This window comes from Mesoplodon mirus (assembly GCF_964341445.2).
Source record: "Mesoplodon mirus genome assembly, chromosome: X".
In the NCBI taxonomy this organism is placed as follows: Eukaryota; Metazoa; Chordata; class Mammalia; order Artiodactyla; family Ziphiidae; genus Mesoplodon; species Mesoplodon mirus.
Window position 1 is genome coordinate 8,404,944 of NC_138981.1, and position 60,948 is coordinate 8,465,891.

Genomic DNA, 60,948 nt, shown 5'->3' on the forward strand with positions numbered 1-60,948 from the left:
GGGTTCTTCTGCAACATAGTATAGTCACCCCCCCCACCTGCACCACAATCACCACTGGCACCCTTATCACTATATCATGACAGTTACCATCACCATCACTGCCACCATCATACACTAGTGACGGTACAGAAAACGGTAGAAGCCTTGTTGAAAATAATTTTGGCAGTAACTATTAAATCTTCAAAATTCATATCCCACTTGCACCCTATAAAAATACACGTGCAAAAAAAGCATAGAAAAACTTATAAAAATGTCAGTTCTCCCCAATAAAATTCCAAAGTCCCAACAGGATTAGTTTTAGGCAAATTGACAAATGGACTCTAAAACTTACATAGAAACATTGCTTGAAACAAGGAAAAGTTACAAATGCCCTAAGTAATTACAAAGACAAATTTATTTACCAAATGTTTATCAAGTGGTTATTACGTGCCAGGTACTGTTTTACCCAAAGGGATGACTAAATAAAATCTTGGTATGTTCCTATTACAGAACACTGGGTTCATGTTAATAAGAATAAAAGACACCTAATCAACTAATGTGGAAAAATCTACAAGACATATTGTGAAGTTAAAAAAAATCATGGCACAATTTATGCAGTATAAGGCTGTTCCCTAAAAATCATCTTGATCTGGGCACGTAAAAATATAACTGCATAGAAAATAATCTAGGAAGATATCTACTAATAGGGCATGGATGATTACTTCTGGAGAGGAAAGTGGGATTGAGTCATGGACAAATTTGGCTTTGTGTAATATTTGAATTCTTAAAAGAAGAATGTGTTTATTACATGCATACCTAAAATCTACCAGGCTACCTGCAAAATACTGATGAAGTATTACTTGTCACAATCTAGTCTAGAATAAACTATACGTAATAGAATGTTTTCAAATACCCTTGCTGTTGGTCACTTTTCTAGGAATTCAACTTCCGTAGGCTAATAACAGCAGACAAAGTTTATTTTTGTTTAAAGAAAAGGCAGGAAGGCAGATGGTAAGAGAGAGAACATACCAGGATGGTCTAACCATCAGTTAAACGTACATTCTAATCCCTATTCTAGTACCTGACAAACACGTATGTTGTCAGAATGTATGCTTTCGATAACAAGTAACATGATATCTAACAAAAAGTGGCTTAAACAATAGGGATTTCTTCACTCACACAACCAGAAATCTAGAAACAGAACAATGCCAAGGAGGACAACTGCAATAGTTCTCCCTTGGCTTTTACCTCATAGTTGCAACATGGCTGCTGCAGCTCCAACAAAACACCACATCCTTACAAGACAGCAGTCCAATGTAAGAAGGAACGAGGTCTTTTAAATATGCAGGTCTCTATTAGGGAGGATAGCTTTTCACAGCAGTCCCCACAATTTCCCCTTACATTTAATTGGCCAGAGCCAGGTCACATTGCTACCCTCAAATGAATCACTGGGAAAGAGAATAACATTTGACTTAAGCCCAAACATATTTCATATCCCGAGACTGAGCCCTCCTTCCCTGAGCACATAACTACCCGCTACCTGCAGTAATTCTGGGTTCCTCCGTTAACAAAAGAATAAAAAAGAAATCACCACTGAACAGCCAATGAACTGCTACAATAAGTGATTAAAGATTCAGTTTGGTCACCTGTAAATTGAGCCAAATGACCTATTCTCATAATTGTCTGGTACGCTAAATGCGACAGTATATGGTGAGCACTTGCCTTACACTAGCTGCTTGATAAATGTCACTTTTCTTCCCCAACCCCTTCCCCATCAGTAATTACAGCATTATTTCCATACGGAGCCTTTTAAAAGACAGACATCAACAAAACTAGAAGGTGAAGTATCTAGATATAGTTCTCCATTCCTTGCATTTAGGTAGTTCTATGTACAAAATACATTTATATTCTGCAACCAGAAACGTCACTACCTGTCTGAGGACTGTCACCTAGAATGCCCAATTAGTTTCTGCCAAGAGTCCTGCAGCAGCACAACTAAGTGACAGAAGCCATTAGAGGAGATATACCATCAGGGAAAGACTTTTTCAATATTAATTTCAAGTTTATGTCTTGAAGAAACAAGGGATCCATGTAAGTGTTAACTGGACACGATAACCTCATGTGGCGGAAGGGAAGAGGGAGCTAGGTCTCTGGGGTCTCTTTTATAAGGGCGCTAACCCCAGACTCCCATTCCTCTCTTCACAACTCAGGATGACACATCTACTTTCTCATGAAAAACATTTCCCTGCAAACTTCAAAACAGTAACACCCAAAGTCCTTTTCACATGAGGATGATTTAAAATTATTCCACTATGAACAATTTGATGACAAACTTGGCATTTTGATTTTAGCCACAGCAGTAAGGGGAAGAGTAAAAGGGCTCAGAGTTGGGCTTCTCTCCATCCACGTAGACAGATTTACCTTGAGCAGTAGTTCTCAAACTTGAGTGTGTATCTGAATCACCTGGAGGACTAGTTCAATCACAGGTTCTGGGGTCCTGCCTTCAGTAGGTCTAAGGTGGATTCCAAGAATGTATAGTTCTAACAAACTCCCGAGTGATGCAGGAGCCATGAGCGTAAGTGATGGCATCAGTCTCTCCCTGAATCCTCACCTGTGAGCTCAGGCTCATCCCCAGACAAACAACAAGGGAGAGAAGAGCTGTGAAATGTATGACATTTTTGAATAATTTCAAATTATTTCCAGGCTGCAGAACTTGAGACTGGAAGACTTCATTTTGGGGTAGACCCCCTTCAAGTAGGCTTGAAAGGAGAAGAAAAAGGGCACGTATCAAAGTAAGCCAGCTTCTTCCTATCTCACCTGCCAACTTTCCAACAAAGAGAGAACAAAGTAACACTCAAATTCTAAATGCTTTCAAGGGTTTGCAAGTATTTCAAGTAAATTATCCTTTCTTTCTTTTAGGCCTCAAGAATTTAGGGCTCTTTGCATCTCTGCCATCACAAAAATCTGAGATTGGCTTGGGCTCCATCACAAAATCCAAGAGCGTGGCCCAGACAAACTGGCTAGATGAGGCTGCTGTCAACTGCTTAGCCAACAAAGGACCAAAGAACTGGATTAGAAAAAATTTTTTCTGTCATTTGAGGCAACAGATTTTTCCAAACAATATTTTCATTTGCATACCACGCCAAATTCCCTCTCGGAGGGGGGATAGAGCACATTCCACTGTGTAAGATAATACTCATTCCCACACGGTGATGTCAGGGCTCAGCGAGCAATGCTCTTTCTGAGATCCTTTTCCTTGCCATTAAGGTTCCTATTATAAAATTTTAACCACTTCAGAATCGAGCAAGATGTTGCAAATCTTTCTGTTAGCGTTTTGGCAAAAGCGAAAGAGACAAGGCTGTCACCAACTGCCTCATGCACAATTATTTAATGACTTTTCCCTCATGGTATGAATAGGATTTCTGAAATCTATCTTCACCTCCCAGGACTTTCTTCTCATAGGAATACTGATTTGGGTAGTTTATTTCTGCCAGCTTTTGACGTTCAGGGAGCAGTCTGATTGTTTGCTAAAATGATAGGAGGCCTTTCAGGGCTCTAAGACTAAATCCTGGTAGGAATTTTGAGGTTAATGGGAAACACACTGGGCATTTTGCTAGTTAGGGGAATACTAGGGCACAGGGAAGATTAAGGACAAAACGCTCTCTAACACATAAATGAAATAAAATGGCATGAAGAAGTATAGCACAGCAGGCAGATTTTGGCAAGAGCCTGTTCCTATGATTACTTGAAGAAACACCAAGTTAAAAAAAAAAAAACCACAATACTTTATCTACTAACTATGTATCTGTCTTTTCTATCTGCATACATATCCCATAATTTTAAGATTAAAGAAAAAATTGGATTTCCATTTGAACTCCAACCATGTGCTACTTTTTAATTGTGAAAAGCTTAGAAAAAAATATAGAACAGTGAAGAAAATACAGTATCAACCAGCCTGAAATAACGGTTGTTCACTTTTAGTCAATTTAACAAAGCTAATTTTAAAACGAAAAAAACGAGAAGAGGAACAATTGAAATCCCCTTGACTTCTTTCCTCGGCCTCTTTGCCTCTCACTGTTGAATCTGTTGGGAGCCCTTCCACTACATGGGTTTGTACTTTGATTTTATCTACATAAAATAAAAATATATATTCCAAACATATTGGAATTTATTATATATTCCAAAAATAATAAAAAATATATATATTCCAAAACAACGCTGAATGTAGTCTTGTATGTTTTCTATTATCTGCATAAACGCTACCAATACAGTACGTATGATGCTGAAACTTTTTTTTTTCAGTGTTATACATCTGAGCCTATAGATCGAGGTCATCTTTAACAGCAGCATCACATTCCTTTCTATAAGTAGACTACAGTTTGTCTTTTAGCCAGCCAACAAAAGCTTCCACTACTGTTGGAAATGGTGTTGTCCATTTGACAATTACAAACAGTGCTACAAGGAAGAGTCTTCTCCATGTTTCCACAGGCTAGAGTCGAAGAGTTTTTGTTGTGACTCCGTGGAGGACACAGTGTTGGAACGTCTGCACGCTTTCAGCCATGTTAGATACCATCAAAATGCTCTCCCAATGGGTGACCGCAATTAGAATTCCAATCAGAAGCACTGACAGTTTCTGTCTTCCCTCATTCCGGCCAAAACCCCAACTAGGCCATTCTTCAGTTACTCCACTCATCCAAGGATCCCTGATCAGCAGGCAAGATGAGTTTTTGGCCCACAGCTGGAAGGAGACGACTGTGGGCACCTCTTACACCTCTACCCAACGGCATCCCGCATTTCTAGAAACAGAGCCTCTCTTTTCTACAGAGAACTGTCCTCCCACCCAGTGGGCTGTTGGTCACAGTCACGAAGGAGCTTCTCCCTAGATATAATGACCCATCCAGGGGTGGAGAACAGAATATGAACAACCAGAATTTCTCTTTAGTGGTTAATAGGGGCTCTGAAAGAAAAATCTCGAGCTTACTTGATATTTTAAAGAGCTTGAGGAGTACAGAATAAACTGTCTTTATCTGCCTAAGGATAAGGGAACAAAAAGGAAAGAGGAATCAAGATTAAACAGATAGAAATTCCACTCCTAGGTATACATCCAAAAGAACTGAAAACAGGGACTCGAACAGGTATTTCTACACCGATGTTTATTTTAGCATTATTCACAACAGCCAAAAGATGGAAATGCATGTCCATCAACAGATGAATGAATAAACAAAATATGGTATATCATACAATGGAATATTACTCAGCCATAAAAAATACAGTACTGATGCCTACTATCGCATGGATGAACCTTGAAAACCTTACGCTATGTAAAATAAGCCAGACACAAAGGGACAAATACTGTTGATTTCACTTATATGAAATATCTAGAATAGGTAAAGACAGAAAGTAAATTAGAGGTTACCAGGAGCAGCGGGGAGAGGGGAATGGGGAGTTACTGCTTCATGATTACAGGGATTGTTTAGGGTGATGGAAAAGATTTGGAAGCAAATCGTGGTGATCTTTGTACAACATTGTTAAAGTAGTTAACGCCGTTGAATTACACACTTTGAAATGGTTACGATGGCATATTGCATGTTACATATATTTCATCACAAAAAAATTTTAAGAACTACAAGACCTTTGAGAATGAAAAAAAAGATTAGACATATAGACAGACAAAAAGACACACATATATATCTCCCAATGACATCGTTAGGCTCCCTGGACCCTGCCATGCCTGAAATCAGAACTAATTATTTTATCTCTTAGTTACATAAATCAGTATGTTCTATTTTTTTCTTTGTCTAGTTTGAATTGGTTTTCTGTCACTAGGAACTGAAATAATCCTAGATCAGGTATAACAGTGTATGGTCAGAAAGGAACAAAGTATGATCTTCAAACCCACTTAGGTTCTAAACATTTTATTTAAACGTCTGCTGTTTGCAGGCAATCATTCCTCTTATTCTAATTGAGGGTTTGTTTTGTTTTGTTTTTTGCGGGCTATTAGAGGAGCTGGTAATAGCTTGAATAAACATGGCAATTCCGTAATTTCACTTCACTGCTTGATACAAGGTCTATCCCAACCCAATTTTTTCCAGATACATTTCTCCTCTGCTTAATGTGCTATGGAGAAATGAATGACATGCTGAAGAGGATACCAAGGAAAAAAAGAGTCCACAACAGTGAGAAGATGGACATTAAAATATGATTCTTTACTGCCAAACAGAAATGATCCAAGATCCTAAGGCAAAAATAATTCTCACATTTTAAGCAATAATATTGACCTGGAGAGTGGGTGCTCCCTTTTCAGAGTCACCACCCCTTCTTGGAGGAAGCAGGAGTTCCCTCCTTTTGTGTAAAGGCAACTAAGGATTCTTGCCTTGATTTCACCTGCTCTTCAGTAAGGAAACTGACCAATCCTCACTGGCAAAGAAGAAGGGGAGGAGGAGAAGGAGAACTGCTTCCCCTTGGTTTATCACTTTGTTTAGTTTGATGTTTCTAGCTTCACAAAAATTTAGCAACAACATAAATATAGCAATATAAAAATAACGGGAGATGCGCAAAACTAGATAGGTAATTTTAGACCTTCATAAATTCATGGGAACAATTATACTTTGAATCCAACAGTTTCCCCTTTCTCAGAAATTACACATACAGCAAACCTGGCTAACTTGACTGTAATCCTGCTCCTACTATGATTTTAAATGAAGCAAAGAGTAAAAGAAATCCATTTGCAAAGAGACAAGCTGTAAGATTAAAAGTATTATTTATTGTAGAATTTCTTAAGGACTTAAACATGTGAGGTGTACAACAAAATTGTCTAAGATTCCAAAATAAGTAACAACTGTGATAAAAATCCTAGAAATACAAGTCTTCCAAACGAACAAGAAAGGGAGAAGAGGTTTGCTTGCGCAGAGTAGGGGAAGGGAAAGCACATCAACAGTAAACTGGCAGACCCTAGAGACTGCAATAGGCAAAATCCAGGTATCAGTAAGAGGGTAGATTGCTTTATAAGTGTTTTCACAGTGGCCAAGCACTAAAAATGCAAATTCAAACGGAAATTAGGCAAGTAAACCTAGTATCTGTTCAACATGAAAAGAAAACCACAAAGATAGGAAAGGAATACTACAGCATATGGAAGTTTTTTCCTCCCATGGTTCTTTTCTTCTTCTTCTTTTTTTTTTTTTCCTTTTTTTTGGCCCTGAAATAGCTCCGTAAGGACTGGAAGGAGGGGAGAGCAAAGGAACCAGGGAAACTCCTTTAGAAAAGCAAACAGGGTTTCCGAACTCCATTTATGCTGCACTTCATCCAGTTTAGTCTGTTTCTTTCTCCTCTAAATGCTGACGTGGGTGCTTTTTCTGCCTGGTATTCATAAGCAAGACATTTTTGAAATATGTAGCTTCATACCAGTAATGGGGTGGGGTGGGACACCACACAAAGGAGCTTGCCTTCCACATATTAGCACAAAGAACTGTTTCTTGAAATATGTAACATTTCCAACTCTGGGAAGGCACTGCTGGCTAAGGAAGCAACACAAAAGGACTACAATGTATAGTCCATATCTCGTTATAATACAATCAAAAATATGAGCTGCTATTTCCACTTCTGACTCCATGTGAGTTTTTAGTCTGTTTCTCATTCATGGAGGTTCAGTTGAATGAATAATGCCATAGTTAGAGGGAAAAATTATTTGGCAGAAAGGAGGGGCAAGGAGGGGACAGGAGAAATAATGGACATGGCAAGTCATCCGATATTACCAGCTCAACCCCAGAATTGGGGTTTGGAGGATAATTCCAAACAAAATCCCAGACATTGGTTTGGAAACTGTTTCTCTAATCTGTGTTCTACTTTTGTGGCATTCCAATGAATGATATCCTCAAATTTTGACTGTTTTCTTCAAACCGAATTTCCTGTGAATTGGCAACAATGTAATTGGATTGAAGAAAATACGATTAATGTTGCGAAGGACATATTTTCTGTGAATCTTTTAGAGGAAAATCTATTCTGTTTTGGTCAAAGTACGAACCATAGTTATAAATAATTCATTATACAGTTCTATGATAAATTTGAGGGCTTACTTAAATACTGACATTTTCTTTGTAATATTAGGCTATAATAATTAAATGTATCACAGGGAGTTGGATTCTTCATTAAAAATCCGTTTTACTAGTGGTTACCAGTGGGGGTGAGGGGCAATATAGGGTGAGGGAGTGGGACGTATAAACTATTGAGTGTAAGATAACGCTACAAAGATGTATTGTACAACACAGGCAATATAGCCAATATTCTGTAATGACTGTAAATGGAATGTAACCTTTAAAACTGTGTAAAAATTAAAAATAAATTAAAAATCCATTTTAATTCAAGGCCAAAGTCTTAATTTCTTTCCTACAGTTTTTCATCTTCTCATTTGTGCACATATTTCCTTGCATCCATTCATTGGCTCACTCTAAAAGCTGAGAGCTGTAAAATTGTTGCATACATATGTTAATAACTATCCTTTATTAAACAGTAACTGTAGTAACTATATGTTATCTAATTTAATCCTTCAGACAATGTTTTCATCTCCATTTAACAGATGAGAAAGCAAGTCCCTGAGGTGTTGGATAACTTGACCACGGCTGCATTTAAATGCAGACCTAACGCCAAAGCCTGTGCAGTTTTTAGTATGCTATGCTACCTCCAACTGAAAGAAGATGGCAATACCGCCACAAAGGGGGCTATGTTAACATACCAACTAAATGTTTATAGAGAATAAATAGAACAATATATCAGAGAAAAGACCTTTTCCAAAATATTAGTTATAAGAGCTCTAAAAAAATTCTAGAACTACATCCCCTTAATCCCAAATCATTAGTATTACTCCATTATTTACATTTATATTACTGGAGATTTAATGTTTTTTGAAAGATCTTAGTCAACTGCTTGACAGTATTTTCATCACTACAGCATTTACTACTTAATAAAAATTCAAATTATACACCAACTCAAATTTCTCAATAAAATACTTCTATTGGGTTTGAAAACTATTTCCTTCAAGAAATTGGCCACAAGGCTTCCCTGGTGGTGCAGTGGTTAAGAATCCGCCTGCCGATGCAGGGGACACGGGTTGGAGCCCTGGTCCGGTAAGATCCCACATGCCGCGGAGCAACTAAGCCCGTGTACCACAACTACTGAGCCTGCGCTCTAGAGCCCGCGAGCCACAACTACTGAAGCCCACGCGCCTAGAGCCCATGCCCCGCAACAAGAAGCCACCGCAATGAGAAGCCCACGCACCACAACGAAGAGTAGCCCCTACTCGCCACAACTAGAGAAAACGTGCCCAGAGCAACAAAGACCCAACTCAGCCAAAAATTAATTAATTAATTAAAAAAATAAAAAGAAATTGGCCACACTCACATCATCCTTGTGCCTATCTTCCTCTGTACTGCAGAGAGACGTGACAATTTATCACCAGACAAAACTAAGACAAAGGAGAAGGGATGCTCAACCAGAGAATAAATTATCACTCTCCTGCCACCACTGTCCAGCAGCCCTACTGCCATCCAGAGGGAGCTGCAGGGAGTATTTTAGTTAAGTTACCTAACGTGGCTACATTGCATCACCAACTCATAAAAGCTGAATTAGTTACCTCACCCCTCTTTCCAGTATTTCACAGAGGTGAAAAGTGAAAATGAGATGGACCACATCTGGGAGAGAAGGGAAGGACTTGTACACCAACTTCCGAATCTAACATCTATTTTTGTTAAATAGGGAGATATGAACATATGTATAAAGTAACATTTTCTTATGTGCTTGAAATATTAACTGTCATTGGAATGCAATGTGGTGTCTTTTTACCAAATAATAACACATTTGAAACAAGGTTTTCCAATGCTGTGGTGACTTACATAATTCTAAGAATGAAGGTCTGTTATGAGTTCCACCATACATGTTTCCCATCAAACTAGCCCCAAAGACAATTTGTAGCAACATGTAGAGCTGACCATAGATAAAATGGAATAAAGTCTACTTTTTCTACGTAGCCCCGAATCCACCCCTCCGTATTTGTGTGTATGATTTATATTATCTTAAATAGATCTTAAGACTATAAAGTAACATGATTTCCTATAATGATCATATAATACTAAGCTATATATATATAAATAATAATATTCTAACTCTTTCCAAATCTCACTATTTTGTTAACAGTTTGGTATATACCTTTTTACATCTTTCTTAGGCTGACTGTAATGTGTACCTATTGTCTTTTTTTTTTAACATCTTTATTGGAGTATAATTGCTTTACAATGGTGTGTTAGTTTCCGCTTTATAACAAAGTGAATCAGCTATACATATACATATGTCCCCATATCCCCTCTCTCTTGCGTCTCCCTCCCTCCCACCCTCCCTATCCCACCCCTCTAGGTGGTCACAAAGCACCAAGCTGATCTCCCTGTGCCATGCGGCTGCTTCCCACTAGCTATCTAATTTTAAATTTGTTAGTATATATAAGTCCATGTCACTCTCTCACTTCGTCCCAGCTTACCCTTCCCCCTCCCCGTGTCCTCAAGTCCATTCTGTACGTCTGCGTCTTTATTCCTGTCCTGCCCCTACGTTCTTCAGAACTTTTTTCTTTTTAGATTCCATATATATGTTAGCATACGGTATTTTTCTCTTTCTGACTTACTCACTCTGTATGACAGTCTCTAGGTCCATCCACCTCACTACAAGTACCTACTGCCTTTTAATTTTCTTCCAAAAATAGGATTATATTACTCTACAATTTGCTTTTCTCATTTATCAATAATCAGTATTCCTCTGCTTAATACGTGAAAACATGCATTCTATTTTAATAGTTGCATAATGCCTCACAGTATGACTATACAATAATTTATTCACCTGTTCCTATTTTTAAAAATTTATTTATTTTGGCCTCGCTCTGAAGCATGTGGGATCTTAGTTCCCCAACCAGGGGTCAAACCCGCGCCCCCTGCATTGGAAGCGCGGAGTCTTAATCACTGGACCACCAGGGAGTTCCAACTGTTCCCATTTTTAAGGTCATCTTGGCTATTTCTAGTCATTTGCTTCTTCGAGTGATGCTACAATAAACATCCCTCTGCATATGTTTATCTATTGGTGGTTTTATTTCTCTAGAATCAAGTCTCCAAATTGGGAGTACTGGGTAAAAGGGGATGTTCATTCTAAAATTAAATAGATACTGCCAAAAATCAATAGCTTTTCATGTTTAGCTTAATGTAGGAACAGATATTCACATATAGAAATATTTATTGACATGTCTGTAAATTAAGCTATGTGAACGCACAGATTTCCTTACTCTGTCAACTGAGAGGACCTACTAGCAACAAGCCCACTTCATACCCAGATCTTGGAGTTTAATAACATTCTCCAATAAAAGGAACCGGAGAGCCTTGTAGTGATGGCTAAGTCTAGGGCTAGGGCAAGCAATACACAAAATGAGCCTGGAACAACGTGAACAAAAAAATGAATAAAGTAGTTTTGGATTATAACCCTAAACAAAATAATTATCCATGAGTCCATACTGGTAGAAATAAATAATTGAATAAATAAATGGGGGAGACCAGACATATCTTCCATGCAGAAGACTTCCAAATAATCCATGTAGATCATCTGCCCCCAAGGAGGTAGAGGATAATTCCTCATTCCTTAAGTATGATCTGGGTATAGTGACTTGTTTCCTAAGAATGTAGTACAGAAAGGGGTTAAAAAAAACAGTAATTTTACAGTGTAGAAACTTGACAAACACTACCTCAGTCAGGTGATCCAGCTCTGCATCAACAGGGATAAGACATGTTGGCAGTATATACTGTTGATAATGTGATGAGAATGGAACTTTACCTCTGTGGTCTTCCTCTCAAGAACCCACAACCCAGTCTAATTATAAGAAAAACAAATCTCATTAGTGGGGTATCCTACAACATACCAGACCAGGACTCCTCAAAACTGTCAAGGTCATCGAAAACAAGCAAAGTCTGAGAAACTGTCACAGCCAAAAGGATGTTAGCTAAAGAGACATGATGACTATATGTAAATCAATGACTAAAACAGTTTCTTGGATAACATCCTGGGACAGAATAAAGACATCAGGTAAAAACTAAGGAAATCTGAATCAACAATGAACTTTAGTTAATGATGTTTCAATACTGGTTCATTGGTTTTGACAAATGTACCATACTAATGTAAGATGTTAGTAGGGGAAACCAGGTGTGCAGTATATGGGAACTCTGTACTATCCTTGCAACTTTTCTGTATATGGAAAGATATTCGAAGATAATAGTTTTATTATTTAAAAAAAACAATAGCTCTTAAAATACCAATTAAACTGGGGAGTGAAAGAAGATCATAATAGCAAGAAATACAAAATACTTCAAAATACATTTTTAAAAGGTATAGAACCTACATGAAGAAAACTACAAAATTACATCAAAATTATTAAAACAAGATCTTCTAAATGTAGAGAAGTACCAGGGTCCTTTTCTGGAAGACTTAATAAAAAGGTCAATCTATTGGTTTAATACTATTTCCACAAGAAGCCAAGTGAACTTTATTTGGATTGTTGGACTTTTTTTTGAGGGGGGGGTAGGGGGGTGAAGAATCAGATGAAAATGGTAATAAAGTTTTATGAAAATAAGAAATTTTTGAAATGTAATAAAGAAAGATTTTCTCAATGTTTTAAAGCATATAATAAAGTTACTATAATAAAAGGGTATGGCATTAACATGAGAAAAGATGAAGAGAGTCAAATATATAAGAATTCAATGTCTGTTAAAGCAACTGTTTCAATTACAAAGGGAAAAAATATATGATGTATTTGGAAGGGAGAAAAGGAAGGAGGGGAATGGAACACTGAAAGCAAAACTAAAAAGCAGAAATGCATATGACATGTTGAAAGGATTCAATGAACTCAAGCAGGAATACAAGGGAGTAGTTGGGGATTAGGGAAAGCAGACAGGAGAAGATTTGGAGAGGGCCAAAATGTCAGGCTGTATTTAGACTTTATCCAACAGTTACAAGACTGCTAAGGAAAAGTTTGAATGAGACAGAAAGTTGGTGGGGCAGGGGAGAAGACTAACATTTATTGAGTACTGACTGTTGTCCAAGGTGTTATTCTCAGAAATTGACATAGATCATTAAATCCACATTGCAACCTTATGAATTTGGTATTTTTCAATTAGTAGTTTGTCATTCTGGTTCACCCTGTTGTTTTATATTTTGTATTAATATTTATATTGTTATTTTGAATTTTTCCTGTAGTATAAAGCAAACAAGTATACTATTAGTATTACAAAAAGATTTTCCATATAAGAGAACAAAGTCATAATTATAAAATTAAAGCAGAAAACTAGTATCGTTAATTGGAGTTGGAAATATGTATTATTAATATGAACTCATAAGTTTTAAAAATACATACTTTCTGGTTCTGACAAGTAAAATAACCAGTAGAAATGAACGCCCAAGCCCTTAGATTCTGGCCTCTAATTCCATTCCCCTCTGAAAGGTATCAGAGTTTCTTGGAGAAACGGCCAATTCAAGATCTGGTTCAGTGGCAGGGAAGGTACAAGATGAACCTGGGACATTTTTGTAGTGCCAGAAATCAAGGAAGATTTTAAAGACAAATAGAATCATTTCCAAAGGACACTGGAACCAGCTTAAAGAGGCTCCTATTAGTCAAATCTATGAAAATCTGAGCATCAAACAGTAATTGCAGTTCAGTATCCACATTTTACAAGTAGTAACTGTAGAAACTCAGGCTGGGGGAAGTGAAATACTTTGTCCAAGAATATCCAGCCAGTAAGAAGTAGAGTCGATGCTGACTAAATTTTCATGACTCCAAAGCATTGTTTCTACCATACGCCATGCTCCTTAACCAAAGCAATGCTTAACTGAAGAAACAAGTGCAGAAGTGAGGAGCCTAAGAGGAGACAGTTAGGAAGAGGCAAGTAAGGAAACCTGAACTCAGTTTTCATTGGAAAGGATTTTCTACTAACTAGCTCCATCCAACACTACAAAAGGATGACTATAGATACCCAAACAGTGGCTGGATAAGATGGCATATTAGAGAAACCACCCAAGTCCTTCCAATAGTGGAAGAAGTCCTGCCTCAGGGTGACACTTCCCTTTCATGTCCCTGTAATAGTGGTCAAATACCCCGCCCATGACACAGGATGTTTTCCAGCCCAGGTATCTCTGATATGGAGATGCCTAAAGACGTGTTGACTATTCCTTCAGCTCACCCTGGTGCCGCTGGGGGCTACAGCCAGTCCTGGAATTCAGCGTCTGATGGTCTCCTAGCCTTTTCCAGCAGGCTGCAGTAACTCGTCTCACCACTTTGCCCCCAACAGGGACCCTATCCCTCCTTTAATTTCACAAAGAACTACTAAGACCAGGCCCTAGAGTTTAATCAATTTTTGCTGACCACATGAGGCTAACAGGAGAAACCTATAATGCAGAAGAGAACATTTAAAGCTAAATATGAAATAGTACAGCTCCTGGTACCCACCATGTTACAGCGTAGAGCCCACCTCCCATTACCTACTCCTCCTGGGAGGGTTTTTGACCTCTATCTCCCCCATACCCAAACTCTCCTGGGACCTAGAGAGAGAAAACACTAGTTTATCCTTGATTAGCAGCCTCAGGTTCCCCTCCTGTGAGGGTCCAACTCTGGCCTACTATGAAGAATTATTAGGCACATGGCTTAGAGTTACAGCTTCCCTTTGACATAACCAAGAAGTTTACTGTGGGCATTTTTCTTCCCACAACTGAAGAGCAATCATCTTCACAGCAGAATCAAGCATCCATCTCTAGCAACAAAATAAACCACAGAAACTGCAACACCAGGCATGTCTTTTTCTCCCAAGGCTCAAATATCCCGGGACTAATTTCTTCAATTAAGGTCCAGATTAAAATTCTGGGACTTTCTTTCATCTAGATTCAGAAGTCTCAGTGAAAGAAAAGCCGTCTCCAAGCATGTGACCTAGGATGAAAAGAGCACCCTTGATATGGGGGAGGGGGAGATGGGAAGGGAAGAATGCAAATAGGGTACCCATTTCCTTCCCAGAGCAAACACCAAGGAGCATATTACCTCACCTCCTCTCACCCATTTTATGATTCAACTAGACCCAAGAGTTTCACTTCATTCTACATCTCAACTAAGAAGGTGTAGTGATAGACTGTGACCTCGGGGTGCTACAGCATAGAGACATGCAAGGTGGTCGCAGCTCTCACTTGAAAACCACCTCGCCACCTCTTTCCCCAGCCCTCACCGGCTGCAGTCCAGCTGCCTGATGCTTGGGAAGGGCAGGCAATGCCCCTCCCTCCCTCCCTCCCTCCCTCCCTCTCTCCCTCCCTCCCTCTCTTCAACGTCTCCACTTCTCCCCTTCCCCCTCTCTTTCTCTGATCTCCTCTGCCTACTGACAGCTGAAGCTTTGGACCCCACCCAGGGAGAAGAGAAGATCTGCACACTCCACTCTTGGAGCCTGACTCTGGACCCCTGGGGGCTGACCTCTACGGACTACATGAATCAGCACCCCAGCGGGAAGTCCTAGCATTATATCAGAGAGAGCAAGAAGACTGAGTTTGAAGCAAGAATTCCCCCAGCGCCCTAGCTGCAGGGTCATCTGAACCAGGCTCTGTTTGTTGGCTGAAGGTCACAGCCTAGGCAGCTGGCCTCCTTGACTGAGCTCTCCTTGTCTCTGGGTCCTGGAAACTGTTCTCTCCCCTCCACTCTTCTGGCTGAGGATGTAAACAGCATCAACTCTTACTAGCCCCAGGGTACTGGACCCTCTTGAGGCTTCCACACCTTTGTCACTAGACCTTTAATAAAATCTCTGCAAATGACTCAACATGAATGTGCAGTCAGTTTCCTGCTCATACCATGACTCATCCAAGTGATCAGGAAAGTTGTAACTTAACTCATACCATCGTGAGATGGATTTATGCTCTCTTGAGACGGCTGCTTTTTTGAGGCAGGTACCTACATTCTCAAGAGCTCTCTCTGACTGCAATCGCTGTGATACGATATGGCCTTTCCTCTGACTCACTGTTCCCAGTCCCCTCCGAGCTTCTGCCCCCAGCAGCACACACACTTGCCTCGTAATGCTGAGGTACCCCTGGCTCGGTATGATGGGCGCTGAGATGTGCTATCCGGATTCCCACTCAAGGAAAGCCTTGTTGCCCCAGCTGCTGAGAATGCCACGGGCCAAAAAACCTTCAGCTGGCAACTTAGCAGCAGAGGGCTGCCAAAGTCAAGGTCAGGTCCTTCCCAGGCTGGCGTACACCCGATGACCACTGGTCAAAGCAAAGGTATAAAATCCCCGACTTTTGGCCTAAAGCAGGACCACTATAATGGGTCATTTTATACCGGAGTTGCCCACAGGAATGGCCAAGGCTACCGAGGCCTGCATGGCAGCTCAACCTCACCCTCTACCCGATCCTGCTTCCTTCCTCTCCGTTTCCCAGGTGTTGGCCTCAAGGGCATCCCTATTAGACATGCGCACACCGAACCCCCTCTCATGGTGTGCTCCCTGAAGAAACCAACTCACAGCACTCGGCTGCAATATCCTTGCTCAAACAACCCTCGGCCAATACTCCAACCACAAACTCCGCAGATGGTCTCCAGAATCCATGCAACCTACAGGGAGGGCGCTTTCCTTCCAGACGGAGCCCCCTCCCTCTGCATAAGCCATCTGGGCTTCCTCAGATGAGTCAGACACCAGCCCCAGCCCTCTGGGGTCCTCGGATGCAAAGGACAGACCTCACATGTCTCAGCACAAGTCCCACAGGTGCTCTCCTCACTGCGACGGGGGTTAGGGGTAGAAGTCCCCTGCCCTCATTCTTGGAGGGTGGGGGAAATGGTGGGCCTCTCAGTGCTACTTCCTCCAAGGAGACCCCGTCACAAACACACCCTTCTTCTCTATCCTCCTGACTCATCTTCCATGTCAGTGAGTCCTCTGTTCAGGTTTTCCATGGCCTACTTAAAGTGGCTGTCCTGGTGGTCTCTTGGAACGTGGTGTCCCTTGTTTTCATTCCTGAGCCAAAAATGACCCTGGAAGAGTCCCATTTTAAAAACATGGGACATTATGGAAATGCTTGAATATGGTAAGATTATCTTTTCAAAGAATTCCAGTGGTGGTCTTCCCTGAGGAGGGAAATGGATGGGCAAAGAAGGACAGAACTGAGACATACTTTTCATTCTCTTGTTTTTGGGGATTTTTGTACCATGTACATGCATGTCATACCTATTACATTGAACCTAATGAAACTACCAATGTTTGACAACTTTTGATCTGCAATTTTCTTATTACCTTGTTTGTCCTCAGCATAGTCAATTGCAGGAAACCAGAGGTGAATTACTTGATGTTTCTTTCCCCCACCATCCAATTATGACAACTGTTAAGTGACCTAAGCTGTCCCTTATCTCTTGCTCTCAAACCTTGACCCCGCTATATAATTCCCCTACTTCTATCTTCTACTCTCGAAGTTTGCTTCTGGCAGCTGATAGGAGCAGAATGCAACCTTAGGAAGACAGGAACACCCCCACTCTGTCACTACCCTGTGTCCAGTACTGTCCCCAAGGCCCCAGATAAACAACCCTCTTCCAAGACTCTAAGACACCACCTTCTCCCTCTAGTCTTCTACTGAATTTCTTCTCACTGCCTACAGCCCAGTGAAGAGAGACTGGCCATTCCATGGTACTGGCCAAGCCTTTCCAAGGATCTCTCATGGTATCAGCCTCATGTGTAGACATAGCTGTCTCCTTCATTACACTATTCATTTTTTTTTAAGAAAAAAAGTTCAAGTCTTTATCCCCCAAATGAGAACAGCACCAGGATCAGAACAGCAGGTACTCAATAAATGATTACCGAGTGAACGAACGACCTCATTACGAAAGCTGGCATGATTTCATAGCATAAATGAACTCAGCAAATACTTTACGCTGTACACTCCTTATTCTGGTTTCAGTGCAGTATTCTGTCTCGATGTGCAATGGGATACAACTGTGAATCATTAGCATATGCAGACTCAATTACTCAATGGTCCGTGTATGATAGATGTCTTGGATACACAGTCCTAGCACACAGAAACACAGTCTTTCTGAAAACATCCCTTGACGAGAAGGGTAGCCAGTAAGACCCTGGCTCCTACAGACGATAATTCCGTTATGCTTCAGAGCCTCCAAATTTCTATCTTGCTTCTAAGTGATGAGGAATTTCAAGTCTCTGAGGAGTACAAATAACAGGAGAAAACTTTGTCAGGAAACTACAGGCCCCCAGGGCCAGAGTTTAGAAAACACTCACGCAGGTGAGGCTGCTTTCAAGAAGTTTTGACTATATAAATTCCTCTTTGTCAGACTTAACCATGTATTAGTCTAAGACAGTTATTATATTTTCTTACTATAAGTATGCACTGTGTCCTGCACCTGGAGCTCTTGCCAAATTGTAGATTTATTCCTCTTTCTATACATCTGTGAAAAGAATGTGTGTTCTGTTTCATCAGGGAGTTACTCGAAGTCACAGGTTGCTAATTCCAAATGAATAGAAACAGTGATTAATCTGGGAGATATGAGCTCGCCACTATTCATGTAACAGATGTCCATTATGATGAGTTACACATTTGTTCCGTGTTTACACTAAGATACAAAAGAAGACTCAACTATTTTGTTAAAAAATAAAAAAAGAATGAAAGGGGGATGGGGGAAAGTAGGGAATTAGAACATACTGGAAAATGTTTATTCAGGCGCCAGGTTAGATGCGATCGACGTGCGGTACGCCCGCAGGGTGGCAGGTCGAGAGGCAGAGAGTGAGGGGAGCGAGGGAGAAGCCGGGGTAAATGTTCCTGGCTTCACGTCAGGGTGTGGATATTAACTCAGTTCATCTCACTTGGCTGACAGAAGCACTAATGCCAAACCCGGCAATTTCATCGGCATCAGCTACGCAGAAGATGGGATTTCAGAGGGAGGCATGAGAAAAGGAGACTGATGTATGTAATTTTATTCAAATAATTAAAAACAAAGTTGGCAGTCTATCTTCCTGTCAAGAAGAATAAATATCAGACTCCGGAGTTGGAAGGCCAACTTCACTTTCGTCCAATACAAACTTTAGAGTTGATTCCTCACAAAAAAATCCATTCAAAGTGATCCTTCTATGTGCTTTTGCAGTTACTCTGCGCGCAGAGCTGACGTAGCAAGAGGACAGAAGCCAGGAGTAAGTGCGGAGGAGGCCGCCTGACTGAGCCACGCTAGAGCTGTTAGCCTCACAGCCATGAATACAGGGTTTGTACAACTGAGCTATTTCTCCAAAATCGGATGAGCCCAAGAGAAGTTTCCAGAACTTTCCTTTCTCTCATTATTTGCCTCCTGTCCTCCTAAGCCCAGGAACTAAAGCAAGGCCTGGCACACAGTAGGAACTAAGTATATACGTATATACACTTTTTTTGTTGTTTCTAAACAGCCAACCATCATGACTTTTTTAACGTCTTTATTGGAGTATAATTGCTTTACAGTGGTGCGCTAGTTTCTGCTGTATAACAAAGTGCCTCAGCTATACGTATACATATATCCCCATATCTCCTCCCTCTTGCGTCTCCCTCCCACCCTTCTAGGAGATCATAAAGCGCCGAGCTGATCTCCCTGCGCACACGCTTTTTAAAATGAGCTAACTGAGCATGGGCTGGACTTAATGAATGACACGTGCACACGGATATTTATCGACAGATTAATGATCTTACAGATTTGCAGCCTCACTGGATTACAGCACAGGCAGTATCACAACCAAAGGCTAAAGAATCTTCTTTGCATGTCGTAACAGGGCTGTAGCGTGTCAAACTCTCTCTCTCTCCAGACTTTCTCTTTAATAGCAAGACGTTTTAGAGAAGAGGGCAAGCTCCATTTTGTCACTTAATAAAGAGAAGAAATTAGCATGGCCAGCTGGGAAAAATGAGTAATTGCAACAGACTCACTGAGGGTTTTGCTTTTAAAGCATTTTAATAATCACTGTTCCTCTCTCTTTCCAGTAATGTATCCAATGTGTCTCTTCAGTTCCTCGTCACATGTTGAGTTTTAAGATGTGAAACACTCCACTTTTACATCTAAACCCTTTTTATTATTTGAAGATTATGACAGAGGGGAGCAATCCTCCTCGCATCTGGGACACAATTCCAGTTAGAGAGCAAAGGTAGCCTTCAGAAACGTCCTCGTGCTGATGAGACTTCTGGGAACCATGGAAGGCAGCAAGAGCCCATTCATTTACCTTAAGCAATGCAGGGAGAGACACACTGCAAAGGTAGCCAGAATACTTAAGGAGGAACTCAGCTCAATAAAAATGACGTGTTGCAATGCCAAGTTTGACGTGTTGGTAAGTGGGTACTTGGAGCCAGGTGTAAGATTCTGAAGACATCCTCAATCTCTTTGCCAAAAAAATTTATGTTTTTATTTAGTCCAGTCCCACCAAGTGAGCTAAGTTAATGATGACAGAGGAAAAAAGCTTCCATTTTTGAAGGTAGTAGGAATTAGGCGAATAGTGGGGTCAGCAAACTTCGTGTAAAGGGCCAAACAGCAAACGTTCTTGGCTTTGTGGGCCACAGGATCTCTGCTGCAGATATTCAACTCTGCCATTATGGGGAAAGCAGTCATAGTCAAAAAGTAAAAAAAGAAAAGAAAAGAAAAGGCAGAGCTGTGTTCCAAAAAAACTTTATAAAGGCAGGTGACAGGCTGGATTTAGCTCACAGGCCATTTAGCTCACTTACCCCTGGGATAAAACATACATGTTTCTCCAAAACAGACTGAAGATGCCAATCTTTAGATCCAGTTGAAAATTATAGTGTTTTTTCATTCCCTGTATTTATTTTTATTTTTTTTCCATTCCCTGTATTTGTAAAACATGCCCAGCACTACCTACGATTCTTGGGTGCATCTTCACAGTGTTCCAAGAGCATGTTCCTTAAATCAATCATTGCGATGCACTTCTCAAACTATCTGCGTAAGCTTACATTCAATCAGGAAAATAAAGGCATTCTAAACATCCCAGGAATAAAGAAGTCAGTACACGAATTCGGGCTTATATCAGGGTTGGAATATCTGGGAGAGTGCGATCAAGCAAGTCGATTCCAAAATGGAAAAAACAAAAAAACAATAAAAAAAGAAGGTCACTGCCGAAGAGCAGGGAAGCAGGCACCGAATCCATCAGCCCATCACCATAGTGTGGGTGGTTATCAAAAGCACTACGGGAATTTTTCCACTTTGCAAGAATCTATGAGCAACCTCTCAGCAACTGTGTCAGTCTGCATCACCAAAGCATCTTGGTTCTCCAATCACTCCCTGAAAAGCCACTGTGAGGCTCCTGCCTGCCCAACATCCAGCTGCAATCACCCCTGAACATAATCGCTTCTATTCCTTTCACGTGAAAAAAGGCTTGCGTTACTCTCTTTGGCAAACTCTAACTCAGGACCATATAGGGAAGGAGACTGGAAGGGATGTCATGCCCACCTGGCTTCTCAGAGATGTAGAAGAGATCTTAGAAGGGGAGGTAGCGATACCTATTGTACTTGACCATGGCTAAGGCACCACATTCCACCCCTTGGTCAATGTAGCATCCATACAGTCTCCCTTTACCCATTTTTAACTTCCAAATAAACAACATAATGCTTCTGTTCTACTTGATGCAAGGATTCCCTATCCACTGCAAACTCGCTCAAGCTTTCCCCCCAAGTGGAGCCACCAAGTCCTGTTTGTTATTTTATCCATAAGTGGTTGATGGTTGTCTTCCAGCTCAGTCACAATAGCTCTTTCCTACTGTGCAATTTAAAAATTGAAATACAGGTTTAACTCAATCCTTGTATTACATAAGGAAGGGAAGGACACATTTTTATTGATATATACAGATATCCATATCCAAACTGGAAGAAAAATGCCTTAGTACAATCCTCATTTCTACAACTGGTCACATGACCATTGCTAGTTCTTATACCTGTCTTCTTTTATTACTCAAGGGGACCACAGAAACCCAGAACACTCGAGTGGGATCATCACGCATTCTGAACACCAAGCTGGGATCTGCCACCCACCAGTCATCGTCAGGTGACCCGTGAGCAGTAGTGCAGCCTAGGTCTCTCCAGCTCCCAGGGCCCCAACAGACCCCAAGGTCTCACCCACTCTAGTGACCCACTTCTTGGCAACTGCCTGGCTCAAGGGAGGCAAATAGATCAGGGTTGGCCGTACCAAGGAAAGGAATGGAGCCCATGTTTTAACCTTTAAATCTGGTTCCTGGTCTTCTCAATGGGTACAAAATTTAACTTCACCTTCAATTAATATCATCTCCTTCTCTCTTCCTCTCTCTCTAAAATCTAGATTTTTAGAGATAATACCTTCATTCAAATTGCACCTAAAAGGCACGTATTAGCTCTCTGTGATCTAAGCTGGGTAGCTGAGTTGATTATAGACTAGGGTTCATGGATTTCGATTCTGCATGAACATATTTTGCTTTGTACCAAGGAAAAGCCTATTTCAGGACTTCAAAGTCCAACTCCCCTAGCCAGCCAGTTCTCAAATGTGTGCTGGTGGTCAAGGGCAAGGATAATATGCATGATGTTTCAGTGCAAGCCCTACCTCCATCCGTAAGAAGCCAACTGAGAAGCGTTCTCCTTAATGACAGGTGTTTTAATGGGCAAAGGATAATGAGGTTTCTTTTTAAAAAGAGGAAAAAAATGGTCAAAATATTATCATCTGAATAACCTTTGCCAATAAAAGCCCCCAAAATATCCAGTTAGAATACCAGTTTCCAAACCCTCTCTCAGTGGACTTGAGGACATGGGGAGGGGGAAGGGTAAGCTGGGATGAAGTGAGAGAGTGCCATGGACATATATTCACTACCAAATGTAAAATAGACAGCTAGTGGGAAGCAGCCTCATAGCGCAGGGAGATCAGCCCGGTGCTTTGTGACCACCTAGAGGGGTGGGAGGGAGATGCAAGAGGGAGGAGATATGGGGATATATGTATAGCTGATTCACTTTGTTATAAAGCAGAAACTAACACACCATTGTAAAGCAATTATATTCCAATAAAGATGTTAAAAAATAAAAATCTTACTGGGGTACTAACCTGCCTACTGAAGAGTTAATTACCCAGGGAATGTACTAGTGTTTGACTTTCTTTTATTTGATTAGAATTCATATGCTCTGAAGTCACATGTTAATGCATAGATTTTTGTCCAGTGGTAAAGGTAACCTCAAAGGTTGTAGTTTTATTGCCCTGTAGCATGTTAACCAGTTTTGAATCTATCCTAGTAATATTATTCCAACACACTGTTTTTCCCCTCAAAATGTCTACAAATACCAAATTCTTCAAAATGCTCTTGGCATCATCTTAACCCTCTTAGGGTTTCCATTAATTCCATTAATGAGCTGAGTACATTCCTGACATGCATTCATCCTCTATTTGTGTGAGACTCCTGTTTTTAGCTCTTTAAAAATTATACTTTGACAGTACCTACATCATGAAATTATTACGAGAATAAAATAATGCAAATAAAGTAATTAAGGCCGTGACATTTTAAGCAGTTAATGAATATTAGGTATGATTATTAGCTATAATTAAATGCAGTTTGATGCACAGGAAATAAAAAATGTAGCATACTCCTAACTTGACCCAGAGATACCCATGCAGTTAAACAAAAATAAAGAGAATATTCATTTAATATTCAGCTCCACCTTGATTTCCCTTGGGACTTTTGACTCCTCTTGAATCTAGCCCAGTGAATTAAGCTTTTGAATTAATAGCCATTTTCATGGATGATGCCACACCTTATAATTATTGAGATCTGTAACTGTTGGGATCTGTAAGGATATACAGAATAAAGAATCTATCCCATAAAGAAAAAGAACTTCCCCACTTCACATGACCAATAGTAGATAATACAATTAAAATTAGGATTAAAGTAAAAAATCCTGCTTTGAGAGACCCAATTATTATTCCTCATTTTATTTCCTTCAATTTTAATGGGTTAGCCTCTGGATTTTTCCCCCGAAGTTTTTAATAGCTACGTTCTTCCTATCTTCCTTTGTCTGAGTTCAGAAAGAAACTAAAGGACAATAAAGGGAGAAGCATGACCAATTCCTCCAATTTCACTATGATTTTCGTTGCTATTTATACTCAGATAGCTTTCTCAGATTATAAATCCTCAAAAAGAGAACTCAATTTTAGTTTTTGTTTTTCGGATTTTTTTTTCTTTTGTTTATCTGTTTTTTTGGAACCTGGCATAGGAGTTAAATCAGCTTTGGCTCAAATAGGCTTTGGCTCAGAGGAACCAACCAAATTGAATAATTAAATACATGTTGAAACAACACTTCAAAAGTAATACATAACCTTTCCATACTGATGTCTAGAAAAGAATAAAAATCATCTGTAGAAATAAATACAAGTACCGAGGCACACAATTTCCACGTACAAGCACAAGGGAAGCAAATGGAACTGGGATTTACTCTGCACTGTACACAAAACCACAGAGAGCCTGGGTCATCAAATACTTTTTAACTAACTTCAAACACTGAAACACAATGCAGAAACCTACTGCACTCATTTAAAAAAGAAAACAAAGGAATATAGGGACTTAAATCAAGATTAAACATTCAGCTGTTGTTCAGTTCCAGTGAACCAAAGAAGATCAAGTTGAACGTGAAAGAAAGTGAAGGAGACAAATAACACATGTAGTACTCAAGTGTTCCTTCTCTTTGCGGAGCTTATTTGTGTGTCTAGACATGATCAGACATTATATATATATATATATATATAAATATATATACACACATACATATATACACACACACACCTATGTATATTTCAGATACATAATGTGTATGTATGCCTACCTGTCTGTTTCATATATATTCATACCAACACACATTTCTTAGCCTTTGAAATGAAAGAATACCACTAAGCAAGTGGAGAAATCAGTTGAGGCGGCCCTCATTCAAGATTACTGTAGTCCCTGGCTACTCAAAGTGTGGTCGCAGGATGAGAAGCATCAGCATCACCTGGGAGCTTGTCAGAGATGCAGAGTCTCAGGCTCCACCCCACATCTCCTGAATCAGAACCTAGATTTTAACCACACTGCCTGGTGATTTGTACGTACAAATTCAACTTTGAGAAGCACTGGCCTAGATCCGTGCTACCCACTACAAAAGCTATCAGCCACTCGTCTATTCACCTGACATGTGATTAGTGAGACTGAGAAACTGCTTTTATTTTAATTATTAAAATGTGAATTTAAAAGCTAATACTTGATTCCATTACTGGAATACTTCTAAATATGTTGGGAACAACTCAGATATATGAATCTAAAGACAGATCAAGTATTTCTGATGAAAATTTACTATCTGAATTGAGAAAGTACTCTAAGTGTAAAATACACACCAGATTTCAAAGACTTGGCATGAAAAATGCATGCAACATATCATTGATAATTTTTTAGAATGATTACAGGTTAAAATTTCAGATATGCTGAGTTAAATTTCACACATTCTTAAAGTTCATGTGCTTCTCTTTTACTTTTTAAAAATATGACTACTAGAAAATAACGCCTCATGTATTATTTTTACTGGACAGTACTGCTTTCGAGCCACAGTTCTCCAATTATAAAATTACTGGTGCCTGGGTTCCCATCCCAGAGATTCTGGTGAAGTTGTTCTGGGGTGAACCTGGACATTAGGATTTTTCAACTCTCCTTGGTGATTCTACTGAGCCGCCAAGGTTGAGAGCCACCCCCGCAGGTTAACACAGATTCATTAATCACACCTGATACATAATGACCTCCTAAAGACCTTACATCTTTTAAGAGCTCCCATCATTCCTCAGCTCAAAGGTGGAACTGGAGAAGTAGTGCGTATTCCTTACCTAGAGGGCAAAAGCACCCCACTGATGTTATCAGGGCTGGAGGCTGGGTGATATTATTCTACTTCAACTCCAGGCAAAATCAAACATACCAAAACAGATGGAAATCGAGGTTTTCTCAGTGTCTCCAGAAACCCGTCCCCAGCAACGTCAGCAATTCGTTCCCATATCCGACGCAGTGGACCTCCAACTTCCGTATGTTTAACAAAATAACCCCTTGCACAGTTTGTTTAAAAGCAGATTGCTGGGCCCGAGCAAGTCCCAGGAACGCTGTGGAAGGGTGACAAACCATCCTGGATTGCCTGGACTGTCCCGGTTTGGGTTTCAGCACCACATCCTGGGAACGGGTCAGTTCTGGGCAAACCAGGCCAGGTGGTCATCCTACCCTGGCGAAGTGCGTGTTTAACGAGCAGTCCAGGTGACCATCCTGGGGGCCAGGTGAGCACAGTTTGAGAACCACGCCTAGAAACACAAGTTCTTTAATACTTTCTAGTGACGTTCCTTCTGGATTAACCAAGCGCCCTAACAAAGCAGCCACTGAAGCAACACAAATAGTTCAGCAAATAACTGACTGGAGAAATGTTCGAACGTAATTAAACATACCAGTAAATTGTTTAAAACTGTATGCAACAACAGCTACAAAAAGGATCACCCTGGTAGCCTTGAAGGGCACTATTTCAATGTCAAGAAGTCAGCAGATAGGAGCTGGGGAGGCCAAGTAAGTGTGTGGCATGAGGTCATGTCAACCTTGAGTTTGACCACTGCTTCTGTCATTTGCTAGCTGTGTGACTTTGGGGAAGTTCCTTGACCTCTCTGTGCCTCAATATTTTCATCTGTAACGACGAAATAATTTATACCAACACTGAAGCTTAGCCATCAGAGTAAAAAATAATGCATTACATCAGAATGATCCCAGTTGAGGGATATTTTACAACATACCTGACCAGTCCTCCTCCAAACTGTCAAGGTCTTGAAAAACAAGGAAAGCCTGAGAAACTGTCACAGCCAAGAGAAGCCCAAGGAGACAGGATGATCCGCTGTAATGTGGCCTCCTGGCAGGGATCCTGGAATAGAAAAAGAACATTAGGTAAAAACTAACAAAATTCCAATCAAGAAAGAAAGTTAATATTAATGTATCAAAATTGGTTTATTGCTTGTGCAAATGCACCATGCTCATGTAAGACGTTAGTCATAGGGTAAACGGAGTGTGCAGTGTATGGGAATTCTCTGTATTGCTTTGCAACTTTTCTGTAGATTTCAAACTACTCTAATTTTAAAAGTTTATTACAAAAAATACCTAGCAGAGTAGTGCCCAGGTCAGAAGTACGCAGTTAACAACGGTCATTACTATTATCGTGAACTGTAGACTATGGATGATACCGAAGAAAAGAACAGCATCCTGATTCAACATTTTCATGAGAAACTAGGAGCTTGAAAGCCTTGGAGATGAGGGTTGAGGGAAGAAAAGATGAGAGGGAAGACAAAGAGGCCATAAAGACTGTTTATTTCGTCTACAGCCAGTCCCAGGCCTGTAACTTCTATCACATGACCCTGCTGGTTTTCTCCCTGGCATTGTTCAGAGTCTGTAATTATTTTCTTCATTCAGTTCTCAGTTCTGAGCCCAACCTCCCTTACCTCTCTACCATGGACTAGAACCAGAATCCTTTTATGTTTTCTTCTCCTAGCCTCCTTGTAGCTCCCCTACGTCTCAAAAAATAAAAGCACGCAGGCAAATAAACACAAACACCACTCCACTGACCAAGTAACCTTGCTTGGTGGGGAAGCCCTCAACATTTGAGTCCAGAGTTGCTAGGTTACATCTGCAAATATAGATGATTGAGCTTAAACAGAAACACTTTAATATTTGCTTGTACCTCATGTTTTTGATTTAATTTAAGCTTCAGAAAAATTTTGTTGGATAAGCAGGGCAGATGTTTTTACCTCCATTCGAGTGATGTAAAAAATTTTAAGGGCTTCCCTGGTGGCGCAGTGGTTGAGAGTCCGCCTGCCGCTGCAAGGGACACGGGTTCTTGCCCCGGTCCGGGAAGATCCCACGTGCCGCGGAGCGGCTGGGCCCGTGAGCCATGGCCGCTGAGCCTGCGCGTCCGGAGCCTGTGCTCCGCAACGGGAGGGGCCGCAACAGTGAGAGGCCCGCGTACCGCAAAAAAAAAAACAATTTTAAAAAGAAAGGAAGGAAGCAAGGGAGGGAGGGAGGGAAGAAGGAAGGAGAGAGGGAGAGAAGAAAGAAATTTAAAGTGACTACAAGATTCATACAGTTAATGTGTGCATCACTGTTTTAATTTACTGGGGCCGTCCTTACAAACCATCACAGACTAGAGGGCTTAAACAACAGAAATTGATTTTCTTACAGTTGTGGAAGCTGCGAGTCCCAAACCAAGGGGCATCGGGGTTGATTTCTGATAAAAGCTCTCTTCCTGGCGTGCAGATGACTGCCGTGCTGGGTTCTCACAGGGTGGAGAGGGAAGGTTCTGGCGTTTCTTCCTCTTCTTATAAGGACACCAGTCCTATCGAATTAGCAGCCCTCTCACATGAGCTCACTTAACTTTAATTACCTCGTTAAAAAACCCTTCCCCAAATGCAGTCACACCTGAGGCTAGGGCTTCAACATATGAATTTGGCAGGTGTGGGGGTTGGGGAGGTGGAACCCAATTCAGTCCATAAAAGGAGGAGCTAACACCTAGAAAACAGGGTAGAACTACCAATTAGGCTAGAGGTAGCTAACTGTGGCTACGCCCATTCAGCCACATATTGCCCACAGCTGCAGAGCCGAGAAGTTTCCAGACAGAGACTAGGGCTCACAAAGCCCCCAATACTAACTCTCCCTCCCTTTACAGCAAAAGTGTGCCAACTCCTGGGTTAGGCCGGTATATGATAGTTGGTCCCACCCACAAGATGACTCCGCAGGCTGGTATTCTTGCCACTCCACTGGGAGCAGAAGTGACTTCCAGATTCACAGCCCGCAGGGACGGAGCTCGAGAGCAGAACTCAAACACGGGAATGGAACATTCAGAAGGGTATCCGTTCCAGGCCACCCCACCGCAGGGCCTAGGGCTTTCCTCTTAGACCTTGCAAGTGTGGGTGGATGTCGGCCCTCAGCACAATGGCTTCCGACAACCCTCTCAGCCTTGCACTCTTTGTGTCACTCAGGCCCAAATGCCCCGCTGTCTCCGATCACACCCTATCAGTGTTCACTGCAAGCTATTCTAGGCGCTCAGTTTCTTGCAACTTTATTTTGTTTCAGTTTATGTTTTGCACCGGGGCATGTGTTTTGTATGATTAGGATTTACATAGAAAGCAGATCACTTGAATTAAGGGAGCCTTGCAATAATTATGGAGACCTTAAGGGGTTTCCAGGGAGAATTTCAGGACTGTTAGTCCCAAATGCAGTTGTTGGTCCTTTTCGTTATTAGACAGTATGTTCCCTTTTCTTTTCATCATCCGATATTGAACTCATGGTGCTTTCCTTATTGTACTGGTTACAACTCAGGTTCCTTTTGATAGAGGCATTTGTCAATAGAAAACAGTTCCTAGATCCTCTTGGAATTAGTAGAGACATTCCCCAACTTACTTACTCAAGAATCCAGAGCCTTTTCATTAGGCCTATGGTAGAATTTAAGGAAGCAAAACTACAATTGGGATTAATTTTACTGTTGGCTAACTGATCTCATTATTATTTGACTTATTGATCTTCCTGTCCACACAAATTATTTGCATGTACATTCCTGCTGCTTTAGTCTGTCCAGCATCAATTCCTCTGAGGAACATCCTCTCTCCCATTTCATGTGGTCCTAGGTGGGCTATCAGTTACAACCCTTGGGGCCCCCGCGAATCATATTACCCTGTTCTACCCCTCAACAGTCATTGATCCGAAAGAAAGTATGTGACCTGATAGGAGCTAATTACTCAGGATATTAAAGAAATTGGGAGAGAGACTGTCACACAGATGGACACCGGGCTGAGAGAGGGAGGCAGAGCCCCCAGATCCAGCCCTTCCTGAAGCCTTCCCCACCCCTGGACTTCCTAGGGATGTGAACCAATATATTCCTTTTTCTGCTTGACTAATTCAAGTTGGGCTTCTCACTCAAAACCCCAAATGTCCTCACTGATATAACATGCTTCCAGATAGACTTCTGAGTGTCCTCAGAAACATGCATCAGCAACTTTCAGAGGGCACCAGGCACTGAGCAGTGGGATCCACGGGTCCTCATCTGGGCTGCAATCTTGGAACTCCCAGGCCATCCCTCTGCTAGGTTTGAGGGCTTTAGAAATGGAGAACCTAAGGGACATGGGGTGCAACACAGTCCCTTGGATATGTTTATGCCTTCTCTTATGCACAAAAGTGCATTCTGGACTTGCTTTCTTAAGTTCTACTTCTCCCTGTCCTTTGGCCCTTCTTGGAGTGGAAGCAGGACAAAAATCCTTGCGCTGCTGACACTGACGGTATCAATCTTGGGAAAGAAGAGAAAACCAAGTAAGATCAGTGGACCCCCAACAATGATAATGCTGAATGGAGTGGGATGGCCAAAGTCTGGGGCCAGGTTTGGATCCCAGTCCGACCAGTGATCCCAAGCACCACAGAGGTAACCGGGAAGGAGAAATAAAACCTACAGCCCACCACCAAGTGGCTGCAAAGTTACCCATTCAGTGAAGACACGTTTTTCTCCCTTGTTTTCCAGAAGGTACCTTTCTAAACCCATCTAAACCCTGCCTCACTAGATTCTTTGTCACCTGAAGAGTTAGCTATGACTCAGAGTTTCCTGAGATAAACTCTATGACCTCCCTCCTCCCCCAGGAAAGTTCCTGCCTGAGGCCCACCCACACCAGCCAAAACTCTGATCCCAGTGGCTGGGAGATACCTTATTGCCGTTTAAACTACGCACTTACGTGTGTTTGCAGGTCATGATAAATAAGCACCCTCCTTTGTTGTCTCATTTCTTTGCAGTTTAACTTGGCTTCCTCTGTTTCTAACTGATGGGAACTAAAGTCAGTTTTTAAGACGCACAAGGAAGGAAAGCTCTTTGTGTTAAAGGCGGTCCGCCAAGGTGCTAATTCCATCTTTGGTAGGTTTTTCCCAGGACTGTGTTCCTTATCCAGGAATTTCCCTGAGCTTGGTGGTTCGCTAGTCCAAATTCCAGCTTTGAATAAATAAACCAGCTGAAGTGCTCCATTGCCTCAGGGACTAGCAGGGCAGTTTCTGAACTTCCATCGCCCCCCAGTGGCAATTTCCTAAGTCTTTCTGTTAGTTACTCAAAAAGATTTAGTTATGATTCTTCCCTCCAAAGCTGTCTAAAATTTTTTTAAAAAAATTCTCACACTGAAGATTATGAAATGTGTGTGTGGAGGTGTGTTAGTAACTTTGAGTTTATAACGTCTGGGTCACAGGGTTGTAGGTTCATGCAATTGACAAGAATCATGCAACTGACAGATCGCACCAATCAGGATGCCCTTTGGAAAAAATTCCTACCTATCATAGGTGTAGAGTCCAATATTAAAGTGATTACCCCAAATGCATCTTTGTTTTTAATTTAGAGGATCTAGATCAGGGTTTCCATTTTTCTGGTTCAATTAAATCACTGTCATTAACTATAATTTTTAAACTCATGCTACCCCTTTGTAAACTTTTCCACCATAAAATGTTTTGTAACATTGTCCGAGAAGGTGAGAAACCATTTAAAGCCACAAAATATGAAGGTTTATAAACCATGTATATAAAACTTTGTAAAAGCCAACATCAAACCCACACAAATAACTGGAAATGATCACTGTTAGGTTGTCAAAACCTGCAGCAGATTAATACACAAAGTGGCAGAATCAAATGAACGAAAGTTCGTGATTTCACACTTTAACCAGGTGAAACTCAGAAATAGGTGACAGAGTTGCCCTGAGTCATCAGACAGAGATAGTTTAATGATACTGAAGAGTGTCTATGGTCAGTAGGAACGGATGTGCAACATTTAATTCATCCCCCACCCGTCCGCTCACCTATCATCCCATCCCCTTGTCCATCCTCCCACCCATCCATTGAGACAGGTTTAGGAAGATATCCTGTGGAAAACAAAAGGGAAAAAAGTGTTTCTTCACCGCAACAATAATTTTGCAGCCTGCTGGTAGCACGCTGTGGGCACCTCCATCCCTCCGGCTGTACATGAGGTACGTGCCAGACGTCGTGTGAGGTACCAAGGAGAGAAGATGGGTGAGATGTACTACCTGCTTTCGTGACTCTCAAAGCAAAAGAAACTTTTAAGATTTTCTCAGTATGGTCTCTAATCTAAGGCTTCATTCTCAGAGAAGGTGCAAACAACCAGTACCAAATCGCCAAATCCAGAAAAGACTCAGTGGTCAGCATCAAGAGGGCCAGAGACCTAGTTGGCCTTGACTGCATGGGGGTAGGGATGAGACCTCATTCAGCCGCAGCCATTGAATGTTTTCTCTGAAAAGCAAAATGCAGGCTATGTGGGATTCCAAAAACACAAGCTATTTTCAGGGAGAGGGCAGCTATACATATGAAACAGCCAAGGGACACTTCTAAAACGTAATAAGATCACAGCCTCACGTTATATACTGTCAGTGCTTTTTTGCGGCTGGTGTTATTTCACCTCATTTTTGAGAAAAGGAGGAAGTGGAATTTAGGAAAGCAAGTCCAGACTGAAGAGGCTTATTTTCAACTCAGAAAGGGGAAGGTTCCTGCCTGCCTACCCACGATGGGGTTATTCCTTCAGCTTATTTCTCAGATCCCAGTAAATTCTTTTGGTTCACCACCTGCTAGACCCTGCCTCCACACCCCGTTTAAATTGGAGGCCAGGCTTATAGCCCTTTAGATAATACTGACCTGGTGCTAACCTCCTACACCCCAAGCATTCCTGCCACTCCTAAACCCAAAGTGGAAATGTGTGTCCTTCAGCTTCCTTTACTCAGATCTTGACTCCTTTCCAGCCAGAACATTCTCTTCCTCTGACCTCCCCTCTCCCCTTACCTTTGGAGGATAAACTTCATCAAATCTCTTTTGCTCAAGTATCCCAAATCCTGGTGGTCTGGGGGACTCGTTATTAGTGTCAAAGTCTATCTTGTCTCGCTTTTTTCCTGTCTAGCATAATATCCTGCACATAGGAGGTGCTCAATAATTTGTTAAAAGGAAGGGAAGGAGCAGTAGCGGGAGAGAAGGATGGAAGGAAGGGGGAGAGAGAGGGAGAAGAGAGAACAATAAAGAAAGGAAAGAGAGGCAGAGAGAAGAATTCTCTTACAGGGACCTGCTATCTCCCTAATTAACACCACCCGCCAGTTAAATGCTCACTTGTCCTTAATCAATGTCCTCAGCACACTTTTGAAGTTTGTTTTCAGTGATGTGACTTTAAACAAATGTAATCTATTGGAGTTAATAGTTCACAGTGATGGTTTTCAGGGTTTTCCTGTGGTACTTTGGGGGCCAGACTGAGCTGTTCTCTGTTAAAATAAAATAATACCCGCCCCCCCACACACACACAATTTTCAGGAAACCTTTAAATTAACAGATAGAACATTCTTAAATTTAGCCCTTTTCCCACCACACAATTCTCATCTGTATTGTCAAGTGTTCGCAGAAAGCAAAGCATATGAACACAGAACAACAACACAAAATCCAAGGAAGTTCCCAGAAGTGGAAATTTCTTTTAAGTATTTAACCACTAGTATAATAGGCAATCAATTGTTTCTAGTTCACATAATACAATAAAATATATATTTCATGCTGTTTCCCACGGAGTAGTAGCCCATTTTCATTCTACCAGTCACTTTCTGGTACTAGAATTTCCAGCACCATAGCAGACTCACCTGAGGATAAATGTATCACCTCGTAGGTGACCCTCAAACCGCATCAGTGCCACACAATCCTTTCTCACCTCAGGGGGCTCAGCGCTCAGTGCTACAACCCTACAAAAAGCAATGGAATCAAGTATGAGGCCACTCTGAGCAATTACCAAGGCACTTTAAAAAATAAAGCAAGTATATTATTTTCATTGATAATTATTATTGAAATTATTCAGATAAAGCTAGGGGCTAATTATATTATGATTGTAAATAGTAGAACAGTCACACTCATCTCTTCTATTCCCTAATTATAAAGCTGAATTAATTGGGGTAACTGAAAACTTTAGACAAATGCTCCTGCTTCCACGTGAGAGAAGAAAGATAATCCATTTTCCCTCAAGAGGAGGTACTTTAAAGTAATGCTTCTGGAACTATCCGTAGTGAAGGACTGGTTGTTTTGTTTTGTTAATTTCTAATCAATTGCCCACCGATATTTTCGTAAAAACAAAAACCAAAAAATTACTAATGGAATGAAATAAAAAGCAAACGTTCAAAATGTACACCAAATTTCTTTATTCTCAGATTCATGAGACAGAAAATTACTCTCTTAAACTGCTACAAAAGTTTCTAAATGCTTCCTCTCAACCTCTGTATTTCTTTCTACGGACAACACATAGGGTACTCGGAAGCCTTGTCATCCAAAGTGTGCTCCTTCGACCAGAAGCGCTGGCATCACCTGGGTGCTTGTGAGAAATGCAAAAGCAGATTCTCATGCCCCATCCAGACTAAGCAAATCAGAATCTGCATTTTAACAGGATCCCTGAGGGATATGTACACCCAGTAAAGTATGAGCATTGGTCTAAACTAGAAAATCAAAAGCAATTGTACAGATACACAGACACACACATATAACTTTCAGACCACAGAATGTTTTATTATCAACTCACCACATTTTGTACAATATTTAATAGGTTCACCCTTAAGCAAAGTGTAAGCCTTTGTCAGCTAGGCCTGGCCTTCCTACGGCCTGGGGCTCAAGATCTGATTCACTTGAATCTCCAGGTCCTCAGAAGATCACGTTTCCCTAAGTTATATGGTGCTTCTCAGAAATCTATGTTCCCGTGGTCACCTCTGCCTCTGGACTCCTCTTTCTACCTGTGCTGGTTCAGTTCACATTGACTCAGATGAACAAATCAACCCCTCTATCATCTTCTACAGAAGCCCATTCACCAAAGCATTTGTTGATTTTGTTAAAACTTGGAATAAAAAGAGATAGATGGATATTTCTTGAACATGTTAAAAAAAAACTATATGCCAATCTAAAAAGTTAACCCAATGCTTAATGGATAAATAACACTAGACACATTGCCACAAAAATTAGGAATGTCCACAACCACTTCTATTAGTTAATATTTTGCTGCAAAGTCCTAACTTTTTTGCAATTAGCAGAAAAAAGAAATTACAGGCATTAGAGTTAGAAATGAGGAGGTAAAATTATTATTAGTTGAGATTATATGAAAGAATCCCTGGAAAATCCAAGATAAAGAAACAAAAAATAAGCCTAACGACAACACATGAAGTAAAAACATTGCAAAACATAAGTCGAATGTAGTCAACAGCTTTCATAAATATACCAATAATAAGTTTGAAGATATAAAAAAGGAAAAGATTTCCCTTACATTGCAAAAACAAAGCTTAAATACCAAGGAATAAACTCAACACTTTAAAATGATTTTAAGAAACACTTTAAATTGCACTGAGGGACACAAAAGAAGACTTGAACATTTGGGGAGGGCACTGCATATTCATGTATAGGATGACACATTTTTCTAAAGAGTTCTAGTTTTCCTATATATATAAATTTAACATAATCCCAGTAAAATTACCATCCAGATTTTCAAAAAAAAATACAAAAATAAAAAACTTGACCAGCCAACTCCAAATTTCATTCAGAAATATAAACAAGCAAAAGTATCAAGAAAAATTCTGAAAAAAGAAGAAGAATGAGAGAAGAATGACTTGCCAGGTGGTCCCAGTACTTTAACGTGGTATTGGTGTGTTGTTCATGGACATAATAATGGCTCGGAGTAAAAAGTCCAAAAATAGATCTGAGTATACATGGGAATTTCGTGTCTTAATAATGAGATGATATCTCAAATCTCTGTATGTGTGTAGGGGGATATGGGGGGATGGTTTATTGAAAAAATAGTCCTGAGACAACTGAGTAACTGAAAAAAACAGAGGGGGAGATTAGAGCTGTACTTTATTCCTTACACCAGAATAAATTTCAAATATATCAAGGGTTTAAAGTAAAAAGGCAAAATTTTTATAAATTTGAAAAATCGTAGAAGAATTCATTTAGGACTTAAATGAAAGTAATTTTAACGACACCCCAACACCCAGAAACCATATAAGACTGTGAAATTAAGGTGCATAACAATTACTCAAAGCAAAATTCACCACAAACAAAAACAAAAGAAAAATGCCTGAGAAGATATTTCTAAGTCATTGTTATGGATCGAATTGTGTGCTCCCCCTCCAAATTTGTATGTTGAGGTTCTAACCCAAATATGACTATATTTGGGGGTAGGGTCTTCAGGGAGGTAACGAAAGTTAAATGAAGTCTTAAGGGCGTAGCCCTAATCTGATAGGACTGGTGTCCTCTCAGGAAGAGATACCAGAGAGCTCCCTCTCTCCACATGCATAGAGAAGAGGCCAAGAAAGCAGCTGTCTACAAGCCAGGAAGCCAGAAACCAACGCTGATGGCACCTTGATCTTGAACCTCTAACCTCGAGAACAAAATTAATTTCTGTTGTTTAAGCCACTCAGTCTGTGTTATTCTGTTATGGCAGCCGAAGCAGACTAACACACTCATACTTTGGAAAAAGAGTTAATTTCCTTACTATGTAAATAGTTCCTACAAAATCAGTAACAAAAAGAGCAATACAATGTACTGATGAAGGTGTGAGGGAAAGGGCTCTCTCATACATTCTGAGAGGGACTGGTACAACCACGTATGGAGGGTAATTTGGAAATGCCTACCAAAGATAAAAGCAACTTCCTCTTGAGCCAGTCATTTTGATTCTAGGTGTTTATTCCACAGATCTGCTCGCATGTGAGGAAAAATGTAAAGTACAATATTATTCATTGCAGCACTGTTCGTAATGGGAAAGCATTAGAAGCAATTAAATTTTGTTCACTACTAACAGACCAGTTACATAAATTATATTAATCTATACAATGGGACAGTGTACAATTGTTAAATAAAAACAAACTGAAGTGCTTTATGTATCAATATGGAAAACCTCCAAGATATTTTAACTGAAGAAAACAAGGGTGGAAACTCTACGTGAAGTATGCTACCACTTCTGTAAAAAAACAAAGTAGGCAGGGAGAGAACAGGTGTCATACTGCATCTAACAGTGTCTGACACACCGGAATAACCCCCAGTTAGCCTTTAAAGGGCAATTCATGGTGATGTTTGTACAACATTGTCAATGTACTTAATGCCACAAAATTGTACACTTAAAAACAGTTAAAACGGTTTTTTAAAAACTCAGTTCAGAGGTCATCTCCTCCAGAGTAAAGGCCGTGGCTAAATACATTTTCTTTATCCTCCCACAGTAAGTTTATAAACTTATGAAATAAATGAAATTATCTGAAGATGTGTCTGTCTCACTACCTAGAGTATTGGTGAGGCAGGAGGGAACACGTCCCACCCATCCTATGGCCTCCGAGACTGGCTCCATATCCAGCACATGGTAGAAGCTCAGGAAATGTTTTCCCTACAGATTTCAGACTCAGGACTGCAATGTCAGCTTATTGCTGAGTTTCCAGCCTGCCGGCCCGCCCTGCAAATTTAATACTTGGCACTGCTCACAGTTGTGTGAACCAATTCCTTAAAATAAATTTCTTGATATGTGGCTAGCTAGCTAGATCTCTTGTTGGTTCTGTTTCTTTGGAGAACCCTGACTGGGGGCAAAAGACCACTCCTCAGATAACCTCATGCATTAGGCTTCCTACTTACATGGCTGCCTCTGCTTCTGATGTAACATCAAGGAAAGTGCAACTGAAGAGGAGCTTGAGCAAATTAGTAGAGAGCCCCCAGAGCAGGGGGGCAGAGTAACATTTTAGCATTTATGTTAACAATTTATTTCATGCTTTATAATTCACAGTATATTTCTTTGGCTATAAAGCCTTATATCGCCATTGCTGGAGAGAGAGACAGACTGACTGAGAGAGAGAGAGAGAGAAGAAAAATCCAAACCTTTGCTACACTCTGATTATATCTTTTAAATATTTGTACCAATAACTCTGTATTTAGAGCCTGTATATCTTTGGTTTTTAATGCATAAGGAGACCAAGCAATAAAATAATATCACAAACATCTGTTCCTAGGATTCAAGAGTTAAAAGTATGAATTTTAATATCCCCCAAAGCATATTTCTTGGAAAACTGTGTCTGATGTGGTGGTGGTAGAGAATGGTTTGTCAACTTGTCTTTTGCGGCTTTAATTCTTCAATCCCACTTTAGGGTGAATCCAAACCACTTAAGAGAGCCTCCTCCCTCCTTCCCCTACAGCCACTCATAACTTACCTTCTTGATTTTCCTCCCATTTTTAATTTTCTTCTCTCCAATTTATTAATTCATAATGCTTACAATAACAAACAAAACTGCCGAAGAGGCAGGAATATATTTAGGTGAGCTACTCAAGCATTCCCTTCTGAGTAGGGAAACCCAACTAGTCCGAAGACTCTTTGGTAAGTATGGAATGATAGCGAAGAAGAACAAAAGCCGTGAAGGCTATCACCATTCCTCCTTGTGGTTTTACCATCCAACCACACCAGATGACTTACGTTTCTTTATTTGTAACCAGCTCTCACTTTCCTGAGTTTCAGTTCTGTGCTCTGAACTGCTTCTTGGATTTCACTGTTGATAACCATTCTCATCACAACGGCAGTGTTTCCAACAATGAACTCATCTTGCCCCTAAACCCAGACATTTCTCAAAATCAGCAGCCATTTCTTTTACTCCCTCTCCTCTTGCCTTCTTTATCTTAATTTTCTCTTTACACGGTTAAGTTGGTAGTTTCAGATATAGCCTACCATGTTGTTGTTCCCCTTCAAAAGAAAAATTATTTTGGATGGTCCTTGGCTATAGTTTATGCTTAAAAAGTGAAAGGCAAATCCAATACCTGCAGGAAATTTCATTAACATAACCCTATTATTGCTCCATTTCTCTTTAACTTTGGTAATCGTTAGCAAACCAGATCCATTACCAATTATTTCCACAGGGGAGAAAGGAAGAAATCTCTCACTCCTCTAGGCAAGACTATCCTGATGTTTCCTGCCTGGGTGGCTGGTAACACGTTGCTCTGCACAGCTTCTCTCCAGAGCAATGTGTATGTCACCCGTTGTGACCAGTGGTACTCCTGTCATTCTCAGTCCACCATGTCAAATCTGCTCACCCATAAAGGCCCACTTGTGGTAACAACTGGCCTAATAAGTTAATTACAATAACATAATAATAACAACAACACTTTACTATTAAACACTAGCTTTTCCCCCCATTTCAGCTTCAGAATAACTGGGGTGAAAATAGACAACCAACAAGGACCTACTGTACAGCACAGGGAACTATACTCAATATCTTGTAATAATCTATAAGGGAAAAAATCTGAAAAAGAATACATAGATAGATAGATGAATCACTTTTCTGTACACCTGAAACTAACACAACACTGTAAATCAACTATACTTCAATAAAAAATTTTTAATTAAAAAAATAGGGTAAAAAGGAGGAGAATTAAGTTAAATTGTCCCACTGTAGTTACTTAGTAACTACACACACACGTACATGTCCATGTATATCTATATTATATACTGCCCAAGCTGAGGAGGTAGGAACCCATGCTCTAGCTGCCAGGTATCAAGGACAGCAAGTTTCTGGCCTTCGGTTTGCCTAGAACAGGGTCTCTCAACCTTGGCACTATTGACATTTGGGCTGGATAATTCTTTGTTGTGAAAGCTGTCCTGTACATTTCAGGATGGTAAGCAGCATTCCTGTCCTTGATCCACTAGATGACAACAGCAATCCCTACTTCCAGTGTGACAGCCCAAAATGGCTCCAGACATTACTAAACGCCTCCTGGATGGGATGGGAGTAACAAAATCCCCCCCCCCCCGAGAACCACCGCTCCACAGGGAAGCAAGCCCCCGCCTCCTATGAAACCTCATACATGATGGATTCCCAAACACAGTAAAAGGCTGGGCATCTCCCTGTCAGCATTCACCAGAGGACAAGCTTCAGTTTTCTGAACTGGCCCCACAGCAGGCCTGTCAGTGCCCTCCCAGGCCCACTTGGCACACATCAAGGAGTGTTCAGTCTTAAATAAGTTCAGCTATAAATTAGAGAAACTTCTTCAAACAGTCATGCCCTGTGTACATCTGGAGATATGGAACTAGGGTTCAGATAAGTTGAAAGTGACCCACAATGAAAGGTAGTTATCTATCATCAGTGAATTAAAATTAATTCATTGTTTTAGAGGTTTATGTTAAGAGACCCTGGTCTCATCAAAAAAATAAATAACACACACACACACACAAGCTTGGAACTTGCAATAATATATTCTCTGAAGTTATTACAATAGTATTAAAAATACTAAACAGGGGCCTCCCTGGTGGCGCAGTGGTTGAGAGTCCGCCTGCCGATGCAGGGGACACGGGTTCATGACCCGGTCTGGGAGGATCCCACATGCCGCGGAGCGGCTGGGCCCGTGAGCCATGGCCGCTGAGCCTGTGTGTCCGGAGCCTGTGCTCCGCGACGGGAGAGGCCACAACAGTGAGAGGCCCGCGTACAGCAAAAAAAAAAAAAAAAAAAATACTAAACAGAATGATAACCTCCAGTAATTTAGTTCTACTGGCAACAAATCCCTTGGAAGAACAGTGGCATTTACTGTATTTGCAAGAGTGAGACGCAGCCCTGGCCCTTGAGAGAGACACGATACAGACATGGTCCCTCTGCGTACCGACGTGGCGAGTCCTGGTGAACCCACGCAGACCCCGCGGAGCACTGAGCTATAAGGACGCCCACCCACCGGCTGTGTCTTAGGAACTTGCCTTCGTGCATTCAGGCCTTAGCAAAGACTGTGAGGGTCAAAGGCAGTGCTGGCAGGGGGCCAAGTGAAGGTGTCCAGGCGTAACTGGAGAGCGGTGAAGAGTGAAGTTGAGAAAAGCAAATTCTCCCTATTGTCAGGTCAGCAACTCTTCTCTTTAAAACCCTCCTATGGCTTCACATCTCACTTAGAAGAAAATGCAAACCCCCCCCCCAAGAAGCCCAGCGCGCTCCAGTCCCCACATCCTCTCCTACGTTCTGCCTTCACTCACTCCGGGCAGGCCCCGCTGGCCTTCCCCCGTTCATTCCCATCACAGGAAGCTCTCCTTTGCTGTTCCCACTGTCTGGACCGCTCTCTGTCCTGATCTTTACACGGCTGGGTCCTTCTCATGAGTCAGGTCTCAGCTAAGACGTCCCCCCCTTAGAGAAGTCTTCCTGACGACCACACGTGAGCTTGTATCCAGAGCTCTCAATCTGCACTGGGCACACGGATCTCCTGGGGAGCCTGTTACAATGCAGACTTGGACTCAGTGCCGGGGGGATGGTGTTGAAGCTGTAATTCCGCATTTCTAACCAGCTCCCAGGAGATGCGAATCTGTTGCTTCAGGGACCACGCTTTGAGTAGCAGCATCACCCTTCAATCTCTCTCACACTACTTGTTTTTCCTTCAGGGTGTTTCTCACACTTTGAAATTATTTGTTTGTGTACTGGATTGTTCACTGGTTGCTTGATCTATTTGTTTACTTAGAAGGTAAATTCCCTAAGAGCAAGGGCTTTGTGCAGTGCGTTCACGTGTGTGTTCTCAGCACTTAAGACCTGGCACATCACAGATGCGCCACATGCACTGCTGAATGAATGATATTGCTCCAGATTCACTGACTCTTCTACCCTTCCAGTGCCTGCCTACTGACTGCTTCAGTGCCTGACGGTGCCAGCTACTCACATGCCAGCCCAGGGATTGCAGCTTCAGGTCCAAGCTGAGATACCAAGTCCGTACCAACATGTAAAGCTGCTGTCAGTAAGCACAACTTCAGTTGACATGATGTATGTCTCATGGCAAGATTTTCTTGATGAAGGAAGCAGTGCCTTACTTCCCCTCTGGTCCAAGCTGCTCATCTCATGGCAGACTGATAAGTGTGTGAACTAGACCCACTTGGGTGACACATTTTGAGTAGCACTCATATAAGGGATAGAAAGCTTTAAAAATGTACTTTCTGATTTCAAATAACCATTGGTAGGTAGCATAAATATAATTTTAAATACACAATTACAAAATATCTTTGTCATGTACTGAAATAGAATATTGTCTCAGAGACAAGGAACTGACCCCCTGTCTTTCCTCCTTAGCTATGCCCTCCCAGGCCACCTGCACTCCAGCATAACCATGAATTTTCCCACTTTTGCCCTGACAGAGTCATTCCCCTGCCACTTACACCACACTCTTGCATGTCCATGCCCACGCTCCTCCCCACATGGCCACGCCCCTCCTCTCTGCCTGGCCATACAGAGCTCAGCTGGGTCACACTCGTCCTGCCACACCCATTTTCCTTCTTGGCCACACCTATATCCCAAGCAAAGCTAGCTATGTTCTCCTGCTGACACCCTACCTTCTGTGTCACGTCCTCATTCCCAGGCCACACTCTGTTCCCACACTCTGGCCATGCCACTCCTGAATGGGCCAAACCTTCTGTGCTTCCTCCACCCAGGGGCCTGGTCCTGGCAAACCCTGGAGATGGGCTCCAGGGATCTAAGTAATTTTGACAGAGAACAGAGAATGGCAGGAGAGATGGGAATTAACACAAGAAGAAAAAAAAAGAATTATGGGAGAGAAGGGAGAATTCTGTGAGAGAGAGAATTGTGAAAGATGATCAAGTATTGTGAGAATGGAAAATTGTGGGAGAAAATGGGGAATTGGGGAGAAAAAAGAATTGGAAGAGAAACAGGAAATTATTAGAAAGAACAGAAAACTGTGGGTGAGTTGAATTGTGGGAGACAAGGGTAGTTGTGGGAAAGAAGAGACAATTGTGGGAGAGTTAGAGAACTGTGGGAAAAAGCAGAGGCTTGTGAGAGAAAGGGGGAACTCTGGGGAAAAAACAGAGAATTGTGGGATAGATTAGGAATTATGAGAAAAACAGGAAATTGTGGGAGAAAATTAGAGAACTGTTGGAAAGAACAGAGAATTGTGCATGAAAGGGGAATTGTCGAAGTGACAAGGAATTGTAGGAGTGATAGGGAAACTGGGGGGGGCACTGGGACATTGTGAGAGAAAAAAGAATTGTGAGGAAAAAAATAGACAATTGTGAGCAAGAACAAAAAATTATGGGAGAGAAGAGAGCATTATGGGAGAAGAAAGAATTGTACACAAGAGAATTGTGAGAGAAACAGAATTGAGAGGGGCAAGGGGAATTGTGAGAGAGAAGAGGATTGAGGAAGAAATGGAGAATTGTGGGAGAGAACAGAGAATTGTGGGAGATGAGGAATTCTGTGAAAGAACAAAGAATTGTAGGAAAACAGAATTATGGGAGACACATGGAATTGTGGGAATGACAAGGAATTGTGGAAGAGAAGAGAGGATTGTGGGAGACCTGTGGAATTATGGGGGAAACCTGAGAATTGTGGGAGATGGGAATTGTAGGATAGAATAGAGAATTGTGGGAAAAACAAGGAATTGTGGGAGTGACAGGGAATTGTGGGAGAGAATAGAAAATTGTGGGAGACACATGGAACTGTGGGAGTGACAGGGAATTGTGGGAGAGAACAGAGAATTGTGGGAGACACATGGAACTGTGGGAGTGACAGGGAATTGTGGGAGAGAACAGAGAATTATGGGAGGTACATAGATCTGTGGGAGTGACAGGGAATTGTGGGAGAGAACAGAGGATTATGGGAGACACATAGATCTATGGGAGTGACAGGGAATTATGGGAGGCACATAGAACTGTGGGACTGACAGGGAATTGTGGGAAATAACAGAGAACTGTGGGAGAAAAAGGGAACTGTGGGAGACAGGCGGAATTGTGGGAGAGATAGAGAATTGTGGGAGTGACAGAGAATTGTGGAAAAGAGAGAACTGAGAGAATAGAGAGAATTGTGGGAGTGAACAGAGTATGATGGAGGAGCAAGAACTGTGAGAGATAATGGGGTGCTGCAAAAGAGAATAAAGAATTATGAGAAAGACAGGAAATTTAGGAAACAGAATTGTGAGAGTGGAGAATTATGGGAAAGAATAGAGAATTGTTGGAGACAGTGGGAATTCTGGGAAAGAACAGAGAATTGTGGGGGACAGGAGGATTCTGGGAGTGACAGGGAATAATGGGAAAGAACAGAGGACTGTAGGAAAAAGAGAGAATTATGGGAGACAAGAACCTGTGGGAAAGAAGGAGAATTATGGGAGGCATGTGGAATTGTGGGAGTGACATGGAATTGTGGGAGAGAATAGAGAATTATAGGAGACGTGGAATTGTGGGAGAGATGGAGAACTCTGGGATAAAACAGAATTGTGGAATACATGTGGAATTGTGGGAATGACACAAAACTGTGGGAAAGAACAGAGAATTGTGTGTGAGACAGGGAATTGTGGGAATCACTTGCATTTCCATAAACTAATAATGAACTAGCAGCAAGAGAAATTAAGAAAACATTCCCATTTACAACTGCAACATAAAGAATAAAACACCTAGGAATAAAGTCACCAGGAAGTTGAAAAACCTGAACACTGAAAACTGGCTGGCCAAAAAGTTCATTCGGATTTTACTGTAAGATGTTACAGAAAAACTGAACGTACTTTTTGGCTAACCCAATATATGATTTTTATTAAAGAAATCAAAGAAAACACAAATAAATGGAAGGATATTCTGTGCTCATGGATTGGAAGGATTAATATTGTTAAAATGATCATACTAACCCAAAGCAATCTACACATTCAATGCAATCCCTATCAAAATTCCAATGGCATTTCGGACTTCCCTGGCGGTCCAGTGGTTAAGACTCCGTGCTTCCACTGCAGGGGGCACAGGTTCGATCCCTGGTAGGGAAAGTTCCGCATGCCACGTGGTGTGGCCAAAAAGAACAGAAAAAAAATCCAATGGCATTTTTTCACAGAAATAGAACAAACAGTCCTAAAATTTGTATGGAACCACAAAAGACCCCAAATAGCCAAAGCAGTCTTGGGAAAAAAGAATAAAGCTGGAGGCACTACAGAGTCTGATTTCAAACTATATTACAAAGCTACCATAATCAAAACACTATGGTATTGGCATAAAAACAGACACGTAGATCAATGGAATGGAATAGAGTCCAGAAATAAATCCATGCATACACGGCCAAATAATTTACAGCAAAGGAGCCAAGAACACACAATGGGGAAAGGACAGTCTCTTCAATAGATGGTGTTGGGAAACTGCACAGCCACATGCAAAAGAATTGAACTGGACCACTATTATACACTATACACAAATATTAACTCAAAATGGATTAAAAACTTAAACGTAAGACCTGAAACCATAAAACTCCTACTAGAAAACTCCTACAAGTTTACAAGGCAGTAAACTCCTTGACATTGGTCTTGGAGATGATTTTTTGGATTTGGCAACAAAAGTAAAAATAAACAAGTAGGACTACATCAAACTAAAAAGCTTCTGCACAGCAAAGGAAACTATCAACAAAATGAAAAGGAAACCTACTGAAGGGGAGAAAATATTTGTAAATCATATATCTGATAAGTCATTAATATCCAAAATATATGAAGAACTCAATAGCAAAAAACAAACAATCCAACTAAAAAACAGGAAGAGAAACTGAGTAGATATTTTTCCAAAGAAGATATATAGATAGCCAACAGGTACATAAAAATGTGCTCAAAATCTCTAATCATCAGGGAAATGCAAATAAACCCAGATGAGATATCACTTCACACCTGTTAGAATGACTACTATCAAAAAAACAAGAAATGAGGATGAGCGTGTGGAGACAAGGAAACTCTTGTGCGCTGTTGGTGGAAACGTAGACTGATGTAGGCACTAAAGAAAAAAGCATGAAGTTTCCTCAAAAAGTAAAAATAGAACTACCACATGATCCAGCAATTACACTTCTGGTTATTTATGCAAAGGAAATGAAAACACTAACTTGAAAAGATATACACACCCCCACGTTCATTAAAACATTATTTACAATAGCCAAGACATGGAAGCAAACTAACTGCCTATCAATGGATGAATGGATAAAGAAGATGTGGTATTTGTATACAATGGAATATTATTCAGCCATAAAAAGAATGGAATCCTGTCATTTGTGACAACATGCAAAGACCTTGAGAGCACTATACTAAGTGAAATAAGTCAGACAGAGAAAGACAAATACCATGTGATTTCACTTATAGTAGAATCTTAAAAAAATGAACTCACAGACACAGAGAACAAATTAGTGGTGCCAGAGGCTGGGGGTTGGGGGTGGGGTGAAATAGGTGAAGGTGGTCAAAAGATACGAACTTCCAGTTATAAAATAAATAAGTCCTCAGGATATCATATACAGCATGGCAACTGTAGTTAATAGTACTGTGTTGTATATTTGAAAGTCACTAATTGAGTAGATCTTAAAAGTTCTCATCACAAGACAAAATTTTGTAACTAAGTGTGTCATGGATCTTAACTAGACTTATTGTGGTGATCATTTCCCAGTATATACATATATCAAATCATTCTGTTGTACACCTGAAACTAATATAACATACATCAACTATATCTCAATTAAGAAAACAATTAAAACAACCCCTCCACCACAAAAACTGTGGGAAAGGAATTATGGGAGCAGAGAATTGTGGGAAAAGACAAAATTGTGAGTGAGACAGGGAATTGAGGGAAAGAATAAAGAATTGTGGAAGGCATGGGGAATTCTGGGAAAGAACACAGAAATGTGGGAGACACAGGGAACTGTGGGAAAAAACCAGAATTGCTGGGGGGAGGGAATTGGGGAAGAAATGGGGGAATTGTGGAAAAGGTCAGAATATTATCAGAGAACAGAGAATTGTGAGAGAGAAAGGAGAACTGTGGAAGAGATGGGGAATTATAGGAGAAATGGAATTATGAGAAAGGAGAATTGTGCAAGGGATGAGGAGTTGCGAGGGCTCTGAGAACAAAAGCAACACTGTAAACATAAGTAATTGCAGGTTTGGAAAGGAGACTAATTTTACCAGGACCAGTCATAAATTCTGTTTGTAACGCTAAAAGAGATTCAATTTTTCCTCTCTGCTAAACCCTGGGTCTGACAGCAGCAGTTCATATCACATTACCGTGGACTGGCAAACCCGTATACACTGCCTTGTATATGTGCATGTACACATACACACGCACATACTCACACACATATACAAACACACAAGTGCACACATACACATACATAAAAATAAATACACACGCCTTGGAAATTTCATATATGAGCAGAAATAAACCTAATAAAATGGATGGGAAAATTTTTAAATATCCTAAAAAATAAAACAAAATGAAAAACTGATAGAAAATGAGAGAAAATGAGACTGCCAGTCTGGGAATCTGACATATGAGTAAAAGAAGTTACTTAAAAGAGAGAATGAAGAAAGAGGAGGGGAGCAAGTTATTAAGAAAATTAATAATATAAGATAATATCCCTAACATGAAGGATATGAGTATCCAGAATGAATGGTCCCTTCAGGTGCCAAGCCAGTGAAAGCAAAGCGGTCTATATCAAGGTGCATCTTTTCAGGCCACTGGAAGAAAAAAAAGAAATGACACCTGATTTCTCAACACCAACAGTGGGAACTAGAAGACAATGAAGCAATCACTTAACAATTCTGAAAGAAATGTCTCTAAACCTAGAATTATATATCCAAGCTAGCAGTCAAGTGGGAGGGTAAAACACAGCCATTTTTTGATTTTCCAGACCTCAAAAACTGATGTGCTCCCAAAACAATGCAAAGAAGAATACACGGTATCCAAGAACCAGAGATCCAGCACAGGATAGGAAAAGGCTGACAGCAAGCCCCAGGAAGACAATGGGCAGAAGTCATTTCCAAACAGTCTAGAACTGGGCAGTGGCAGAGGTGAGGTGTTTATTCAAGGGTGAGGACCCAAGGGGAAAAAAAACCAAAAAAGGAAACATATAGAGTAGTTGATATATTTGAATGCATTGAGAGGAGATTTACAATGCTGATGGGTAATCATTTAAAACTAGACAAAGGGGAAAAACAAGGCAAGTATTAAATTCTAGTGGAAAAGTTGTACAAGAAAAAATTTCATCATTGGTCATTACGAAGATTTTTACAGTCATAATAACGTAAATACTAAACCGTGATTTATCCAAAATTGTTTATAACTATTGGCAGAGGGGAAGGATGTGTTTGTGTGTGCCTGTTTGTGTTAGCGTGTTACCTGGAATGTGGAGGGACAAACAAGAAGAAACAATTCAGAGAGTGGAAACTGGGGTCGAAGGTGTCCTGCCAGCCTTCTCACCCACCTACCACTCTTCCTGTAACACCCGACGGTAGCAGCTCCTTCTCTATAAAGCATTCTTGTCACTTACACTTTCCTTTCCACCCACTTCCTGCACATCATCCTCACAATAGTCACTTCTTCCATTCTGGCCAGGAATAGTCTGCACATACATATATTGAGATGTAAATATTGTTACTTGTTTGCATGCCTGTCTCTTCAATTACCAAAGGTTTTTGCCCTTTTGATGCCATGTGACCCTTTGGCATCTGAAGTCTGTATCTTCTCAGAATAATATTTTACATGCATAAAATAAAATACAAGAAATTACAAAAGAAACCAATTGCAGTCGTTCCTCAGTATCCGAGGGGGCCTGGCTCCAGAACCCACCACGGATCCCCAAATTCGAAGAAGCTCAAGTCCACAGGCAACCCTCCATACCGCGGTTCAACCAATCCCAGATGGTGTAGTACTGTAGTATTTACTGGGCGGGGGGGGGAACAACTGCATATAAGTGGACATGTGCAGTTCAAGCCCGTGTTGTTCAAGGGTCTACTGTATGTTGAAATATAGTTATCAACATATTTTAAAAAACAGGTAAGGCTAGGTTCCCCAGGAAATATACACCAATGTAATATAGTTTTTTTTAATGCTGTCTTGATCCAGTTTTGAGGCCCTAGCTAGAGGCTGGTCAGTTCCCCGATTTCAGCATCTAAGCTCACACCCCCCAATCACCTCCCTTTCTGGGATCTCACACTCGGGGCCATTATCCACCTGCCCTAATCACCCCAGGGCCAGGTACCAAACAACTGGGGACAGCCCCTATGCTCCAGGGCTGCTGAAATTATTCAAATTAGCCAATTCTAAACCTGCTTGCCCTGCTTTGCCCATCCCTTCTTATGTAAACCATAATAAAGGTTCACGCCCACAGTCCGCTTCGCTCCCCCTGCCTCGTGATCAACCCCAGCGCCTCCACGTGTGCCCCCCCCCCAGTGTGGTGTGTCCTCCTTTCTTGGGATCTGTGAGTATAATAAACTACCTTTTTAATGGCAGCTGTTTCCCAATCTGTCAGCCTCACCAAACCTAAATAACAATTACACTTATTAAAAAGGCTGAGACTCCACAAGATTTGTGCATACAAATGTTCTCATGGGGCTTCCCTGGTGGCGCAGTGGTTGAGAATCTGCCTGCTAATGCAGGGAACACGGGTTCGAGCCCTGGTCTGGGAGGATCCCACATGCCGCGGAGCACCTAGGCCCGTGAGCCACATCTACTGAGCCTGCGCGTCTGGAGCCTGTGCTCCGCAACAAGAGAGGCCGCGATAGTGAGAGGCCCGTGCACCGCGATGACGAGCGGCCCCCGCTCGCCACAACTAGAGAAAGCCCTCGCACAGAAACGAGGACCCAACACAGCTAAAATAAATTAATGAATTAATAAACTCCTACCCACAACATCTAAAAAAAAATGTCCTCATGAACAGCTTCGAGAGGGTGATAGAAAGACAGGGCAAAGGGAGAACTCGAACTGTGACGCAGTCACAGTGGAAGCCTCAGCTGACCCTAGGAGCAGCTCTGAAGCTGGGATGGCCCTTCTGAGTCGTCCCGCTTGAGGCTAGGGGCCTGGGCTTAGGTACCCTTGCAGAGACGACTCAGAGGCTGCAGCCTGTCCCCAGACAGGGAATTGGATTTTGCTTGAAGCAGTTCTCTTGGGCAGAGGGCGATTCCTGGAAAGAGACTTCACAGACCCACTACGGTGATACAGAAAGACATATGCTTCTTATTAACACTTTAAAAAACAAGATAAACTTACTTTAATTTCAAAGTAGTGATGAATAGTATTTTGAGACAGAAATAACAATCATATGTGACATTAATTCTCTGTGAGGGCTATCAGTGCCACATATAACTAACACTACTAGGATTTGTTGCCTGCCTTCCTGAAGGGAAAAAAATGCTAAATTTCTGTTACAGGCAAGTGAAAATACAAACCTTCAAATCCACACACCCAGTTAAGAAGACCTGGGGAGCCGGGACCTTGTTTTGTTCATTTTTAGATCTCCAGAGTCGGCCACACTTCTGCACACCTACTGATGTTTCTTGAGTCATTACTATAATTTAAACTGACGGGATACAATTTAAAAGATAGAAATTTTAAAACGAACTCTTCCAAAGCAACGCCTCCGCAGCCTAAGGCAGCTACAGCAGAGAGCCTCACTCTACGTACGTTAAGTCTCTGGCCCAGCCGAAGCTTCTCTCCGCCCGCTCTGGCCAGGAGGGGCGGGGCTAGGGACGGACCCTCGCACTTATAGGCCGAGGAGGGAAAGGGCGGGGCCTGCTCCCCCGTGATTGACGGAAGCCCTTCCCTTTCAGCCCGCGTGCCCGCCTTCCACGCGCCCGGAAGTTCCGCCTTCGGAAGAGGAAGTAGCGGCGCGCGAGAGAGCCAGCGGTGACCGGGGCAACGAGCGGTGACCGAGCGAGGGGAAGGTGGTGCCGGCGGGTCGCTGCCACTCCGCGCCAGAGTTGGCGGTTAGAGGCGGGGCCGGCAGCCCGGGACCGGAATCAGGTGCGGAGGGGCGGGCTGGCTGAGGCCGTGGGGGTCTGAGATCCTGGGACTCGACGGTAGCACGCGCGGGGACCGTGCGAGGAAGACTCTGGCCGCGCCTTGCCCTCTACTGTCCCTTCCTTCCTTCCTCTAATCTTTTTTTCTACGCCATACCCTTCCCAGACCCCCAGACCCTCGCTGAGCTCCAGGGCCGGGGGTCTGATCTGGACTCAGTGGGCTTCCTTTCTCCCATCGGATCACCACCTAGCACTCCCTTCCCCCCATCCCCGGGCCTACACCCCCTCGCTGTGACATAACTTCTCAGGGACCTCCTCACGTCACCCTCAAAATCCGCACACCCTTAGAAACGTGTCCCCAAAGGTGGTGTAGATTTCACACTAGTATTTCCCAAAGTGGGTGATATGTTAAAGGTGTCCCTCGAAGTGGAGGGCGAAGTGGCGTCCCTGCCCAGCACATTTCCGTAAGGATGACGAGGAGGAGAAACAAGCGTTGGCCAGATTAAGAACACTAAGGGAGTAGTTGGAGCCCAGGCATCAGCATTAATCTATCTCTTTGCTCTGGCACCTGTGAATTTAGAATTGCTTGGATTCAACACCGCGATTCCAACCATGGGTTTGTCTGTATCTACCCCTGCTGTTGCAGTTCAGACCTCAGATGCTTCAGATCATCAGACAGCAGCCCCGCCTTCGGGATGCCCAATGCATGAAGGGAAAATGAAAGGTAATCTACCATTTGTCTAGGAAATAAAAACAAAGGAGAATTCTCAAAAGAATCCTCAGGAGGCAGTACAGCGTGCTAGTGAGGCTCCTAGGCCTGGGAGTGAGGCGACCGGGGTTCACTCCTTACGTTGTTACTTACAAGTATGTGACTGTAGACAAGTTACTTCTCTAAGTCTCCACCCATCATCTGTAAGCTGAGGATATAATAATGATGTGTCACGGGGTTAGTGTGACGATGGAGATAGTGCATGAGAGTGTAGGAATTCTTCCATACATCAGCCCCCACCCCCCAAAGTTTGCCGTTGTCTACTTCAGCGGTTCTCCCCGCCTCACCCCGCAGGACACCTGGCAATGCCTGGAGGCATTTTTGCTTGTCATAACTGAGAGGAGAGGGTGCGTCTGATGAGTAGAAACCAGGAGTTCTGCTAAACATCCTACAATGCACAGTGAAGCCCTTAAAACAGAGGCCCCAAATGTCAAGAGTGCCCAGGCTGAGAAACGTTGGTCTAGATCTCGCTGTCTTTCTTTACCGAGACAGCTTTACTCCTCCATCCGTTGGAGTACTCTCTGTGTAAAACTAAGGCATTGCCGGGACTTCCCTGGCAGTCCAGTGGTTAAGACTTCACCTTCCAATGCACGGGGTGCGGGTTCGATCCCTGGTCGGGGAGCTAAGATCCCACATGCCTCACGGCCAAAAAAACCAAAACATAGGGCTTCCCTGGTGGCGCAGTGGTTGAGAGTCCGCCTGCCGTTGCAGGGGACACGGGTTCGTGCCCCGGTCCGGGAAGATCCCACATGCCGTGGAGCAGCTGGGCCCGTGAGCCATGGCCGCTGAGCCTGCGCGTCCGGAGCCTGTGCTCCGCAACGGGAGAGGCCACAGCAGTGAGAGGCCCGTGTACCGCAAAAAAAAAAAAAAAAAAAAAAAACAAAAAACAAAAAAAAACCCAAAACATAGAACAGAAGCAATATTGTAACAAATTCAATAAACACTTTAAAAATAGTCCACATCAAAAAAAAAGTCTTAAAAAAAAAGTCATTGCATGATGGACTTGCTGTTCATTTTTTAAGTGCAAAGGGGAGAATGGAAATGCTTTCATTTTTAATCGGTCCACCTTCCGCTTTAGATTGTCCATGTAAAAGTATGGCCTGAATTCACCTGACGTGTGACTTCTTGTTTCAAGGTGTGAGGGCAGGAAGCAGTGTTGCATGCTTGCCGAGTGCTGACACTCCCTTGTGTTATATCTGTTCATTCCCTCCGTCAGTCAGCAAGGATCTGCTCCCTGCCCACTCTGTGCCAGGCACCGATGGGTTTTGTGTGTTTGCTTTTGCACCGAGAGAACAGCAGTGTCCGAAACAGACAAAAATCCTATGCCTAGTGGAGGTTCCATTCTCATCCTCATAATCCTGCATGGTAGGTTTTCCCTGTTTTATAGTTAAGGAAACTTACAAGTCACACAGCTAGTAAATGGCAAAGCCAGCGAAAATTCTGGGACCTTGGATAAGGACCAGTCCGGTGCTCTTCTGGGGTTTCTTCATACAGGAGAGAATGGAGGCAGACCTGGGCTTACCAGGTGTGTGCCTGCTCTGAGCGTCCCCGGGACATCCCAGAGCCCTGTGCACGGTCTGATCTCATTGGCTGTGTATCCAGGAGAGCCGTCAGCTGACTTTGCACTAGGGAAGAATGGGGGTATCTGTAGGAGATCGAAGGGGCTAGTGCTTATATAATATGAAAAACGTAAACAGGATTTTCTCTCCAACACCCAGCTGGGACCAGCGACCCAGAGAAGATGGGCACTTGGAATGGTGGTGAAGAGAGGAGATATAACAAGTCTCCCTCTAGCCCTCAGTAGACAGCTGTACAGGGTCCTAGGGAATGAGGGTCTGGGAGGAGAAGCAGAGGAAGGGAACTAGAAGGAAACTCACCTTTTTTCGTGTAGCGCACCCAGCATTCAGTGTATTCCTGGTGCTAACTGCTGCTGCTTAAGATAAGGGTTCCTTTACACAAGCGCTGTCTTCCTGGACCGTAGCTCTCCCAGTGCCTGCCCCCCACCTCCTGAGTCTACACTGCCTTCTGGGTCCGCACACGCGCTTCCAGCAGCACCCAGGATCCTTGGGCACTCACTACCCTGCCTGCCGCTGTTCCTGCAGGTGCAGACCTTTCCTCTTAAGTGGCATCTGGATCCTACGTGGATTGTGGAACGTTTTCTTTAATGTGTGCCCTTGCTTGATAAACTTGCTATCTACTGACGGGGACTAGAACCCCGGCCAAGTGGTAATTTTCTGTGCCCTGTTTTAGTCCTGGAGCAAAGTGCAAGCAGAGTGGCATTCTGACTTTTCTCCAGTCGCCTTTCTGAAGGCTTCTCTGCTCATTTTTTATCTCCTGTCCCCAGTCCCTGAGAGAAGGCATCAGTAATGAAAGCCTGGCCTCCTGTGTCCTGGTTGGGGTTGGATCTTGTCTGGAATTTGGGAACAGAAAGTCAGGGAGACCCAGTCACATGTGGCCCCGGCCCCACGGAGGTTCCTCTGTAGCAGCTCACAGCAGCTACCTTCCACCCCTCACTAAAACCCTGCTGTGGGCAGTAGCTTCTCCTGCAAATGCTGAGGCTTTGGGGTTTATCTTGACTAGGGGAATGACACGGTAAGCCAGTGGGTACCCGTTTCTCTTTCAAGGGGAAAGTAAACTTGAACCTTTTGCTGGTCTTCAGGGTGTGAGAATGTTGACTAGCTTAACTCTTGGCGGCTGTGAACGGCAGAAACCTGGCTTTGCCTGTTCTGGTGGGTCACTGGTCAGACATCCGGCTCTTCAGGGCCCAGGATGAGAGAGGCAGGTGTCCTGCCTTTGCGGTGGCACTGTTTTTACCCTGCATCTCTTTCAGGCTCTGCCGTGAGTGCCGAGCCATCCGACCCAACCTGTGGGAGCAAAACGAGCTCTGTGCCTGCACACCAAGAACGCGCGTACGAGTACGTGCAGTGTCCGGTCACCGGCGCGATGGCTGAGAATAAGGAGAACCTAGATCCTTCTAACCTGGTAATCTGCGCCCGGCCCCTCTTCCTAAAGTTTTTATGCAGAGATGCTTTTACAGACTCCAAGATAAACTGCTAGGATTGATTCTTCTGTCCTTTTAAAACAAAGAAGTCTGATATTCCATCCACAGTGAAGATCTAGAATGTGTCACTTAGTTTCAGAGAGCACCTGAGAAAGCAAAGGGCCATCCCGAAGCCCCCGAGTGGGCTGACCGGGAATAAGTCAGGCCAGAGGACACTGCCTTTGGGGATAGAGTTGTTAGGAGGGCAGGAAATTCAGTTAGCAGCACAGCTAGAATTCGGAGAGGTGTTTGTGGTCTGGGGAAACCTCGTAGGCAAGCTGCAAGATTGGGGCGCCTCTTAAGGCACACCTGGGTGCCAGCCTGTACGGCAGTGACTAGGGTGGTGCGGTGTCACGTGGCAGCCACCAGTGGAATGCCATCGAGAAAGCAGTGGTATTCTGCTATCTGTCTATCTATAATACACACATACACACACACGTGTATATACATAGCCCCACCTTCTCTTTTCCAGGAATTTGTAGCACTGCCTGCCCATCATGGTATTAGTTTTTACTTTTTAATCCTTGACAAGAAAGAGACTAAATTTTTTTTTTTTTTTTTTTTTTTTTTTTTGCGGTACGCGGGCCTCTCACTGTTGTGGCCTCTCCCGTTGCGGAGCACAGGCTCCGGACGCACAGGCTTAGCGGCCATGGCTCACGGGCCCAGCCGCTCCGCGGCATATGGGATCCTCCCAGACCGGGGCACGAACCCGTATCCCCTGCATCGGCAGGCGGACTCTCAACCACTGCGCCACCAGGGAGGCCCGAGACTAAATTTTTAACTACAGCGTGCAGTTACCATTTATGAGAACTCAAAACAACAAGGAAAAACAGCCAAATGACCTGAGAGGTCTGAAACTTTGATGTCGCTGGTTTAATAGGGAACCTGTGCTGTGTTTGTGATGCCTTGCTTTCTAGGAAGTAGTTAATTATATTGTTTCAACTTTATATCTCTAACCTCTTTTTAAAAAACCCACTTATGTTACTTAGATGCCACCACCTAATCAGACGCCGGCCCCCGATCAGCCGTTTGCGCTATCTACTGTGAGACAGGAGTCGTCTATTCCGAGGGCAGATTCAGATAAAAAGTGGGTTTATCCTTCCGAACAGATGTTCTGGAATGCGATGTTAAGGAAAGGGTGAGTGGAGTGAGCACATTACTGAGGGTGTAAATTTGCTCGTGAATCTAACCCCTTTCACATTTAATTCTTAGATGAATTAAATGTGAAAGAGGTTTTTAATCCCCCAGACGTACAGTAAATGTTTATAATAATCAACTGATTTTTCAGACTCATCAGAATATAAGTACAAGGCCAATGTATTAGGATTCTCCAGAGAAACAGAACTAACAGGATGTGTATGTCTTTCTGTACGTATAGAGAGATTTGTGATAAGGAATTGGCTCACAGTTATGAAGGCTGAGAAGTGCCACAATCTGCTGGGCAGGCTGGAGACGCAGGAGAGCCGATGTTTCGGTTCAAGTCCTAAGGCAGGAAAAGAAACCGATGTCCCTGTTGGAAAGCAGGCAGGCAGAAGGAATTCCCTCTTACTGGCAGAGGCTCAGCCTTTTTGTTCTGTTTCAGCCTTCAGCTATTAGATCTGGGCACTCTCTGCCCATTTAAATGTTAATCTCATCATAAAATTAACCCATCATAGCCAGTAATAGTTTAAAAAAAAAAGGTAACACTTCTATATAAAATACCTGGGAAAGGTAGGGAATCCGTGATGCTAATTGAAAAAGTGTCACCTTAAAAATAGATGGATCCTTGATATTTGGGTAAATCTGATTTTTGGTGACTCAATGAAATGAATACACGGCATTCTCAGTAATATTTGTCAAGTTTTACCAAAATGTTCTTTCCTAGGTGGACATGGAAGGATGAGGATATTAGTCAGAAAGACATGTATAATATCATTAGAATTCACAACCAGAACAACGAGCAGGCCTGGAAGGAAATTTTGAAGTGGGAAGCCCTTCACGCTGCGTAAGTCTGTTTGAAGTCTTAAAAAAACATCCTTCCAGCATCTTCCTAACGTCATTGCCCCTTTCTATGAAAAGAAACATAGAAGCATTTTATTCAAACGATGTGCTATTCTGATAAAACAGTTTAGGTAGTAGGCCTGTTCCAGACCACCCCGCTCAGCCACGTGAAATGGCAACTATTTACTTTTGCTCGTGGGTTTGGTGAGTCCCAAGTACAGACAGGACAGAGCAGGGATGGCTCGTCTCTGCTCCCTGATGCATGGGGTCCCGGCCGCCAAGACTCAGCGGTCAGCGGTGGCTTTGACAGCCGTGGGCTGCAATCCTCTGGTGGGTGATGCCAGCTGTCGGCCAGGACACTTGCCCATGGCCTCTAAATGTGGCCGCTTTGGCTTCTTCACACCATGGTGGCTGGGTTCCCAGAGCTAGAGTTCCAGAAAGCGGCAGGGAAGCTGCCTCTCCTTTGATGACCGCCTGCCCAGATTCAAGGGGAGGGGCCGTAGACCCCAGCTCTCAACAGGAGTGTCGCAGTCCACTGCAAGCAGAGCATGGGGGTTGGGAGATTCTAAAATGCTCTCTGCCCGAAGGGAGCTGGGAAAAACAGTTTTGTTTGTTCACTCAGCAGCGTTTATTGAATCCCCATTAGGAGCACACATCAAGAGGCATCTCTGCACATGGTCCTTTTTCTCAGGGAGACTAGCCAAATGCAGTTGTGAGTTAGTGGCGACGGGCCATCGGTCTGTTGAGAGCGGCGGTCCTCGTGCTTTAGCTGCATCAGCATCACCTGAGGGTTCGTTAAAATACCGAGCGCTGGGCCTCACCCCTAGGGTTTGTGATTCAGTCAGTCTGGGGTGAGGCCCAAACTTAGCTTTTCCAGAATAATGGCGGTTTGAGGGCTCCCCCTGGAGAAGCGTGGGGCGGGGGGTGGAGTCTCCACGGAGCCAGATTTTATCATGGTCGGTGGCTAATATTTTTAATTCATGGCAAAATGCGAGTGATTCATTTCTTGGGTAAAATCCACTGAATGAGTTTTAATGTGCTCTGTTCGTTTTTTCATGCTTGGACTGTGAAGTTCATTAGTCACTCCCTGGGTGTCACTTGGCCACGCTCCCCCTCTCAGTTCCCCGGGACGGGCAGGCGTCATCCTCCTGGCTGGCTCGTGATGAGGGCTCCGAATGTCTGCAGCGATTTGTGCTGAAAGTGTGCTGTCGTTAAAGCCGAGAAGGGAGGGAGCTCGGCTAGTCCTCGCCTGGGGGCCCGTCACACTCGGGGTGCTTTGCTGCCTCCCAGTTCATTAGAGAGACCCGTCCAGGCCGAAGCCTGTCTCAACAATGACAGCAGCTGCCAAGACAGGTGGCCTCCGGGAGTTCCCACTCCCCCCACAGGGGACACTGCTGTGTGCCTCGTGCTAGGCCGACCGTGAGCCTCCCAGTGCCAGGGCGTGGGCCGGTGGGCACCTAGGACGTCCAAGCCCAGGGTCTTCCCAGAGACTGAGTGGATTGTCTAGGCAGGACCTTGCCCTCCGTCAGCTTGTATTTAGTTACTTAAAGAGATGGTCCAACACTGATTACATTAGTTCCTAGGGAATCAGCCAGCATTTTTCTTTCTTCATGAAGGCTGTTTATTGGTTTCAAATGAGAGAAGAGTATAGGATTTTCGGATATTCGTCTGAAAAAACCCCAGCTGCTCTTCGTGAAAGCGAAGCGTGATGCCCGAGGCCTCACGCTTTTCTTCCTGAGCGTATATCCCCGCCCCATGTGGAAAGGCCCTGTTTCCCTACTCCTGCCAAGAGCAGGTCAGATGTATGGAGGGAAAGGGGGGCAGTGAAACGTACTTGGTCCAGAAGTAAAGCACAGAGTTTTTAACGAATAGGGATATTTCTTTGAATTTTTTCGAAGTTACCTTTCTCTGTAAATGTGATACTATGTAAAATGCCTACAGAAAAATGTGTATTATTGAGAAACTGCAACACCCTATTTTTCAAGGGAAAGAAAATATTTTAATAGACTTTTCTTCCTTGGGGGTTTCTAGGGAGTGTCCTTGTGGTCCATCACTGGTCCGGTTTGGAGGGAAAGCGAAGGAGTATTCACCAAGGGCAAGAATTCGTTCCTGGATGGGGTGAGTGTCAGTGCAGAAACGTTCTTTTCTGTTCCTCAGGTCAGGGTCTGCTTTCTCTTGGCACCAGAACCAGATAGTGGAAGAACTGCGGTGCCAACTTCCAAAACGTCCTCAGCGTTCAGCTGTAGCCCTGCGCTCCCTCAAGGCGGCCCCTGGTGGGCAGATTGCTTAGGGTGCCGTGGGTTGCTGCCTGTCTCACTCTTACAGGACTGAACCAGGTCATCTTCTGTGTCCTCACAGCTGTCCCCTCTCTCCTCCCGCGCTCCATCTCTGTCCACCTGTGCCGTCAGCGCTCCTGTCGTGGTCGGATTCGCCGCTCACACCCGCATTTCTGCAGGACCTCAGCTGACCTCCCAGGCCTGGGCGTCTTTCCCGCCGTTGATCTTATTCCCTTGTAGCAGATAAGCTGTCCTCTGATCGGGGCTCCTCCAGCTCTCCAGTCCCACCTGCCTTCAGCACTGTGGACTGTTCTGACCTCCGAGTCTCACCTCCCCTTAGACGTGGACTCCGAGAGCAGGCCTCCCCACGCGCGGCCTCACCGCCTTGCTCACCGCCTAAACCCGAGCTGAACACCCCACCAGCGTTTTAACCCCCGCCGGCATGTTTTCATTGCAGGTACGAGCTGCCTTTTGACAGGCACGACTGGATCGTCAACCGCTGCGGGACAGAAGTCAGATACGTCATTGACTACTACGATGGTGGCGAGGTCAACCACGACTACCAGTTCACCATCTTGGACGTCCGGCCGGCTCTGGACTCGCTCTCGGCCGTGTGGGACCGGATGAAGGTCTCTTGGTGGCGCTGGACTTCCTAACCACTGCTTCGTCACACATGGCAATATATAAACTGCTTGTTTTTCTGAGCAATACATTAAACTACTTTCCCCAAACTGAATTGCACTCCTGATATAATGGCAGTGTCAAGGGGGTCATCACACCTTACATGTCACTTAGCAAAGGGCGCTCTGCACGTGCTCTTCTGAGCTCCGTTTCCGCCTTGCAGTTGATAGTGCATCATTTTAAGTTTTCTTCCCATTTAGAGAAGTGGGAAGCACTCCCTTAGTTTTTCCTTTAACTGTAGTATTGCCTGTGTATTTAATCTAGAAAAGTCTGAACAGCCTCCGAGAAAGACCTTTGCTTGAAATATGAAGAGAGCTGCTTTTTTCCTTCCTGTTTTCTCTTAAATACTGACACGTAGATCTGAAAGCCCATGGGATGCTCGGGAGCTCTGACCTGGTCCAGTGCTTCAATTAAAAGTGTTCTGTTACGCTTTTTAAAAAGTTACCAACATTTCTAAAGTCCCTGCACTATAGTAGTGACCTGTGAAGGAAATGCAGTCACACACTGGAAATGCACTCGGCTAAATTGAAGTGTGTCTTGGCTCTACAAATTTTTGCTTATGTGAATTTTTCACACTGGACCTTGATCTAGAATAATTCCAGCTCCCCCATGACTTGATGATGCACATGCATTGGAGTATGTGTTTTAAATTTTTAAATATTTTTGTTTTAATTCCCATTGTTCTGATATGTAACTCTGCCCCCCCCCCCGCCCCCCGCAAGCAGGCCTCATTCTACTGGCATTTGACAGCTTAATCCCACCCTTGAGTCCCATTCCTTCCCCTGCCTGAAGCCTTTCTCTGCTTGGCCTCATCTGAACCATGAAGGTCTGGCTGAAGTCACAGTGCTAGGGACAGTCCCACTCTAAAACACGATTATATTTTGTCCATTGTCAGAATTCACAAGGAGAATATTTTTCCCAGATGTAGAATGGTTGCATCAACTCACTGTCTCCGTCACATTTGTTTCTTAAGGGAGCTCTAAGTTTGCCATTGAAATTCTTTAGACCAGTAATCCATACACTGGTTGTTCAACTTATAGCAGCATGTTACAGATGACTGGGGGTTGTTGTTTTGGGGTTTTTTCTTAAGTGTTAATAATATTAACTCCTTTCATTTGTCCTGAGTACTGTAGTGTTAAATTAGTAGATGGACTTAGCAGTCTGGAGTAATTCATTTGGTATGAATTTCATTTGTTGTGTCTGTTTTGTGTGGAGTTTTAAAACTCCAACAACCCTAAACTCTTCTACATTTCAAAATACTTGTGTATTTGCAAAGAAAATAAAGCTGATAGTTAACAGGTTTTGAAAATCTTTTAAGAGTAACTTTACACTTATTTCATCGGACAGATGAAATATTTCTAATCTGAGGAAAATAATTACTGTTGGCATGTGTTT

The 60,948-nt window shown here is 42.6% G+C and overlaps 1 protein-coding gene and 1 long non-coding RNA gene across 4 annotated transcripts; one reads left to right on the plus strand and one right to left on the minus strand.

Moving 5' to 3' along the window:
• Nucleotides 1–26,818: 26,818 nt before the first annotated feature.
• LOC309796382 lies at nt 26,819–50,423 on the minus strand. Its single transcript, XR_014292439.1, has 3 exons — nt 50,238–50,423; nt 33,701–33,799; nt 26,819–26,937 (listed from the first exon to the last, which is right to left on the minus strand). It is a non-coding gene; the product is annotated as an uncharacterized lncRNA (long non-coding RNA).
• Nucleotides 50,424–50,676: 253 nt separating this feature from the next.
• Nucleotides 50,677–59,608, plus strand: HCCS (holocytochrome c synthase). 3 transcript variants are annotated; one of them, XM_082609518.1, is made up of 8 exons: nt 50,677–50,811; nt 51,388–51,531; nt 54,407–54,558; nt 55,606–55,754; nt 56,481–56,600; nt 58,628–58,714; nt 58,955–59,071; nt 59,330–59,417. In XM_082609518.1, the coding sequence occupies exons 2-7, from the start codon at nt 51,420–51,422 to the stop codon at nt 59,061–59,063; spliced, it is 729 nt and encodes a 242-aa protein (XP_082465644.1). In that variant the 5' UTR covers nt 50,677–50,811; nt 51,388–51,419; the 3' UTR covers nt 59,064–59,071; nt 59,330–59,417. The 3 variants fall into 3 exon arrangements, with proteins under 3 accessions (XP_082465644.1, XP_082465643.1, XP_082465645.1); XM_082609517.1 differs by lacking the exon at nt 58,955–59,071 and having other exon boundaries at nt 59,330–59,608; XM_082609519.1 differs by lacking the exon at nt 58,955–59,071 and having other exon boundaries at nt 51,454–51,531; nt 59,330–59,608.
• Nucleotides 59,609–60,948: the final 1,340 nt, after the last annotated feature.

Coding starts and splice junctions, on each gene's coding strand:
- HCCS (XM_082609517.1), top strand. CDS start 51,420: ATGGGTTTGTCTGTATCTACCCCTGCTGTTGCAGTTCAGACCTCAGAT. Junction 51,532..54,406: donor GCATGAAGGGAAAATGAAAG/GTAATCTACCAT, acceptor CATCTCTTTCAG/GCTCTGCCGTGAGTGCCGAG. Junction 55,755..56,480: donor AATGCGATGTTAAGGAAAGG/GTGAGTGGAGTG, acceptor GTTCTTTCCTAG/GTGGACATGGAAGGATGAGG.